The sequence below is a fragment of the Ixodes scapularis genome, unplaced genomic scaffold (genome assembly GCF_016920785.2).
Source record: "Ixodes scapularis isolate PalLabHiFi unplaced genomic scaffold, ASM1692078v2 PGA_scaffold8__174_contigs__length_109621045, whole genome shotgun sequence".
Lineage (NCBI taxonomy): Eukaryota > Metazoa > Arthropoda > Arachnida > Ixodida > Ixodidae > Ixodes > Ixodes scapularis.
This window is the reverse complement of record NW_024609883.1, coordinates 37,615,192-37,687,280: the sequence shown is the minus strand read 5'-3', so window position 1 is coordinate 37,687,280 and position 72,089 is coordinate 37,615,192. Positions and strand designations below refer to the sequence as shown.

Here is a 72,089-nt window from a genome sequence, read left to right as displayed (position 1 = left end):
CGTAGTCGATGCACGATCGGCTTCTCCTTGCGTAAGTGGCACGTAGGTTGGCTACTTCCAAACTTAGGCCCTTCGCCATCTTTCGAAACAGGCGGCTGTTTTCGTTTTCCCATTCGTTCAACTCGTGCAAGTGCCCACTGAAGTCTCCCACATTAAGTAATGCTTTGCCATCTGCCAGTTCGTCTAAGTAGCTTTGCATTCATTGGTTCTCCTCACGCGCTACCCACTTAAAGATACAAAAAGCACATTGCCACAGGCACACCAGTAAGTTCACCCACTAACCACATCTGGTCCTGGCAATCCTGAGCTCTCTCTGCCATGTTGACCCAGTACGCCGAAAAACACCCACTACACTTTCCCACCTTTGGGAACAACCTGTGTACCATTTCGGTGACTAAGATGTTCCACGTAAGTAAATTGGTGTGTGTATGTTTATACAGCCTGAACTTAGTCTGCCACAACGGGCGACTTGTCTCGTAGCTGTAGATGAGCAATTGAGCCAGTGCGGTAGAGCCGTCATCCCGCGTCTTTAATTATCTAGATGAGCATAGCACCGGACGTCGGTACGATGCTCATCCAGATCGAAAGGGGCGGGGGTAGAGATATAACCCAGGATCCCCGAGTTCTGCAGCGCGAGCTTTCGCTCTACGTGGTCCTAGCTGGGGTGCGCTAGCCGGTAGTTCCTCGAAATGCCTCAGATGGCTTTCCGCCACGTTGAACTGCGACATGTCTGCGGTTTCATCTCTTGGAACAATTCTTCCTACTTCTGCTCACTGCGCACTCCTTGGAGATTTAGAAAGCTCATTGAAACCATCTTATGTCGTTCGCATTTACGTCTTCGTTTTCGCCTCAAACTACCTCCACTATGGCGCTGCATCTTCCTAGAAGGATGCGCTGCAGTACTGCCGTCTGGGCGCACTACTAGTTGATCCATCTCGGTTCCGGTATCATTTGATGCTGGTTGGTTTTTTGTGGCACCATGTTCCGAAAATACATTGGAGACGGTAGTGTCGGTATGTGTGATGGCGCCACCAGTCTCACAGGCATCCCCGGTGGGTGAGGCACTGCGCTAAAAAATTCATAAACGGGGATCGCGGTTGCATTTACGCTGGGTGTTGTTTATCGCATCCGAGGCAGATCGAGTAGTCTCAACCACGTTCGGTTGCTGAGTTGATCGGCGAGGCACATTTTGTGTATCGGGCCCAGCGTGTAAGACAGGCAAGTGGGGAAATGACCATTGAAATCTGCCGCCGCTGTGCGACCGGGTTGTTTTCTCCAGGCGGCTCCCGCTTCACAGACACCTCAGACTTACGATAGATGGCGGGGCGACATACGGAAGGCGATGGACTCAGGTTTGTATGGAACTCGGCGAGAGAACGCACCGTGTCAGCGGCATTATGTAATATAAAGTAGAATTCACTAAATCATGAAAAATAAAATCACCACAAAAATATTTATCGACAATTTTTTCTTTTTTTTAGCTTTGATGCATTTTCTGGACCACGTCAGCGGCTGGCAATGTGGGGTCGTCTACGAAACCTCTGACGTGCTCCTTGTTTATTGTTTTGCTCCCGAACGCGCTTGCAGCAGATGAATTTAGCAGTAGCAGTCAAAAATGTGCCATCTCTCGTGGTGTTTTGGCCACTGAGGACGGCCAAGATTCTCGTGGTATGGGCGTCTACTGTTGTTTTCCAAACTATTGGTCGGGTTATGGCCCGAAGAAAGAAAATTCGGCGATATTCAAGGTGGTTGGTGTTGAGTTCAGGTGATTCTGTCGTGCTGAACTCAGCGTGACAGCAGTGTAGTGCCCGACGGCGTACCGCTAGCTTCAAATCACGTCGAACTATTGTTCGTAAGTTATAAATAACTTACCTCACTTGTATGTAAACACCGGAAACATAGAAGCTAGATCATTGAACACAACTGCAGGTGGAGTCGAATCGACGCCACCGACGCATTCAAGACACGCCTCAGTTGACTTTTCAGCTCGCCTTCATTTTGTCCCGCTGTGGGCCCCCTTGCTTCTTTTAACTTTTAATGTAAAACTACGGGCAAGGCAGAACCTATGTATTTAATATAGTATTAGCTTGGTCGATTGAACTTGCGTGTTTCATGCACAGTTTACGACATAAATTGCCAGTGGGTTGCGTGGCCTGCAAAATGAATGATGATACATTGTTTTTCGTTTCTTCTTTGCGAGGCGCCGTCTATGTAGAGTGCCACAAGCTTTCTTGAAGCTGGGACACAATCGGGTCGCCCCATCGGCTCTCGTTTCCCCCGCTGCCTCGCTACTCTGCACTGGCTAAATTGCTCATGTAGAGCGAGTGACTCGTCGCAACTTTGAAATAGCTGGCCCACTATACGATATCTAAATATCCACACAATCGCAATTATTATTATTGCCTATCTTACGCCTCGGTAGGGCCCATGATTGGGGCGTAGATTTCTGGGTGATCCTGGAGGAGACCTGTACCGATCATGTGTAGAGTGCGCCGATGAGGGCCAGTCGTATCTGCCAAGCGCGGTTCTGGAGGAGGCAAGAGACATCAGTTGCTCTCGCAACACGGCATGTGTTCGGCTGTAATGTTCCATGGAGTTTTCTTGCTATTTGTCATGTGTTTCTTGACATGGTAAACGTTTGTCCAAACGTTATTTTGAGTTTTTCCCGGTCGCAAACCTAAGAAACGGATAGTCCGTCTTCCAGCTTTTCAACCACTTTGACTCCTTCGATTCAAGGTATTCCAGGGTAAACATAAACAAGCAATGGTGGAACTTTTTGTTGCCGACATAACATTCGGTTGACCATCTTCTCGGGGATATTTCAATGAGCACAGATGAGCAGCGCGTCATTCAAGTTTTTCTCCTCAGAAAATCGAGAAAGGTATGTCAAACACCGGACGTCAGATAGATCGGCATGTGTTTCTTGACCGGGGGCTCAGTGTTCCCGGATAAACCCGAAAAACTCTTGAAAGTACCCGCCGGTAAAACCTTGGTCAATTCCGATTTATTCTACAATCTCCGAAGTTTTATAGTCCCATGCCACTCCCGACGCAAAAAAAAATAAATAAAATATATATATATATATATATATATATATATATATATATATATATATATACTTCCGGTCTATATATATATATATAGACTTCCGGCCGAAACGTCGAAGATTAAATCGTCCGTTGTTGCTGTTTTCACTAAGGGTTTTTTTCTTCTCAGTTTGATACCCACGCCTTCGGCCTCCCGCCACCATGCCCGTTATATATATATTCTATATATATATATATATATATATATATATATATATATATATATATATATATATATATATATATATAGATTATATATATAACGGGCATGGTGGCGGGAGGCCGAAGGCGTGGGTATCAAACTGAGAAGAAAAAAACCCTTAGTGAAAACAGCAACAACGGACGATTTAATCTTCGACGTTTCGGCCGGAGTCCGGCCTTCGTCAGGAAGAACTTTTACAGATGAACGCGGGTGGTATTTATACAATGCTACGGTCGGGTCCAAATTTCGGTGGGGTGACGGTTGAAGCTTTCGAGAGAGGGAAGCGTAGGGCAGTTCTTATCCGGGTGAAGAAGCTTGACGGTCGGGGCCAAGTTTCAAGGACGGCGGGATGACGGTTGTAGCTTCTTGGGAGGGGGCGCAGGGTGACTTTGTGTCCGGGCCCGCAGCCCGGCCTTCGTGAGGAAGATCTTCCTGACGTCAGGTCTTCCTGACGAAGGCCGGACTCCGGCCGAAACGTCGAAGATTAAATCGTCCGTTGTTGCTGTTTTTCACTAAGGGTTTTTTTCCTCTCAGTTTTATACCCACGCCTTCGGCCTCCCGCCACCATGCCCGTCATATATATATATATATATATATATATATATATATATATATATATATATATATATATATATATATTACAATTTGATTAGCAGAGAGTCAATGCTCTTGGGAAAATGCCACCATAATTATCTTTCAAGTCTCGTACCGTTGTCAAGAGAGGTCTTACGGCTTGTCTCGTGAAAGTTGATTCAGGGCAACGGGTCATTGCAGATTCGGGTCAGGACCAGACTTGTGCCTATTCCAAATACTCTACTCAAGATACTGTATTTTAAATACTTTTTGATGTATCTTGGCATCTTGAAAATACTTTTGATTAGAGTATTTAATACTCTATCTTAATTACATTTTTGAGTATCTTGTACTCATTATCTCAAATGCATTTTTGACATTCCGCCATTTTCCGAGTTTTTCGGTATGAAGTGGTGTGGGCGTTGCACGAGCAAACGTGAACATTCTCTCGAGCAACCAAATCCTGGTGGTAGCTTCGATTAGCTACGGTGACTTTGATTCAGCTCGTGAAAACATCGCTTTTTGCCAATTTTGATTCATATTTCAAATTTCATTCCGAAGCTCGTACAATGAAGGTTTACCCCTCGCTTTCCCGAAGGCGCCTTTTGTTTCCTAGAGTTTCCCCAAAATATGCCCAAACAAAAGGGGTGGTTTTAACGAAGTAACTATTGCTACACTGAGGCTCAACGCAGACCGGGAAACGACCTACAACAACAACGCAGACTTGAGCTTCAAAAAAAAAAAAAAAAAAAAATAGAAGAAAATGAGAAGTAGAATCAAAGACAAGACTTTTTTTTTCCTTGTATATTTTGACAACGCTACTGCAAAACGTCGAGTTTTTTTTTTTTTTTTCTTTGTGGTTGCTAGTCCGGGACTTATTGCTCTCGCGAACACTGTCTGTAAACGATTATTGTTAAGCAGAGAACAGGACAGGGAATGAACGAAGAGCCGGATGACCACTCAAAATGTCAACAAAGCGTCCCCCAACGTTGAGTGCGTTTCTGAACGTAACCTACTTGAAGGTGCGACCACTTCCGTGGCTTTTATGTAGGTTTTTTTTATTATCCGTTCACTCATATCGTATCCCAAGTTCGTCTATACTGAACTCAGGGAATATGGATTACAGTTAAAAGATGCGTCTAAGGTGCGCCGCAGGACGTGATATTGAGCGATGTCACTATCGGCGAGGCGCTTTGTCCCGTTTGTTGTCCCCACACCTCGGTGTTTACCCACAACAAGGCCTGTGCACGTGCTTACAGTCCTTGTCGGAATGTCCATGACGTCAAGTGCCGGATCCCTCCCGAAAGCAGTCGTCAGAGGATGCGAGCTTGACCCACTTCGGCTTTTGTGCTTAGCTGAGCATGGCTGATGCATTGTTCATGCAGCCGGAGCGGTATCAAAAGAACCCCTCCTACCCTCACCAGAGAACACGAACTCTGGCCTAACGCTGACGCCGCATTCGGTCATGTCAGCCAAGCGCCGAGTCACTGTTTTTGTTGTCCCCATCCGTGTAGTTCTAAAGTTAACCACTTGGGGTGCCACGGTCTGATCTCCCCCCCAAAGCGACCTTTCTTTTTGTCATAGAGATCTTTTGTAGCATGATCAGTGATATTTCCACGCGCGTTGCAGAGCGAATGCCTGTCCGAATGGTTGCCGCGCTTGGCCCTCGCGCGGACGCTCCGGGTTCGATTCCAGGGAGCGGACTGCTCTTTTTATTTATTCTTTCAACTTCATATTCTCGCAAGTTGAAAACCTTGTCTGATCGAGTTACGAATGTTCTACGCGCCGAACGTTCTATGCCGAGTGTTCCAAAAATCCACGCTGGTACAAAAGGTGCTCCGTGTGGAGGTCCAGAGTCAGTCTCGTTCCAGCGTTCGATCCTGCTGTTTCACCGACATCGACGCTAGTCTTTCTCTATTTTGTTTTGGGCACAAGTTCCCCGCCCCATTGAACGTTTAGTTTCTTCAGTTACCCACCGCCTCATAATTTTTCATTCGTACAGTATCATGCTCCTTGTAATAGGACTGCATAAAATAAGCGTAGGATGCTTTTTTTTGTGCCGTTTCCTGTTGTTGCGTGTTAATAAACCATTCAGGTAAACCAGATTTGCGCAGCTGTATAGTTGTCCTTGTCAGTGACATTGATACAAATTAAGCAATGCGGAAGTATCTTCAAAAGTAACTGAATTACATTTCTAAGTATTTGTACTCTATCAAGATACTTTACAGTGAAAGTAACTTGAGTAGTATTTTAAATACTTTATGAAGCAGGTATTTAGTAACTTAACTTAAATACTTTTATCGAGTATTTTGTCGAACACCGGTCACGACAAAAGCCACTCTTTTGGTTTCCTGTTTAGGCAATTCGATTTGTGGTTTACAAAAACGAGAGGCTATGTTTTCGTAACAAAGAAAGCTATGGAGAATAAAGATTGTATAAAATATAAAAGAGGGGCAGTGAAAACTTCTCTGTTACATCCTTAACCACTCCAATTCGCGCGGCCGCAGGCTAGATTGATGGAATAGGCTGGGAATACTACGAGCTTCCTAGCAACTACCTCCGGGAGTTTATGATTTTAAGGTATCGACGTTTATCGAAGAAACACTTGTGTGCGACTTTGTCGTGTGACAAATAATTATTGCCAATGGCAATTGCACCAATGCCAAATTCAACTAAGGGAAATTTAATTGATGCAAGCGCGTTTTATGTTTCATCTGGCATACATTTACATCCGGTTATTATTTCTTTCTTTATTTTTCACAGGCTACACTGGCGAGAGGTTACGCTATCCACCCTCGCACCCCTCGCTGGACAAGAGGACGTCGGTGGCATGGCGCCGCCTCCAGACGGGCTCCTTCCCGAGCCCCTCCCTACTCAATAAATGGTACCCCGACAAGTACAAGCCAAACTGCAAGCTCTGCGGCGGCCGCGCCAACCTCCGACACATGGTGTGGGAGCGCAGCAAGATCGACCGCAAGTCTCACCCCCTACTGGAGAAGATCGACAACCAGGAGAGCTGGGAAACCCTACTCCTCTGCTCCGACCCCTCGGTGCAGAACCAACTAGTCCAGCTGGCCGAAGACGCCGCCAAAACCCAGAGGGTTTAGGCCGCCGTCTGAGGGGTGGCTGGCGGGGCGACCCTAGGGGTCTCCCGTGCAGTCATTAACACATGCTTCGGCAAATAAATATTGTTTACTACTTTACTACTACTACACAGGAAACACTGCGAAATTAAACCCTGAATTTCGGAGAATTGGGATAAAATAAATATAGACTCTGATAAATTCCGAATCTTCGGAAAAAAATAAACTCCGAAAAATACCCTCCGAATGTGACGAAAAAATAAACTCTGAAAACACGGAACCGCAACCATCAGGCACCAAGAAAAAGTACCGCGTCTCATTTTATTTGGCCTCTGTGGTGAAAGTTACGTGGCGCCCTCTACCTGACGGCCCAGTGGAAACTTTGGGGACACTTGAGACATTCAACAAAGTTAGACGCCCACAAATCGACCAATGAACGTAAAATTATTTCTTTTTTTTTTTCTTTTTGTCCACGGTAGAGTATGGGTGAGAACAACATCGCTTCGTCATTTGCGCGGCGTCGCCGTGAGTGTTCGAGCTAGTCAAATCGAAAATACTCAGCGACTGTCCGACGTAGCTGAAGGAGGGTGCGAAAGATTGTGCCACTTGTGTTCGACCGTGCCCGAGAAGAAGCTAGCGGAGCGTTTACGACGACCAGTAGAGATATTGTTATGAACTATGGTGACGAGAGGATGGACAGTAAACTGAAAATAGGGTTTAATTGGTGTACTTGTGGCAAAAAAAAAAATTAAACAACGAACGTCGAGACGGCGAAAAAACGTGTGATGATTTGTCAGGGTAACCGCAAGCGAGAGCGACACTGACCCGACCGACACTCGACGAGGTCGAGCGCAGAAAGTTTGAGCTTCGAGCATTCGAGGTGAGAATGAACAGGCACTTTCGAGAACCAGAGATTAGAACCAAATGATAAAAGTTACGTCCCGAGTAAGAATAAACATGAATTTTTTAGAGGTTTGTGACAGGGCGTTTCTTGCTCGGCCCTACGCGCGGCATTATCTCCCCCTCCCAGCCCCCCTCCCTCCCTCCAGCCTCCCCAACCCCTTTAAAAGCGAATCGTCCCGATGCAACGCAAGACGATAACAAAACAAATTCTTAAAAATAATATGGTGAGAAGAAACAAACATCTAGCGTCACAGTCATAAAGTGTGTTGAACGGCTTGAGTCGACTGCTATGAGTCGTGACTGGCGGCGTCTTGATGATCGGGTTCCGTCGGGAAGCACATCGTAGTTCAGGTCCACAAGGCGGAGAATCACCTTGTAGGGCCCGAAGTAGCCTTTTAATAGTTTCTCACCGAGGTCACGGTGGCGAATGGGCGTCCACACCCACACCCTGTCTCTGGGCTGGAACCCCACGTCGCGACGACGAAGGTTGTATTGGCCAGCGTCTACACGTTGGTGGTCCTTTAGCCGAAGGCGGGCAAGCTGGTGTACCTTTTTCGATTGTAGGGTGACCAGCTGGGCGTCGTCGGTGTCGTCGTCCGTCGGGACGTGGGGCAGCATGGCGTCGAGCATCGTCGTCACCTTTCTGCCGTGCACCAGCTGAAAAGGTGTAACCCCTATGGTCTCTTGAGCCACCGTGTTTTACGTTATGTGAGGTAGGGGAACACCTCATCCGACGTTTTACGTTCCACGTCCACGTAGATCAATATCATGTCAACGATGGTCTTCTTTAATCACCCCGTGAGCCCGTTAGGCTGCGGATGGTATGCCGTGGTTCAGCGGCGTCAGTTGCGACATGAATGATGAACCTCGGTCTGCAATCAGGACTTCGGGAGCGCTGTGTGGGAGGTCGATGGACTCGACGAAAAACTTGGCTACTTCCACTGCGGTTCTCGACGGGAGTGCTTTTTGTCTCGGCGTACCGGGTGAGATAATCAGTTGCCACAATTATCTAACGGTTTCCTTGCATCGACGGCGGGAAAAGTTCAAGTAGATCCATTCCAACCTGCTGGAACGGTGGAGTCGGGGGCGCGATCGGATGCAGGAGGCCAGCTGGCTCCGTCGGCGGTTTCTTTCATTGCAGGCACTCGTGGCACGATCGTGTCTAGAAGTGGACTGTCTTCGGGAGCTTCGGCCAGTAGTACTTCTCTCGGGTCCTTGCGAGAGTCCTGCTGTCGCCAAGGTGACCAAATGTCGGGTCGTCGTGGCAGGCTTGGAAGATCTCCTCTCGAATATTAGTAATTACCAGGAGGCACGTCGTATTGCTGTCCCCGAAGGTCTTTTTGTACTGAGTAGCTTGCCGGACGGCAAATGCTGTAGGGCACGTGAGAAAGCTCGGATAATCGTGCCCCTCGTCCCTCAAAGTGGTCGATCAGTGCGCGCAGTTCACGATCGTTCTGTTGGAGCGCCGCCATGACGTTAACGCTGACTGCATTAAGAAAGCGATCGTCGTCGTCGTCGTCCTTGGTGCAGCCGGTAGCGGACTCGACGGGGGCTCTGGACAGGCAGGCGGCATCTTTGTGCTTTCGGCCTGACTTGTAGACCACGGTCACGTCGTACTCTTGCAGCCGTAGGCACCATCGAGCGAGGTGTCCCGATGGGTCCTTCAGGCTCGCCAACCAGCCTTGCGAGTGGGGATCGGTGTCATTGTCCACTCGAAAAGGGCTCCCGAATAAGCGCGGGCGAAACGTTGTCATGACCCAGACGACTACAAGACATTCCTTCTCGATCGTCGAGTGATTTCATTCCACATTCGGCAACGTTCGACTTGCGTAGGCGATCACGCTCTCTCTATCCTCTAGTCGTTAGACCAGTATCGCGCCGAGTCCTGTATTGCTGGCGTCCGTGTGAACTTCTGTTTCGGCTGATTGCTCAACGTTGCCAAGGGTCGGTGGCGATTAGAGTCGTCGCTTTAGCTCGTCGAATGACTGTTCTTCTCCCCATTCGAAGTTCACGGCGTCTTTCGTGAGGTGCGGAGCGCCGCAAATAGTTTGGCGAAATCCCGAACGAACCGCCTGTAGTACGCGCAAAGTCTCAAGGATGTTCGGACGGCCTTCTTGTTGGTGGGTGGTGGAAATACCGCTACTGCGCGATCTTTTTCAGGGTCGGGACGAACACCTTCGTTGCTCACAACATGGCCTAGGAACTTCAGTTCTCCCTATAGGCGAACGGCACTTTGTCGGCTTGAGGGTGAGTCCGGCTTTCCTCATTTCCTAAGAACAACTTGAAGGCCTCGCAAGCGCTCGTTGAAGTTGGCCGAGAATATCACAACATCGTTGAAGTAAACGAGCCAGCTGTCCCATTTGCGGCCTGTCAGCACGGTGTCCATGACACGCTGGAAAGTTGCTGGCGTCGTGCACAGCCCAAAGGACATCACCTTGAACTCATACGGTCCATGGGCCGTGAAGAAGGCAGTCTTTTCTCGGTCCCGTTCGTTGACTTCGATCTGCCAGTAGCCACTGTTCAGGTCCATCGACGACGAGTATCGGAAGTGGCGCAGCTGGTCCAGTGTGACGTCGATGCAGGGGAGCGGATACACGTCTTTCTCCGTCACCGCATTGAGCCGCGGGTAGTCTAATCGAAGAGTTCGGTCCTTCGTTTTCACCAGTACGACAGGAGAGGCGCACGGGCTGCTTCAAGACCTGACGGTGTCGTCGTTGAGCATTTCTTTCGCTTGTTCGTGAATGGACTCTCTTTCCTTTAGGGAGACCAGGTGCGGCGGCCGATGCACAGGGAGCGCATCTTCGTTGCTAACGATGCGATGTTTCGCAACTGTTGTTTGGCGCACCTTCGACGTCGTCGCAAAGCCGTTGCAGAATTCGGCGTGGAGGTCTCTGAGCTGTCGCGGTTCCGTGCACGGAGGTTGGGATTAACGTTCGAGCTGCGGCGGCGGTGTACTGTACGGCTCAGATAGCGAGGGCTCATTAAAGATCGCGGCGATTTCGGCGGCGTTTCGGAGATCCTCCACGTGGCCTACAGCGGCACCTTTCGTGAGGTACTGCGCCTCCTGTCGAAGGTTTGTCACGAGGACCACAATGTGTCCGCCCTGCAGCTCTCTTACGCTCCTTGGAACACCTATTCCTCTTTCAAAAAGCAGTTGGACGTTGCCTTCCAGAACAACTTCCCCGCGGCCGACTGCATTGGTCACGACAGGCACCAGGACACTCGTCCGCGGCGGCGGGTTCACGTGGTCCGCACTGACTCGGACGGCGGCTGGCGTTGTTTTGGATCCCTCCGGAGGTAGGACGGGTTTTGGCACCGTCAACCTGTTCGCGTCAAGGTCGATCACGGCACAGTATTCACACAGAAAATCCATGCCAAGAATGACGTGTCTTGCACAGTCCTGGAGGACAACGAATTTGACTGGACAGGTCGCCCCATGAATTTAGACGCGAGCAGTGCACTTCCCAACAGACGTGATAAGGTGTCCTGTGGCGGTGCGCCTTTGCGAGCCGTCCCAGGGCATCGTGACTTTCCGAAGGCGGCGACAGAGCTTCCCACTCAAAACGGAGTAGTCTTCTCAGGTGTCCACGCGTGCCAACGCGTCGTGACCGTCGATGTTGGCGCTGTTACAGAATCGTCGTTTCTATGTTTGACGTCGATAAATTGGGAGCCCTCCGACGTTCTTGGAAAATCTTTCCGGCGGTCGTCTTGGGCAGCTTCATTTCTAGGGGTTACCGCGCTTAGTTTCCACAACGAGGTAGAAGAAAAAGGCTGTTTCGAAGTGACCTACGAAGTGGCGACTTTATAGCCTGTACGACTACAGCGAGCGGGATATCCCCTGCCACTAAGAACTCAGGGACCCAACGAAACGGTCACCAGATTCGTTGAAGACGTCCTCCGCCCGAGCAGCTGCGCCGATCCTCAGTCCACCGGGGCGGCGAACGGGATCCCCGGGGAGAAGCGGGTGCTGGTGACGGCGGATAATGCAGGTAGTCATCGATGTCCCGCAGTCATTCTCCACTCCTAGGGCGGGAGGAGTTCAGTGCAAACCAATGAAGCCCAAGCTGCCGGTATGAGCATCGCTGGTACACATGGTGGGCTTCCCCGCAGTGGCACCACAGCGGACGTCGGTCGGCCGTCCTCCATACGTCCGTCATCCTTGGCGAAGGTTGCTCTGGGAGGGCGTACTGCGGCGCTGGAGGTTCACGTCGCGATGACGCCGTATATGGGCGAACGAGGGGCGGCGGTCGACGGGCAATTGCAGCGCAGCTGAGAGTGGGCTCCTCCGGTGCCGCCACTGTGAACGGAGCTTCTGGGTGGAAGGCTCGCTGAACCTCTTGACGGACGATCTCGGCAGTGGAAATCTAGGAGGGAGGATCAGCAGCGGGAATAATTTTCCGAAGCTCTTCCTTGGCGACGTCGCCGACAATTTCTCGAAAGTTGTCAGCGCCGATGCCGTCGTGGTCGAATCGGGGGAATGCCAGAGTGGAAGCAACAGGCGTGGCGGCGAGTCGGTTGTAGTGAGTGACTTGGACCGACAGTGCACACTCGATGTTCGTTCACTTTGGCAACGAAGTTTTCTACAGTATCTGGTGGATTGTGAACAAGGCCGCCGAAGATGTTGTTACTCACACCTCTCATCCGAACGCGCAGCTTCTTCTCCTCAGTGGCCTGAGGGTCGGCGCAGCTTCTCAGGCGGAGGACGTCTTCGACGAATCCGGTTACCATTCCGTTGGGGCCTTGAGTCCTTACTTGCAGGAAGTTTCCTGTTCGCTTGTCGTCATTGCTGGTTCGTGAAAGAACACTTGAGGTCGCCCTTGTACGTATCCCGTAACGCAAGAGAATCCTCATGGTTCTCAAACCAGTGAATCGCAGTTACCTCTAAGGAAAGGGAAAGGTTTTAAGGCACTGTTCAGCTCTCCATCCGGTGTGGCGTACCACGTGTTCGTAGTGCTAAACCTATAGTCGTTGATGTCTTCGTAGATTTCGCCCTGGAAGGTGGTCAGAATTCGAGGGCCGACGGACAGGTAAACGACGGGGAAGCAGCGTCGGGAGTCTGTGACAATTGGTCGCTCGTCGCCGGCTTCGTCGACTGATGGCGGGTCTTCTCTGGCAGAAGACTAAATTCCGTGGACAAACCCTGAGCACGGCGGCCCCTTTGGCCTCGGTCGTTTCCCCAAACGGTATTCTTGAACCGGATACTGGGCTTGCACTGCGATGCCTCGGAGCGTACATTTCATGGGCTTAGGTACCCCGCACCTCCACAGAGATGTCACTAATGAAGGCAGAGGATAAACAGTGAACAGAAAATAAAGGTTAAATCGGCAAACTTGTGCCAAACAAAATAAAGAACGAGCGTTGAGAAACCACAAGAGCGTGCGGCGATTTATGGCGTAACAGCAAGCAAAAGCGAGACTGACTCGACGAGATCGCGCTCAGCTGCTTATCTATAGTCCGTTGCAACTCAAGAAGGTTGGACGAGGGTAAGACGGGCCGGGCAGGGGGAAGCAGACGGAATGTTAAAGAGAGAAGGGGATTTCCCCCTCTCACCTCCAGCGTTCCGTCTACTTCCTCCTCCCCGACACGTCTTACCCTTGCCCTACCTTCTAGAGATGCAACGCAACGGACTATAGAGTAAGTCGGCATCTCGAAAATTCTGCCCAAAAGTTTCGATCTTTGAGCGTTCGGGTGGAGAAGAAACACTCTTTTGAGAACAAGATAGTACAATGAAACTATAAAAGTTAAGTCCCGAGTAAGAATAAACATGTATCTTCTAGAAGTTTATGACCGAGCGATTCTTGCTTGGCCCTGCAAACGGCAATATCACGATATAGCAGTGTGTACGGCGGTACCGCTCGTTGCCCGCAAAAATCAAGCGGCCTGTTTTCGATGGCGAGTGGAGATATTGTGATTGTGACAACGCCGAGCGATCGCGGCGATCCCCTGAATGATATTCACTTGGATACAGTTGCAGGTGCGGACGTCAAAAGGCTATTTTAAATTCTAGAACCCTGAAGGACATGGTAAGAAAACTAGTTTAGCGTCCGACTAAATTTTTGCGCTCATGACATATCGCATTTATTCGAACTGTTCTGTTTCAGCAGACACAAAAGCGCAGTTGTGTTTAAAGACGTCGGCGAGTAATAAAAGAACGGTACCAGCGAATGTGTTTTTCACGTCTAGCTTTGATCGTGTCCCTAACAAGCGCTTGATTGCAAGCCGAACAAAATAATCTGGCTCTCGAACTTCGGAATTGATTCGTGTCTGGAATTGACGTGGAACCGAACCCCAGGTTCCGTTCCGTGGAAAAAGAGTCGTCCTATTCCAAAGTCTTCCGCTGACACAAACTGTCAAAATTCACGTTTTCTTTTTCCTTTTCTTTAAAGTTAGTACGTGGGTTTTGGCCGGAGTTTGCTCAAGACTCTACATAAACCGTCTGTTCACAAGCTCATATAAACACGAACATTAACGTCAGCAAGTGATTCTCAAAACAACAACAGCAACAATAAAAACCATACCGTTATGCTTTAAATACTTTAGGCAGTACCAATTTGATATGTTATGAAAACCAGCGTTAATGCTAAAATAAGAAGTTATATTTGGGCGAATATTCATTACTATTTCAATCAATTTTTATTTGAAAAAGAACTCAAGTGATTCGTTTGATCAAGTATCTTTGCTTTCCGGAAGAGTCGGATATCTGCATCTTTGATTTAAAAATTAAGCGATCCTAGTGTTGAGCAAGAAATTGACAGAGGCTGTTGGCGCTCGACGACCGCGGCTCACAGCGTATTTTGTCGCGGAGATGTGCAACAGCAAAGTTGGCCAGTCGAGTGCAAAACATTACAGCACTTCAAGAAGCCAGTGGACGCAGGAAACATAACAAAAGAGCGATTTAATTGAGGAACACACAAAACAGAGTGGTTCTGTTGGCCTTTGAAAGCCTGCAAGCAAAACCCAAACCGCAAGTGTTCTCGGCTGCCTGTCATGGCGACCGGAAGCTGCCCGAATACCACGTATACAGTTGTGTAATACGTCTTTTACAGTTGCACAGCCTGTCATGTCATATGATAGGTCAATGAAATTTTATTTTATGTCCTTAAAAAGTCTCTTCAGTTTGGCATTAGGCAGCATGGTCATGGCCTGCATCCCCTTTTCTCTCGTTTAGACTTTGGGATGGAGAAAATTGATAATGTATTGTTCCGTTTCGTTCACTTCTGCATTAAACGTTCTGTTATAGCGTCAGGTTGTTCAGCAGCTGAGATGCACCGCCACCTCTCGGCAAGAATGCAAATCAGTGCGGTCTCTAGGCGGGCGCTGTCGTACTTGCGTGCGACGTGGTCGTAAGTATAGAGGAGGTCGTTTGTCAGAAGGAAGGTCTCGCAATGGACCCTTTCTACATACCGACGGCACTAAGCGGTGGCTGCACGAACTAAAAATCTAGGAATAGACCTACCTTGCGCTACCAATCGATAACGGAAGCTACGCTACCAGTTTCTTCGCTCTCTGGGCTGCGGCGCGTGCTCAACGCGAATTTAAAGGAGCCCTGCAACAATTTTTGTACTTTGCGCAAATACCGCTTAAAACGGATCCCTAACGTTAATGACCTATGAAACACGCGTTCGTTTTTCCCCCCACAATATAGAAGTCCCAGAAAAAAATTAAAGAAAAACGAGCAGCGGTCACCCCCTCGACTCGCAGCCAGAACAAGCGGCCACGTGATCTGGAGCCGATTATATGCCGCCAGTGTTGATCATAGCCACGCGCTGGGGTTGGCAAAGCGCAGGACACGCGCTGAGTTCCAGACATTGTTATGGCTCGGCTGTTGTCGTTGCAGCGATTGGACTCGGGTCACTACCCGAATGCTTCTCGAGCTAGCAATTATCACGATCCCAAGTCGAGTGCCCACGCAATGCTCGGGTCCAATCTATGAACCGCATTCAAATATCGTCACTTGGGTGTACTGCGATCGCCACTTTAAGTCATCAAATTTTGCAAAGGAGAGATTGAATGAAAATTATCGCTTTTGTTCTTGAAATTACACCGCAACAAAGGAGTTTCTTGGCCAGTGGCGTTGCGTGTGAGTATCCTTGAGTCCCAGGTGTGCCAGTAAGCTCGTGTCAAGTGAAAAACATTCACTCTGAATATCGTTGCACAGCTCCTTTAAAGAGGGAAAACAATTATATATATGCTGCAATTACGTGTTCTACTCGCTGATCCGCAACCTGCTTCCGAATTTCCTCGATTTTTGGTGCCGACTTCCACCGCTTGGCATTGGGTTCTCGCACGTGCGCAGAACGCTTCTCGGAAAAGGTCCAACAGAAAGCCGTGGAGGCAGGTTCGCTCTCACGCCTTCTCGAGCCAATCAGATACTCGCAGCACCAAGCAGTCAAAAGAAGCAGCCGTGAAAGCAATTTTAGTAGCACGTGTTGAAAATTGCTAATAAAGCACAGTATAATCGGCATGCTGGAAGCAGCACTCCGGGCGTGAACAGAAGAAAATACTAACAAAAATGTTGGATTTTGTAGGTTATCCCAATTTGTTAAAGTTTTGTTCAGCCTGTTCAATCGCAAATTGGAACATGGGTCTTTTACTACATTAAATTTTTCGCTTGCTTTGTTTTACTTAAGAGCATGTTTGTAAAAGAAGAAAACAATAAAGAAACAGCCTTTTGCCGTTTTGCACAGCTGCCAGCTTAGATGATAAGGCCACATATTGAATGAAGCGAAGGTCCGCTCTTGGCCACTAGAAAATAAAGCCCCTCTATCAAGGGAAAAGTGGCGCCGTTCATTGTCGTGGCAATGCTCGAAACACGTGCCGCGCGTCAGTTCTGGAAAGAACAAGGCGTCTGAAACCTAGCTCAGTGTTACGCTGTGCCGCCATGATAGTGTGTACTCTAGCCATGATCTTTCTAAGGGCTGCACGTTGCACGTGCCTCGTGCCTCGTGCCTCGACGCACCATGCGCTACTTTTAAAACATGGAGGGATTTTACTGGAAAAAGCAATCTTCTTGAGAGCCCCACACCTCTAATGGTCATATCAAGAAAGAAAGACGGTTTGCGCATTAGTCATGCGCTGCGCGAAGTAGTTGTCACAAGATTCGGTTGTCAAAAAAGACAAAGAGGCGATGATTTTGGCTTTCAAAACGTGTACTTCTTGATAAAATAACATAAAGCAACTTAAAGGTGTAGCTGCATTTATCTCAATAGACGACTTCCATAAATCCGTCACCGCGCGCGTTGCATTCTGGGAACATGTGGGCCCAGGAGCGGAGTGCGTACGGATTTTACTGCCTACTGATCTCCACAACGTATAACGTGGCATTACACCGCGAAAAGGCGCTAAGAAGTTTTGGAACAAGTCGAGTCAACGCTAGGAGGAAGAATTTACCAACGTCTCGCAAATCGCAAAATGATTTTTTTTTTTTACTACGGTTATTTTGGTGATTGCCATATAGAACCACTTGGTGATGTTAGTTTTTGAATAGAAGCCCCAAGGCTGTGGGTCGCCCCACCCCCCGGCTACGTGCCTGGTCGCCCGAAGAGCTTGGAGGGTCGCACTGCGCATAGGCAAAACCCCTGCGGCTGCGCAGCATGACGCTCCGAGTTCCTTGGGGAATCCGAAGTATTGGGGCTTTCTATTCTAAAAAGCTCTTTTCGGCTTCGCGTTTCTTCAGGTGCCGGCAGTCATTGTTGTGCGAACGCGCGAAACACGTGCCACGAGCGAGTGCTCCGTCGCCATTCGCTTCCAGAGGTGGCTCATGTCAGTGCTTTGGCGCCTTTTGCTTCCAGGGGCTGCACGGGCCATATGCATCGTGCTTTGGCGAATTTGACGCTAACCTATAAAACAGACACAAACACGTCAAGGGACTTTAATCACACCTTCCCTTCTTGCACAGAAACCGTAGTTTTATTACTCGGTTCTTTATATTTACGCAGCTATGCTTCATCTCACCTTAGCATGGACTAACTGCGAAGGCTGTGCAAGAGCGGGCGGCTAGCCTTGACTACATTGACTGGAGCACTCGCTGCACGACCGCTCGTGCAGCCGCCGAGGGTTCAAAGACAAAGAAAATAGCTCCCTTTTTTAGCATTCGCGGCTGACAACAGTCCATGCTAAGGTGAGACGAAGTATAGCAAACACACAACAGCCACAAACAGTTTCGTTCAACTTATTGAAAAAAATATTTTATGTAAATTAAGCCTTCGCATCTAGAATGGTCAGTCAAGTTTGGCTTCTGGCGATGGTCTCAGCGAAGGGTTTTCCGGGGTTGGTTGACGAGACTCTATCTGCTCCGGAAGGTGAGAAAGCCCTTGACGCTCGAGAAATTCAAGGTACATTTTGTGCTCTTTGGGATCCTTGGGTCCCCAGTTTTGCGTGGGTAACAGTGCCTTGCGGAAGTCCTGCACAGGGGAGTATAAGGACGAGGGCAAAGATGAACCATGTTTGCACACAGAAAACCCAGAACAGGGGCTGAAGTTTAGACAGTCTGCTGCAATAAGGGCTGAACCCGCTACTAACCAAAAGGAGTAAAATACCCGGTGGAGGGAACTGAGCAAGATAAACTATAAAACAAACTGCCTCATTGTGGCAGTAAAAGATGTAACAATCTATTCCAATCTTTTTTTTAGCGCATCTGGGGTTTTTCGCATGGACAGTGTACCGCGCGGGCCGGAACGCCATTAGGCTAGCTTATATGGCAGCAACATAAATTTTGTATCAATCAATCACTTGAGAATTTAGGGCCCAAACTTCTATAATCAATCAAAGTGATGGCTCAATAGACCGTCCCAGGAATAACTGATGCCCCTAGTTTTTTCTTTTCACTACGGCGATTCGTTGTACTGCATCTGGAAGAGGGTACTACCTATGAATCGGAGGAATAGGTGCACGTTACTTTTAACATTCTGTGATTCCACACAAAGAAAGTAGGAGGCTAACAAAGAAAAAGTATTCACTGACTTCGTTTATATATATTTTTTTTTAAAATAATAATGGTAGGAAAGAATGGATCCTGCCGTTTTCAGGATACACTAATTCTCTTAGTTGGCCTCTGGGTACTTCGGCAAACGCACCAGAAGTTCCTGCACCACACGGTTCAGGTTGCGATCAAAGTAAGGCTTTCCTACAAAAAGTGAGGGCGCAAACAAGCTGGTGAAGGTTTAACATATTGTACAAAACCCGGAGACTGGGGGAAAAAAGGACATCACCACACAAAGTTTTGTCCATGTTCGATCTCTCCCCTGATGGGTCACCATCCTGCAGCCCTTTCTTTTGTGATCTTATTAGGACCTCATCGAGGTGGGTTTAGAGATCTTCCCCCTCCCCCTTTTGTTTCAGTTAGAACAGTACCGGTGTGGCTATTGGCCAATGTCCTCCCGCTCTTGTGTGTTCGGGAAAAAGAAGCTCATCCTCTCCCTTTTTCATTCCTTTTGGTTTTCCGGGCACCTGTGCCCTATAAAACCACAAACTTCTGTCCAATAAATTTCAGCTGTGTATGAGTCTTTGTGATGTGTTGTCCTTCCCCCCCCCCTCCCCCCCCCCCCCCCCCCAGTCTCGGGGTTTTGTCCAATATGTTAAGGCTTTCCTCATTTTTGTTAGATATCTATTTCCTTCTTTTACACTTTTCCGTACATGACTGAACAGACAATAGTTTCATTATTTCGGCGAAATAATTTTAAAATGTTCTTAAGCTATCTTCAGGTAAGACGAAGATGAATATTTGTGGTAAACTAAAAATAAAATAATCCAATCTTTTCTCCTTTTTTTCATTTTCAGCTAAATCTTTTTTTTTCTTCAGCTATCGCATAAGTAACTCGAATTATATAAAAAAAATATTGTGTTTACAGATGATAGGGACGTTTTAAAATATGTAAAACGTTGCTCAATGCAACGGGAAAAAATGCATGTGCGCTGAACGTTTAAAAAAAATCTGCTTAGAGCGAAGCGCAGGCTCTGCTCACCCGATGCAAAGGTAACAACCGACAAACCGAGTTCAAGCCTTAGATTGGGGTGAAATTTACCGTGCATTGTGAATCTTTGTTCCCTGTCGAAATCTTGCAATAAAGAAAAAAAAAGGGGGATCGGTGGCCGAGTGGTCTAGCGCACACCAGCTCGGAGCACGTGTAGCGAAAGCTCGCGCTGCAGAACCCAGGGAGCCTGGGTTCGAGCGCCACCCCTGCCCGTTTCGATCTGGATGAGCATCGTACAGGCGTGCGGTCGTGTATCACTACTGCGTGGTGCACGTTAAAGACCCCCGGTTAGCGGTTGTACCGCACTGGCTAAATTTCTCCTCTACAGCTGGGAGGCTCGTGTCTGCCTCACCCCTGTGAGGCAGACACAACCCAATTTATTTTTCAAGCCTTAGATCGGATTGGATTGAGGGCGAAACACTAGGCTAGATCCAGTTAGAGCTGCTAGATTTAGTAACAAATCAGAAAGCCGGAGACCCCAATCCAATTCAACCCGAAAGTGTCCATTTAGCGGCGATGCTGCCATTCGGTTATTAACAAGGTGTGTGTGGTTGAGCGTCGTGCTTTCAATGTGTTTCTGGAAGTCGCCTCTTCAATGAGGATGTCGGCGGCAAGAAAGGGCTCATTTAATCCGGTCTGTTCCAACCCGAATATTTTGGAATATGAAAGTTGGATTAAGCCCGTGCAAAATGATCCTCACAGTGCTCAATGCTCAATGCAATGCTCAATGCCTTGTGTTGTAATGGTCTTGTATACCTAACCGGTTCTACAGTGGTCGGGGAATTTCACCTGAATTTGTCAGGGAAAACCTGGAACGGTCAGGGATTTTCAAAATAATAATTTGCTGACACCCTTTACTTGTTCCGGTGTGCAGGTATTCTTGGGAGTAAACTCTGCTAAATGAGGCGAAATATATATATATATATATCTTTTTTTTTTGCAAATATGCATTGTTTTAGCAAGATGAGCCAAACTATTTGACAAAGGTGAAATAGAGAACAAGCCTCTCCACCTGGGTCTGTTTTCATCTCTCGCAGACACTATTTCCTGCTTTTTGTGATCCTGTATCAGGCTTTTCTGTCTCTATCCGGCCAAAGCATATGTGTTAGACTAAGACTGGGTTCTTTAAGATATGTGCAGGTATTCTTCGCAGCAAATAGCTGCCAATCAGGAACACAAGTTTGTTCGCGGTCACCAAGAGCAAGTATTTGCAAGGTGAGCTGTTGCCCGTTTATATGAGTTTTCTGTTCCATTCCTCCTGGATGCCGTTTCCTGTGTGTAGTGGTGTCGCATTAGTATTTTGTCGTCTTTCTTCTGCAAAAACACTCAAGTTTGGCTAAGGCCGGGTTCTTTCTTATACATGCAGGTGTTGGTGGCAAGCACCAGCCAATCAAGGCCAGAAGTTTGCTCTTTGCCACTCATGGCAAGAGTTCTCAAAGAGAGTAATTAATGCTTATCTGGGTTGTGTGTTTCATCCCTCACAGACACACTATTTCCTGTCGTTATAGTGGTCTTGTGTCAGGCTTTTGTGTCTCTGTCTGGCCAAAGCATCTGTATTAGACTAAGACTGGGTTCTTGAGGATATATGCAGCAATTCTTGGCAGCAAGTGGCTGCCAATCAGGGACACGAGTTTGGTTTCGGCCACCGAGAGCAAGTACTTTCAAGGCCAGCTATTGCCCGCCTATATGAGTTTCAGCATTTGTCAAGGCGCGCAAAATCAAAGCCCGGGGGTTGGCCATTGCAAATATGTTGACTAAAAAGCGAATATGGCTTTTAAGTCAACATTTTTGTGTTGACTTAAAAGTCAACACAAACAAAAAGCTTTACAAAAGTATCCACCTGCCTCTACAAGTGAAACCGAAACTAAGAATGTGGGTTCCTTAAAAAAAATGAAAGCCGTTTACAATTCCCTGTAACGCCGAATTAGAGCGCAGCTCTTGAGGAGGAGGATGAAAGGGTACCAGGGGAGGGTATGCCCCTCCTCCCTCCTCTTCACCTCACCATCCTGACTGCTACTCCTCCTCCCCTCCTCCCTCCTCCTCGTCCTCCCCTCATCCTTCAGCCTCCTCCCCTTGAGTCCTTCTCCCCCGTGACGTCACGGGGTCACGTGACCTCAGTGGGTCATATGAAGTCACGGGGGTCAGGTGACCTTAGGGGGGAGGGGGGTCACGTGACCTCACTGTTACGCCGACGGCGACGGCGACGTCGCTCAAGCCGGAATCGGGCGCCTTAGAGCAGCGCTCTAAAAGCGGAGCACCACCGCATGCTTCATTCCATATTCAGCCCCAGTGGTTTTCCATGACGTCAAAAATAATTGGTTTATATGTATTTTCTGATTGCTTTTCCATCGTAAATGTAGGTACGTGTAGGAAAACGAAATACGCAGAGCTTCCTTCCTCTTCCGGTGCATTTCTGCAAGCGATATTTCAGATTGAGTGTAGATACCTCATCAGGCGGACAATGCTGATAAATAATTGTCAGTTTTACGTCCGTCGTCAAAAACTATACTTGGAACCAACTCTCTTGTATTACATTGTCAAGGCTAGCGTAGCTTCCAGACTGCTGCAGTTCCGGGTGGCTCTTGAAGTCCTTGTATCTTAATTTATTTTACATTCGTACGCACTCGCATGAGTTCCTGTTTACAGCGTTGGAGCATTGCAGAAGTACGCTAGCCTTGACGACGTAGTACAAAATGGTTGGCGCTGAGTATTGTATATATTTACATTATTGAGAAAAAGATAATGTGTTAGTAGAAATAATAAGAGTGATGGAACGCTTTTCTGCGTACCCTTTTCGTGATTTAATTTGGCAGTTACCCGGGAGTACATGGCATGTGGGCCGCCAGGTTTACTGTATCATTCGTAGCCGTACGATAATGGGATTTTGACACTTTGAAATTGTGGATTTACACTGTCGAAAGCGAATACTTCGGTCTCAACAAATAAGAACCTAAGACCCTAGAATGCACTGCTCTAATATCCCGAATGAACGCTCAGTCATTAAACAAATATAAATAAACAAATACACGAGATAGCAATGTGTCGGGGTAATGCGTTTTAGAGCGCACCTCTCAGGCGCCCGTTTCCGGCTTGAGCGGCGCCGCCGTCGGCGTAACCGCGCGTTGCATGCAACCCGTTGCATGCAGCTTTGCATGCGCGTTGCACTCTGCGTAGTTTCCCATAATGACGTCACGAGGGTTACCCTCATGAGGGTTACGAGGGTTACGAGGGCTACCCTCACGAGGATCACCAGGGTTATAACAGTTAACCCTGACGTGACCCCCCCCCCCCCCCCCCCCCCGAGGTCACGTGACCTCATGGAGTCGCCTATTTTCTATTCTCCCCCTCAAGAGCTGCGCTCTACTCCGGCGTTACAAGGACTTGTAAACGGCTATCATTTTTTTTTCGTAATTTAACGGTACGAGCCCTTTTTGGCGTACCGACAACCTTTAGGAAACACTGAAAATTCAAGCCTGTTAAGCATATATTATGACTCTGACCTGAGTTTGAACAGTATTTTAACGCTGGGCGACGGTCAATAAAATGCTACTTTCCACGTTGATTGCTGTCCCACCAAATTTGAAACACAGACACACACATTCTACATACGATGAACGTAATTGCACCCATATCTTACAAAGCCGCACTTGTAGAAGTGGTGTACGGCGAAGATGATCATAATCTTAATTGCCATGACGGCGGAAAAGATGCCAAGGTATTCAGCCCACTCCGGAAACACGTAGTCGCCCAACGTCAGGGGTTTGTACGAGACGAAGGCGGCCAAAACAATGAACTGCGTTCGAAGAAGCAAAGGTTAACACGCTGCAAACAAGCACCCTGTAAGGTACTTTTTTCGCTTTAGATTAAATTAAATTAAATAATTAAACCAGGGTGATATAAGCCGTGAGACAGCGTACACAGTAAACGACCACAAAAGAAAGCAGCATACAAACAGTGTTGAAGTAGGAAAACAAATAAACGTTGTGTGCGTTTTTGACGAGACTGCAGTCAACATGACTTCCGTCATGTTCACTATCGCTTTGCGGCGACTCTATAGTTGGTTTCACCTTATGTCCAAACGTGGACGATGTTATGAGCCAAAGGGACAATCAAACAGCGTAAAAAGCGCAACGTCATGGCGTGCTCTGTGCGCTTGACAGGACTAGCCGACGGAGGAGCACGCACAGAGAGACGGCGAAACCGGCTATTCCCATCAACTGCAGAGAGCACGCCATGGCGTTCTGCTTTTCGCGCTGTTTGATTGTCCCTTCGGCTCATAACATCGGCCGTGCTCGGACCGAAGCTGAAACGAAGTATAGTGGGTTCTCACCGTGCCTACCACTTGAGGCAGATCGGGAATCCACCAACGATGACGTCATGAACTGGCCTTTTAGGCTAGGTTGCGTTGGGTACTTCATTGTTTAAAAACATGTACGACGTAGCGACGATCAACTTTCTTCGCTCGTTACCTATTTTATACGCTCCTCAACAGCATTTGACCAATGTGAGCGTAGCGTGCGCAACGCAAAATATGCTTCAATGTTGCTTACTGCAAGGCATACTGGACACGTCACTCTCCAACAAAATCTGGTGATGAAGTGGGGTGGATCCCCCATCATGAATTCCACATCCGCGCAGAAACGTTTTATTCCTGCAAACGGAACATTCGACGCCGCTTGAAATTCGCGGGAAATAGAATGAAATTATAAGCACCCTCCTTACTACACACACAAACACACACACACACACACAAAGAGCGGTCGTGCAAATAGACTGTGCTCCCGTGACACTAAACTCTTGCTGAATGTAGCGGACCAGTTTTTTTGCTAAATTTAGAAGGAAATTGTGACGACATGTGACCTCACGTGACACTGTGATTTCCGATAATTTTATCGGAGGCAGTGTTGCGCTAAACGACGTCACAATGATATGTGACCTCACACCACGTGGCACTTAGCGGATACATTTTCCCGCTAAATAGGGCTAACAAATTCTTCCGCCGAGTTTAGCTGGCCACGTCGGAAAAACAAACACCCTGGGATCCTTTAAAAAACACTTGGCCAATAACGGCTATCACTGTAAAAAAAATGGGAAATCTGAAACGGGTGTCACGCCACCGATGGTCCTAAGAGGCCATTGCTGGCCGTCAAACCGGTGGCATTTGGGAATTCTAAGTGTCTTCCTAAAATAAGTAGCGTCACCAATAAAACGTAAGGAAGAAAACAAAAGGCTTACCGTAACCAAATACAACCGCCAAGATTTCTGCGAGCCCGATCCACGGTAGCATCTCTCCTCCAATGAACGTATCCATCAAGGTCAGAATATAGAGCCCGCCCTGAAATCAAGAATCGTAACAGTGCCATGAATACACCGACGGCTTTATACGCAACTATGTTTGATATGCTTCCTCTTAGGCAAAATAAAAATATTGTACAAAGCAGGACAGTTTTTTTTTTGTTTTGTTTTTTTCGTTTCCCCTCCTCTATGGTCACGCCACTCCCTGCACACATAGACACCATCCTTTCTCCGGAACGTCCCGACGACTCGAATTCCTTCATTAGCGACATCATCTCTCATACCCATGTCTGTCGTCGCCTGGCTCGCCTCCGCACAGCAGAACACCAGCATCATGCGAAGGAACGTTATGACGCCCATCACCGCAACGAATACTACTCCTCAGGTGACTGCCCTCGTCGCATTTCCCATTCACCAAATCGGCAGGTGCACGGAGTTTTCCCGCTCTACCGCATCATGAAACAGACGTCACCCGTGAGCTATGCCATACAAGCGCTCACCATCCCCACCAACGGCTTCTCTCTCCAGTCAGATAATCGTCCATGTCTCCAGACTGAAGCGTTGCAATCCTCATTCCACCGGCCAGTATGGCCTTCCTCCAGGGGGAAAATAGGAAAGATGTGAGGTGTGGGCGCGACTTGGCGCTAAAGGAATCGGACCACCGAGCATGGTGGTCCGAACACTCGTGAGCCGGGCCGGCTAGCGAGGCTCGGGAGCGGGACGCGAGAAAAGGCGCAGCAGATTTGAAAATGACTCCGTTGAAATCGGTTGACCTTCCGGTGTCATCGCTGGTTCTTCTGCCCCTGCTCCTCCTGCCAACGGCTATCGGAGGCCAGGAATAAACTTTCTCGCTATATGCACAAAACGTGATTTCCGAGATTTGTGTGTCCAGTCCACAAAAAGCACCTAGATTGCTCCAGAAAAGTACTACAATACAGACAATTTCAGTATTTTAAACATGGAAGTTCAATCACGGTTATAAAATTCCTAGACGACAAAAACTCATAAAAATCAAAATACCCAAGACATATCTGAAAGTCACTTTATTGTTTAAAAAAAATGTCAACGTCGCTAAAGAATGAAGTTTGGTTTGGCAGGTACGCCATCGCCGCCCTTTTCGGCCACCAGCCGCGTTGACGAGTAGCAACCGATCCGCCCAAGGAATTTTCTGTTCATTGCCTTCGGGCTATGAAAAACGACGACTGGGATCCCTCAACCTAAAATTGTACTTTATCCTTAGACCTCAATCTCCACCCTTGCTGACTTTAACGTATTCAATGTTTGTGCGGCATTATAGGAATTGTTTAATAAGCACCGAAGACGGTAGACCACTCATCGCACATTTCGTAAAGCCTTCAGCGTAACTTAGTAACTACTGACGTCTTAAAATAGCTCGCGACATGAGAGATGTCGGGTAGTGCTCAAGCTTCCATAATTCACTCTGATATTCCTCTGACAGAGCAAATTTTTGCGATCGCGGCACTCAATCACAAAATCAAAACTGTCTTTTTTTTTTTCTTCCAAGCGCCGCTAAATGTAGCTCGGAAGGGTTCCGAATGTTCGTTAGAAACAGACTTTGCACTTTTGTTCTTCAATATCGTACATGTTTCTGTTTTTACATAACATGGAAATAAGGCTAGGGTTTTATCAATAAGTGTACAAAAAGTGCAACGGAAGCAAAGTACAAGTGAAACATAATTTACCTATACTATGTTGTTTTTTTTTTCAGCAGGGAAATTGAATTAGTGAATAATGGTCATGCCAACCATATTACCAAAGAACGTGGTGGATAAGGGATACGCCTCCCGGGGGTGCGCATCACGTGGTAGCAGCGCCACGCCTTTGCGCGGCATCTTGCTGACGTAGAGATTTCAGGGAGATGGGGTAGCTTTTGCTCGGGCGGCACAAACAGTCCCCGCCTGGCGTGGGCTCTCTTTTCAATTGGCAGTATTTGGTTCGCGTGTCTGGCAATTTTGCAGATTTCGTTCAAGAGCATACCGGCGGTGGCATCGGCATCGCCTAACTTGTTGTGGCCTGAACTGTTGCGCCTACATGTCGTCCACAACAGGCGAAGGACTTTTCGATATTCATCAATGCCGTCCTCAATGCACGCCTCATACAACTTGTTTTGAAAGCACCTTCTTTGTGTTGCATCCGCCGATTCAAGAAGCATCCTTTTTCATTTTTTGGCAGGAATCAATTCGTCGCATTTTGCGCCTAACAACGCAGCTGCCTCAGTCGCGTATCGCCGGCTTATGTGCGCCTCCCTTTTTCTCACGTGACATTGTAATGTCACGTGACGTGATGTCACGCGGGACCATGACGTGATGTGGCACCGTGACGTCACATGACACTGTTGCAGATGACACTGTGATGTCACGGTGGCACATCGTCACGTCAACGTCGCGTAACACCGTGACGCCCCGTGACATCGTAGCTTTGCGTGGCTCTATGACGTCACCTGGTACCAGAACGTCACGTGATACCGTGACGTCACGCTATGAGATGATTACGTCACTTGAAACCGTCGTGACATGTAATTAAGTAGTGGCGCCTCGAGACAATAAGTCCCGTGGCACTATGACTTCACGTGTCCATATCACGCCAACACAACCTAAAATACTAAAGACCCGCGCACCAGAATTTTTGCGCTATTAGAGCGAAATCAAGCGCACACGAAGATTGTGCACGAGCGCTACATGAGCGTTCGGTTTGGTCTCATGCCCAAACAAATTTTGTGGAGGTAGAGGAAGCGGTTAGAAGCCTTGATTTTTCTAAAGTTGTGTTGGTCGGGCTACCCTGCAGCGCAGCTCAGAACACGCTGTACATCCTGTATATCTGAAACTTTATCAGCAAGATTAAGGTGCACACATATCTTTTGTTGTACTTGGCTCAACCATGCAATGCGCCTTGCCTGTCTCATTCCTCATTCTGTTCGACCTTTGAGTAGTTTTATTTTGTTTTGTCGGGCGACGTTAAGACAACATTCCGAGAAAACTGAGCTGCAGCATAAAGTGCTGTGTTTCACCTTGACGTGAACCATACTGTTTCTTCGTTTATGCAGAAAACATCGAGATATGTAGTTGAATCCAAGATATTATATATATGTGCAAAAATGCTATCTCATCAAGACATAAGGACTTTTATGAAACGCCAAAAGCATATCTTCTTCCTCTGAAAACAAAATCCGGTAAAGGCCCTGTCACACTGAGGCAACACGAAGGCAACCGCAACACAAGACGTTGTCCAACAGTCGGGCAACTTGTTTCTCGCTCCCCGTGTCGTCCGAGAAACCTGCCACATCGCGGCAAGGGCGGCACAACAATGACGACAACTAGAATGTTGCCTCTTTATGACAGCTTTTGTCAACAAAAACAGCAGCAACTTCTGTCGGACAACGTGTGTTGCCCTGATCGCTGGCTGAGCAAATTTCGGGACGGCAACACGACAACACAGATAGCGTCGATGATAATGCTATAGTTCCTTATCAGTAACGTCTTACTCAAATAAAGGCTTGGAAAATATTATTGAACAATAATTAAGGCTGGCGTACATCTGAAATATTTTGATGAATGTTTTTACTACGTAATTACAGAAAGCGATTCTCAAAATGGTCACAGCTACGGTCGTGAACGTTGAAACTGCTGTTGAAATTATAACTGCCAAAGCCAGCTCACTCTATACTGATAGTGAAATAATATTCTATGCCTGTTCACCCGCTGATAAATTATAATAAAATAATCCAGAAGGAGCAAAGATTTAAAAGTCGAAGCATTGCAACGACCACTCTGATCATGATCATTGATGCTTAGAACTTAGAAACAGCCACTACCAGACACCTAATTTGTTTAAAAAATACCCAGGAAGTTTTGGGGAATGAAGCGATAACATAGTAGGCGGTAGGCAAATAGACAGCGTTGAAAAATATTTATTTCATCGATTGCTATAAAGGGCGATCGTGTCGGTGTTGCAGCTTTTAAGCACTGTCAGTTCAGCTCAACACCACTTTACAAAATACGCTTTGGGAGTACTCCCGATGCTAACTCGATTTTACGGTAGAAATAGGAATTGCATGAAAAAAAGAACCGGGCAGAAACACTTCATACGGTGGCGTAAACCCCGAAAAGATATCAGCGATCTCATTTTCCTTGGTTAGGGCTAACTGCTTTTTAAGCGAGTGAAGAACATTTTGACAAAATAGAGTGTGAAAAATACTCCCCGTGTCAAGTTTTCTAATCACAATCACCGGTTGATGTCGTCCCATTGTAATCTCCGGCCCTTCAAACGAACTAGCACTTTGAAAAGTCACATTTTCAGCGACTCTGCGCCGCACACAAACGAAGGTAAACAATGAAGACGGAGGAGTGTTGTACGCGCCGTCAGCGCAGTGTGAAAGGGTGGTCGGACAACAAATCGGTCAACACGGTTGCCGGACGGCAGCAACATTTTGCCCAACTGTTGTTGCCGCGATGTGACAGGGTCGCCGGCAACGCGACTGCCTCGTGTTGCCGGATAGAGTTGTCCATATGTTGCCTTAGTGTGACAGGGCCTTAAGAACTACTTTGCGCGCCTGCGCGAAGCGCAAACGCGCGAAGTAGTTCTTAAGGCCTGAAGTTCTTAAGGCCTGCACACTCTTAAGGTCTGAAGTATGTGCAGACTTGTGCGTCTGCGCAAGTCTGCACACTCTTGTACACAATGGACCAGCAAGCAAAGGCTATATTTGCGACGTTCGACTTGTCAGCTTAACAGGGCAAATACTCCGACATTTTGAAAAACACGTTCAACGAACAGTTTGTGAAACGATGAAACGTGGTGTACGAGAGAGCGTGCTTTCATCGTGGCAACAGAAACAAGGCGAGTCGGTCGATCATCACGTCACTGGACTGCACATTGTGGCTGAGCGTTGTGCCTTCGGCGAAATGAAGCCGCGGATGATCCGAGATCAGTCCGGGGTGGGCCCTCTGGACTAGAAGTTTTTGGAATCGCCGCTGATGAGCGCTAAGGTGACTCGAGAAACGGCACTAGCCAAAACGAAGCTGAAGGAAACGTTGCGCGAAAAGCAACGCGCTTTATGATCAACCGAGTTGCCGTCCGAATCTACGCAAGGTACAGACCAAACTTCCGACGCTGTGCCCTCACTTCAAACCTCTGGGCAAGGTCTCACGAACAATCTTCTCCGTTCTGCAGTAGCGACCAGCAGCAGCGGTCAGCGTGCCTCGCGGGAAGTATAGAAGTGCATCCACTGCGATAATAATGGAGACTTCAGCCAAGCCTGCTGGAAGGAGTCGCCGCGCCACCATCAACGAAAGATACGAGCTTCGGCTGTGGAAGGAAAGAGTGAAAATATCTTTCTCAGAACTGTAGACGCGCAAGGGGCGAAAGCTTGGTACGCGCAAGTAACTATGAACGGGGTACAGGTGTCCACAAAGATTGACTAGGGCTCCAAGATGTCGGCTGCGCCATCCACTTTCCCATGCGTTCAGAACTAGAAGAAGCTGACGTAAGTTTAACGGGTACTGGCGACCAACGCCTTAATGAGCTGGGAAAGTTCAGTAGTTCAGAGTCGACATTCAATGGAAGGGAAACTTTATTTCCATACTCTGTATACGGAGTAAGCCCACTGGGTCAGGTGCTCCTTGGTTTGACGGCGATCGAACTCTTGGGGTTGTTAAATTTCGTGATGGCATTTCTGGTTATAAAGATCACTTTGACGTCATGTGTTCCGTACCATTTCAAGGTCAAAATACCAGTAATTTGTGACTTTGGAACTATTTCTAGCAAGTACACAATCCACATGGTACCCAACGCTGAACCATCGATAAGTGCAGCTCGACGGATTCCAATTCCGATACAAAATCCTGTGAAAAGCGAAATAGGAAACAAAAAATGAAGCAGATGGGAATAATCCGTCGACTTGAGGGTCTCGCGGATAGGTGCGAGGGTACAGTCCTTCTGCTGGAACCATCCGGCGTCGTAAGGATTAGTGTCGACCTTAACCGACTTGAACAAAAACCTGCTCAGAGAGAGGTTTGTCCTTCCAACAATGGACCGTGCATTAGAATTGCGTGGTAATGCGGCTGTGTTTCTAAAATATGATATAAACGCTAGGTTCCATCAAATTCAGTTATCTTAAAACTTTCGAGGAGCTAATGACATTTATCACGCCGTCAGAAAAGTATTACATTACCCGTCTTTCACTCGGAATAAACTCAGCGCCAGAGTCAAGGACGTTTAAATAGGGCAGGACCCGGAATAACGTCATGGCCAGCGACGCCGGAAAGACGAACTTAATTCCAGACTGCCTCCAAACCAATGCGCTCTCATCCAAGCTCCCATCGCTCGGTCGACTACGTTATCCTGAGACCACGTCTGATCCGTGCCTGCGGTCTGCCTCGTCTACTCGCTGTCGGGGATGGCTTTCGATACGATCGGCCCACCAAAGAAGTTTCGATGCGAACCCGCATTCCCATCACGGCGGAGAGAAACGAACACCCGCTAGAAGTAAGGCTTGTACGGCTTTCTGAACTCGCGGTGCCGTTGTCAGCGTTCGTGCGTACGACGAATTACACGCTCGCTTTCCAAAGTAGCGTTATGGCGACTCGCTCTAGACGACGCTCCTGGCGGCGTCTAGAGCGACTTCTACACACCGACTTCCTTCTGGTCAGGCAAGTGTTGGGCTCTAAACCTTACCTGTTCCACGCCAATTCAGTGGACGCCGCCATAAAAGATATTGGGCAAGCAACCGCATTGCCACGACAATTCCATGATAACACAAATGTTCGCCCCATATCTTCATCGAGGCGTTCGTTATTTGAGTTTCCTAATCACGATAAAAATTACCCCAGGCTCTTGTAAAAGATGAGCAACTTATTAGAAGAAAAAATAGAGCAAAAGGATTGTCTCAATTGCCGAGAGACTGAGGGGGAAGCTCGCAGCTACGCTTACATATGTTACACTTAGCTCCATCTATGAAGAATACAGACTCCACATCCTGCCCACTATAACCTTGTTGGCAAGAGTACATCTAAAAGCGCATGTCGGTTATCCTGGAGGGTCCTCCTGGAGTTGTGAACCTCTAGGACGACGTTTTGATATTAGGGAAAGACAAAGCCGAACATGGCGAAGGTTTAGAGGAAACCTTGGATAAGCTGGCGGAGACTAACGTAACAGGTCGAAATGTGTTTTCAGAGCAGACGAAGTAACGTTTCTGGACAGTCGCGCCAGTGCATAGGGTATGAAACCCAATCTGAAAAAGTCAGAGCTATCAGAAGCCTACGAAGTCAAACTAAGCAGAGACACAATATGCGCAAATTGAAAAAGAGACGCTGGCGTTCACATGGGCCGCTCAAACGTTCAATGAGTATCCAAGAGAGCTAGATGCGGTTTTCGAGACTGACCAAAAACGTTGGTTTCGTTGCTAGGCACTTGTGCTATAGATGTGTAACCACTTCGCGTGCAAGGGTTTGGCGTGAGGCTAATGCGTTACCGCTTTAAAATCGCGTACGTGCTGGGAAAACAGCCTATTACTGCCAATGGGTTGCAACCTGCTCCCCTAAAGGGGAGGAGCTCAGTTCCCGGCAATCTCACAGTCGCATAAATAAGTTAATTTGCTCAGGGTTGCTTGATGGGCTTGAAAATAAGACACAACATTGTCTCAAAACTAAAAGAAGATCTAGCCAAAAAGTCGAAGACGTTTACAACTCTCTGCACTGTCGAATTAGAGCGCAGCTCTTGAGGAGGAGGAGGAGGAGAGGGCGCGGAGGGGAGAGTTTGCCCCTCCTCATCATCCGCACCCTCTCCTCCTCCCTCCTCATATATTCCTCCCGTGCTGGTCGCCTTATTCCCCTCTTCTCCTCCTCCTCCCTCTTTTTCTTGTCCTCCTCCCTCCTGCTCCTCCTCCTCCATCCTCCTCCCCCTTAATCTCCCCTCCTCCTCTCCTCCCCCTCATTCCCCCTCCCCCTCTTCCCTCCCGCGTGCTGCATTATGGAAAACATCCCATAATGCAACGCGCGAGTCACCACGGTGTATTATGGGGCGTTTCCTAGAATGCACCGCGCGGTTACGCCGACGCCGACGCGTTACGGTTACGGCGACGCGGACGTGTTACGCCGACGCATCCGGCTTGAGCGGCGCCGGCGACACCGACGCCGTTCAAGCAGGAAATGGGCGCCTAAGAGCTGCGCTCTAATATCAGGATTTTAAGTCGCTACTTCGACTTTTTCAGAAGGGCTAGATAGGAAAACTTTCGATTTCATATTGTTCCTGACCTTTCTGGCAGGAGAGGGCATTGATGACCCAAGCGACGGTTTCTTGTTGAAAGTGACCCGGGTAATTGTTCCCCAAGAACTAAAAAAAGAGGTGTATTTGCGTCTACATGATGCCAACCAAAATATTGTCAGGTGTCGATCTCGGGCTCGGAAGCGCGGGTGGTGGCCAAGCTTAAGTAAGGAAGTAAAAGTGTCGATGCACAACTACCGTATTTGTGCACATGCAGTTTTGGCCACCAAAGCGCATAACCAACGATTCAAAGTGCCTCCCCCATACCCGTGACATATTTTGGCTTAAGTAAGATAAACGACTCCAACTACGCAGTCGGTTGTTACTTGTCAAAGTTTCTTGATGTTGCCCTACTCTTTTCCACTCATGTGGATATCGCAATTTAACGACTCAAAAGTATATTTTCTTGATATGGAGTGCCAGAAACTGTCATCTCCGACAACAGGTTACATTTTTTGAGCTCAGAATTTTAAGAACTCGCTCGGCATACAGTTTCCGTGACATTACTTCTAGCCTGGAGTACCCTCAAGCAAATAGCGGCTTATAAATAATGGTTCAGGCTGTCAAACGTCTTGTCCGAAAGTATAGTGTTCTCTACCTGGCTTTTTTGGCTTACAGAACAACCCCGGGTTTAGCGAAAAAGGTCCCGCGGAAATTCAGGTGGGACGACGTCTTCGGACGAGAGTGTCCATGCTCCTCAAGCAACAGTGTCAGATGCACCCTGATCTGAAAACGGTGGTGCAAAACGACTTTCAAAATGAAGAAGCAATGTAGAGGCTTCAAGAAACAACACACTGCGAAATGCCTACCTACTCTGAAAGTGGACGAGAAAGTATTGGTAAACGACAAAAATTCTGATGCAATATTCATAGCCCCAGCAGCCAAACCGAGGCTCTACTTGATGAAAACAGACTCTGCAGTAGAGCTGAAACGAAACAGGAAGGCAATTTCCGCCTTTGGGTTTTCAGGTCAAGACGAGGGTTTTTATGACTTCCCCCAGGGGAAGGACGAGGACAGCAATGATTCTCACATAAGCACAGGCAACAGTATGTAAAGCACCACCATCGCGGAGCCCCCTCCAGATGCTGCCAGGGCACCTCAAGCAACTGTAATCAGGTCAATATGAATTGTGTGAAAACCTGTCAGACTAAATCCTGATGATTGAAGTGTGATCTACTAGCGCAAAGTGTTTTAGAGTGGAGCTGTTAAGCGCTAGGTTCCCCAGGATCGTGTCCATGTATGTTGACAAAGACCTACCTCGACAATCTATAAGCGACGGCTGCAGGCACACAACCAGTATTGTTTCCGCCGTCGCTGGTAGATGGCGCCAACCTTTCCAGCTGTAGTACAAGAATGGATAGTTGGGCGCGTTGGTGGGAATCCATGGCAGGAAACAGCGCGAAAAACAGACGACGAGGAAGAAGAAGCACACAGTGTATCGAGTACAGCTCCGCTGGTCTTCCTTCTTCAGGAGAGTGGAAAGGCTGAACTTTTTTTTTTAGCTTTGCCATTTTGCTTTTGTGATGTGCTGTGATGTACTGATGTGAGGTATGAAAAGTTGTATAAAAATTCCCATTAAGAATGTTTTTTTAAGAAAAAGAAAATAGAGCTGGCGGCGATTTTCTAATGAGCCAAGAGTCTTGCTGCGGGCGGAAGACACTTGGGCGCAGCTGATAAAAGCGTAAGCTACGAGGCTCTTTGATCTGGGAGCCCTAACTGCCTGCGTCATCATTTCATCTGCTGCAAATACAGTCCCCGAACCCCCCCCCCCCCCCCAATCCCACAGGCTTCGCGATTATGAAGAGAAATAGAAGCCAGATGGACGCAAGGCGTATTTTTTCCCATCCTCAGAGAGCCAGGAGGACCAGTGACACACGCCATGTTCTCGATCAACAGAGTGCTCAGACTGCTCGGTTACAAGCTCGACCACAAGCTGGGAAAATTCGGGGTCCGCTTTCGCGAAGACCGCCGTACGGCCAACACCGGCACAAACTCCTGGAGCCCCACCACGGGGGGTGCTGAACTCCCTACGTCGTAAGATATTTGGCCTGCTCATCCGCAAGCCGGGCAAGCAGGGACCCCTCGCCAGGCGCTCTAGACCGGCCTGCTAGGAGTCGGCAGCCCATGGCGGCCCATGAAGCCCACCGTTTCAAAGACCGCTGCTATGCCTAAGGCTTTTCGCCCTCTTCAACCGCAAGATAAATCACTCACCCTCGTTCACAAGCTTCATTTAAACTACCATCACCATCCTTTTAATCCTTCTCTACAATGCCATCTCATCATCGTTGGACGCGGCCCCGCGGGCTTTTACAGTATAGACTACTCGTCTTTTTGCTGCGCCGCAGCTTTCCTGAGCCGAAATAAACATTTATCAAGTTATCTACCTATCTATTTGCTCTAAAGCAGAAACAAATACAGACCTTCCAGCAGCGTCAATTTAGCTGGATAGTTTCCACTTACCTGGGTGGCCATCGGCATTCCGCAGATGCACATCCCAAGGCAGACCAGAAAATAGACAAGGGAAGGATGCTTTCGGAGAATTGGGAATTCGTCCTTGAAGGGTGTGACCACGCACTCCACAGACGAGAACTGGTGAGAAAAACCAAGCAAGATCGCAAGTTGACAGCGAAAGTGTACATGCATTCACTTAACTCTTATTTCCAACGAAGCTTTTAACCTGTGATCGTGTGTAAGCCCCAGTATCCCATCCGCTCGTCCGATACATCGCCGTATCTCAATATATCGCATAACGTTTTTGTCACGTGATGCGCGCTAGGGGGAGAAGTTCCCAGTATTTCTGCCGTGCGTAAACGCCACTCTTAGCGTCAGGACAGTACAGTAAAGAATTAATATTAAGAAAAAAAACCTTTGATTTTACGTATGAAGTACGAATTACGCAGAATGCGGACTTAACGGGGCGATAAAGAGGACTCTACGATCTTCTGTTCTTGGTCACAACTGATTCTATGGGCCCTCAGAATTCTAAAAGTCCAAAAATTACGGGGGATCGGTGGCCGAGTGGTCTAGCGCACACCAGCTCGGAGCACGTGGAGCGAAAGCTCGCGCTGCAGAACCCAGGGATCCTGGGATCGAGCCCCACCCCTGCCCGTTTCGATCTGGATGAGCATCGTACCGGCGTGCGGTCGTGTATCACTACTGCGTGATGCACCTTAAAGACCCCAGGCTAGCGGTTGTACCGCACTGGCTAAATTTCTCATCTACAGCTGGGAGACTCGTCACCCCTGTGAGGCAGACCAAGTTCTAGGCTGTATAAACATACACACAACCCAATTTTTTTCCAAAAATTACAATCACGATTTACATTTATAAATGTGATGAAAGGTCGGGACACACCCCTTTCTGAGTGGATTTTTCCGCTCAGGAAAGGCGGGGCTTAGCCTAGCAGCTTTGTCAGCGCGGTGACGATGGGCGCTCGTCGGCCAATCGCAAGCCGCTTTTCAATCGCAAGCTGCCTTTCCGAGGGAAGTGGCTTGCGATTGACCGACGAGTGCCCATCGTTTGCGCGCTGTTGGGCCCCCGCCTTTCCTGGACGAAAAAAGAGGCTCAGAAAGTTGTGTGTCGTGACCTCTCATTACGTTTTTAGCAAGAAAATCGGCGTCGCGTGATTGTAATTTTTTACAATTTTTAGTATGCTTAGGGCGCGTAGAATCCGTTACGACCAAGAACAGAAAATCGCAGAACCCTTTTAAATGCCCCTTCAAGGGGGATCACCTCGTAATATTTTCGTGGCGCAGTTAATCGACGGTCGTTGAGTCGCAGGACATATCTTGCGTTGTGGTGTAGTGTAACACTATTACGTCATATGACGTACCCAGTGGTCATCGCAGTAACGTCGCGGTACTGTCGCCAAAGATGAATGACCCAAAAGAGCAAAGTTCCAAAAGAATTACAAAGTTTTAATGGCGCTGTATCCCAACGTTCTCTATAATGGGTGCCTGGGTTGGCAGACCAACTTGCAGGCTCTGCCGTTACACCCCCCCCCCCCCCTATCGTAGGATAAGGTTGAATTAATAGTCGCGGCTGTTACTGTAAAGCTTCCTCATACGTAAGCTTCTGAGGCCGACGCCGAAAGCACTGTGATGTCCCTCCAGCAGACTCCAACGGAAGTACAGTCACTCTCATTGTGGGTGGAGATGCCAAACTTATTCCAGCAGGTTGGTTTGGCCGTGACGGAGAAGATGCCGGCGTCAAGGATGTGTGCTGATGAACCTCTTCTTGGTCTGGACCACAACTTTTCAGCTCTTCTGTGTTGAAGTCGAACGGGTTAGGAAGAAGGCTCTTTAGCCTCCTTCGTAGCGTTTGGCCCCCTCCCCTTTTAGTGATGATCCGGTAGGAACTAGGGGCAACCCTGTCGTCGTCCAGCCTATCGTCGTCCAGTTTTCCCACCTGAGACAGATCACCCTCCCTGGATTTAATTGCTGAAGTGGTCTACCCCCCCCCCCCCGCAAACAACTCTGTTGACGCTTGTGCACTGGTTTCGGAACGTGTTCAGTGAAGTCGGGTAGGCGCGACCTGATTATTCTCCCCATCAAAAGTTCACTTGGCCATCATTCAGCGGTGAAGACCCGTAGTTCAGAACACCTAGTCTGTAGTCTCCCTGTGCATGAGCGAACTTCATTGTGATCCTCTCGCGATCTGTACGCCTTTCTCGGCTAGGCCGCTCGACTGCGGCCTAGCCACGGCATGAAAGTCATATCTGAGTGCGGAAGTCATAAAATTCGTTTGAACTGAACTAGGTTTCGTTGTCGGTACACACATCCATCGGTAATCTATAATTGTAAAGATCGCAGATAATTCTTTGACCATTGCATATCTCGTGGTGTCTGTGGTCTGCTCGACCTCCGGTAAATTAGAGTACGCATCAAAAACTACTAGGTATGTGGGCCTACCATACTAAAATAAGTCCACACCAAAGCGCACCCATGGGCAAACTGGCACTGCTCTCATCGACAGTGGAGAAGCTGCTTGCCGGTATGCATGATGCTTGCATGTTAAATAGTTATTGACTGTTTGTGCAATATCCGATCACATTCCAGGCCCGATCATTAAGGGTTGAGTTTTTTATTTGCATTTGTTGGTTCCAAAATGACCGTCATGCGACCTCGCAAGCATCTCTCTTCTGAGACTCTTTGGGATAACTACCTTGAGTCCCTTAACACGCATTCCCTGAACAACTGACATTTCTTTGGCGCACGACCTGTTGGGGCATGACTGAGGCAACGGCCGTTGTTCGTGAAGGCAGCTGATTGCTCCTGCCAAAACAGTGTCCTCGGCTGTCGAAGCTGCAAGCTTGCTCACTGTGTAATTGCTAACCAGGTTTGAGAGTTTTGCGACTGCCTGTACTTCGCCATCATGTTCCTCGGCAAGTTCCTCAGCAAGCACGCCCTGAGCATCGGTTATGTGTACCTTGGGACCGGAGCATGCGATAACACGTCTGCGAATGTTAGCTGCTTGCCCCGAACTAATTGAAACTTGTAGTCCCACCTCATTAATTTGAGAGAAAAAAACGCTGCAGGCCAGGGGGCATGGTACCTACATTCTTTTTGGAGATGGTAATAAGGTGTTGATGATCAGTCTCCAAAATTATGTTCCGTCCATATATGAAATCATGAAACCACCCACAGCTTAGTGTGCCCGCCCAGTGCCTCCATTTTAGTTTGAAAGTATCGAGATTCGCATTTTGTCAGCATTCTTGACCGATAAACCACGGGCATCCACTCTGTCTCATGACGCTAGAAGAGAGCTGCACCCAGGCTATAGCTGGAGACAGCAGTGGACACTTTTGGCTCCAGCGCCTGATTGTAGAATGCAAGGACGGGTGCTGGGGTTAACCAGTTATTGAGATTGTGCCACCCATTGTCGTAACTTAGGGTCCACTTAAACACAGAGCTCGTCTTTAGTAGGTTCCACAGAAGGGTGGTTCGATCCTAAAACCGAGGAAGATATTTGCTGAAATATGTGAAAACATCAAGCATGCTTTGAAGGTCCTTTGCATTTCTGGGCACTGCCATGTTTACTACGCTGCATGTTCACCAACTTCTGATCGGGCTGAATGCCTAGCGCGCTAATCATGTTTTCTAGAAAAACCACCTTTCTCTTACCGAATCTTTATTTCTCCACTTTCAAGGTAAGTCATGGCCGAAGGGCAGCCTGTAGAGCTGTATGGAGCTGTGTCCCACGCTCGGTTTCAGTGGCTCCCAGATGATTATGTCATAGATGTACACTGACACCTGGCAAGTCTTAAAAAATCTATATCCTTTTCTTGTGGAAAACCTCAAGTGCCGCGGCAAGTCCGAACGGTAGTCGTATGTGACGATAGCGCCCATAGGGCGTGTTAAATGTGTGATTCTTTGAGACAATGTAGACTGACGAGCCTGTTGGTTAAGTTTGAAAAACAAAAACACAATAAAAATAAAACACAGGTGGTAATATAAAGTGTATGTGATTCCACCGGTGTCTTATTCTTTCGGTGTTCCTCAAATCTTTGGGTTTTATCACCGAGATCAATTTTGTGAAACACCGAGGGGGCATCTGGCCGTGAAAGGTCTGTTGTATTGTTCTTGTGTGCCTCAATGTCATCTCGTTTGGGCATCCTGTAGTCCTCTCTCTTAAGACACTCGTTTATATATGGTGGGTCCATGCAAACTTTGATCTTGCCATCTTTTTTTGCGGACAGTGGCCAGTGAGCTTACACAGTCACTTGGTTTGCTCATTCTGAGAACGTTCCCGGCGGCTCCGACTCTGTCCAGCACCTGCCTCAGCATCTGTGGTACTCTTCGTTCCGGCTTGATCGAAAGCTGGTAACCGTCCTTGAGGACCATCTTTTATGGCTTGTTCATGGAGCCGAGATCCTTTAAGAGCTGGGAAATCTCCGAAACAACCTTTTACTCACCGGCTGAGGTTTCAGTGACTCTGTCCACAGGGCTCACGAGACAGAATGTTTCGCTTGCTCGAAGGCTCAAAAGTTCCTGCCGAGCTTTCTTTACGACGAAGAATTCAAGCATTGCCCTTTTTTGCTTATATTCTACGGGAAGAGACACAGTTCCTAGGTGACGGATCTGGTGGCCGATATAGCTTCTAAGGATGGCTTTGCCCGCTTGCGTCTGTTCCTTCTTGTTAAGCTTTTTGAACACACAGTGCGGCAAGATGTTCGCCTGCGCTCCAAAATCCACCTTGAGTCTCATCGTCTGGTTAGCGACTGACGTCTCCACCAGAGGGTCGGCCTTGTCTCCCGTTACCGCCGGCACTCCCAGCACGGTAAAGTCGTCATGGTCGCACGTAATGTCACCGGTTGCCCTACGATCGGCGAGTTCGTGGTACTGTGACCTACAGCACGCGGCCCAGTCATTTTTCTTGTTGCACTTTGATTAGACTAGAGTGCCTTAATGCACTTATATTCAGTGCGACGACATTCATTGTATAGTACCCCATGCCGACAACACGCGCTTACATAAGAAATAAAACAAAAACCGCCCCCCCCCCCCCCCAAAAAAAAAGAAATGGAAAGAAAAGAAGTTGTTGTAGCACAGTTATAGCCAAGAGCGCATTCAGGGAGACAATTTTTTATGCACTTCAGAAGGTAAAAGAAAATTAAGCGTTCATGACAAAACGCTCAGATGTCATCACTCTAAGCAAAGCACACATAAAGGCACCCCAGAGCAGACCTGTCCGTACGCGGGGCGGCGCCTTTGCTCGTGCTGCAGATTGCACCTGGTACATTTTTGGGCTTTAGAATCTCTCTGTAGTGTCGAAACTGGCTCGAAGATGCGCTGCGGTGCTTCCTAGGGCTTTTTCTGTGCTTGCTTTAGTTTAGTCGTTTTGTAGAAAGTGCACTACTTTTTCCAGGGTCTAAGTCTTCTTCTTGAAGCATGCGCTTTTGTAGATTTATGTAGACGCTGTCGTACACAATCTGGTCGCGCACGATAAAGGTCAGCGAGGCTGGCAAGGTTGCACTACTGAACATTCAGATGCAGGTCCCGAAAGTATAGTTCCCAAAAGGCTCATTCTCTTTCTTCATCTTGGATCGAAAGATGTAGCGTTCATATGTCTCGCGGTAGCGAGGCGTTCTGTAGCTTTCGAATTTCTGGAGGGTAACGTGGTGGGTGCACTAGAAGGCGTTAAATACTTCCAGGACGTCTGGTCCTGCAACGTGTAAGAGTGTTGCCACCTTCCGTTTCGCCGAGCGGGGTTTCTCTGGTTGCATGGCTACCAGGAAGAGCTCCATTTGCTGACATACTTTTTCCCAGTTCTTTGGGAGGTTTCCAGCCAGTTGGAGTCCTTTTGAAGCCTTGAATCCTTCCATCCTTCCGTAGAGGGCGTTGTGGCTTATGTCGGGGCTGCTCCAGTCAACAGTATCGTTTTTATGCCATGTAATGCCGCAAGAAATGAGAGACTCAGACGAGTAACGTTCCAAGCAAATGCTGAACGCTTAATGGCACCTCCGGGGGCCGTACCCCAACTTGCGATATAATGGGTGACTGTGTCGCCAGATAAACTTGCGGGCTCTGCCGTTGCAAGTGTCAAGTGATAACACGTAACGAAGCCACGTCAATGTCACATGACACAGTGACGTTGCGTCACGAGACAACTAGCCCATACTTTCGCCGAACCCACGTCCCACGTTTGCACTAACCAACTGATCGTCGTTCGCCCGTGTTATCCCGTTTCCGCTAAAAGTCTTAAAGACGCCTTAGACCTTGAAACGAGTCCATAAATATCCTTGCTTTAAAATTGCTTTTACTGCTTCAAATATTTGATCTATACTTGGAGACAAGTTTTCTTGTCAATTTAGTCAAAACTATGGGTAGTCGGGCGTTCGTGAATAATGAGCGCCGGTCACGGCTGTTCTTGCGGGGTGTTCACTTCTTCGTAAATGCCGGAAAAGATTCTTCCCGAGTATAATATCACTGGCTATACAGCGTGTATCCTAACGCATCGATCCCACTTTTAACGGTTCGCATGAAATGGGTTGTTAATGTATTGCGCTAAGATTTACTACAGAGGTGCCCGAAGGTAGTAAAACTTTTTCACAAAAATTGTGGAAAAATTGGCTCACCGAAGTAATTCACAAAAAAAACTTTTCCTTTTACGTCGCATGCACAATATTATTTTTTGTCACTGTGGCGCGAATGGGGGTGAAATGAAGTGAAAACTAAGTAAGCCGATTGTATTTTTTTCCAGTTCACCAATTGTTTAGTCGCAATAAACGCAAGAACAGCCAGAATAGCCAGAATATATTTTTTCTTAATGTTTAAGAAAAATAATGCATTAATATTTGTCCGCAGACAAAACCAGTTTTTGTTTTCTTTCTTATGACTTCAGAGGTCTAATGTAATAATATTCTTAATTAATTATGTGCTACCTTCGGGCACCTCGGTAGTAAATTTCAACGCGATAGAAACCGATTTTTTGCGGACTGTCCAAAGTAGGATCGAACCGTTAGTGTACACGATTTAATTAGTGACGGGTTAAGGATTCACAAATCTCGGTGGAAGGCAACGAGCGCGTGCTGGAGGGGGAGCGTCTACTAAATTCCTAGCAATTTTTAGCCGGTCACCGAGTGCAAGAACCCACGCCACCCACCTCGGTGTCAATGGCGAGGAAAAAGAGCATGGCAAAAAAGGCGGCCGACCAGAAGTGTGGATACGGAATCATGCTGAGCGCTTGCGGGTACGCGATGAACGCAAGCCCGATTCCTGCAACAGTGAAAAGAAGGAGAAAACAGTTTATGTGCGGCACTATGTTTAATCAGCAAGTAAGCTGAAAGGGCGCATCGCTTTAGAAGATTAGCTGGAGCACGTTCTCAGGGGGCGAACGATTTATGTTGCACATCGACGTCCTTGCTCTAGTGTCCAAAATAACGTCGTGTGGATTTGTTCGCACTATGAGTTTGACTGTGATCGACTGCGCTTCCAGCATTTATGACATCTTACAATGATGGATGAACGGATTCATGAGATTGAACTTATTGAATCGGGCGGCGGCTTGCGCCACCTATCGGTAGCTCTGAAAGAGTTCCAATCTGTGTATACATTACTAATAATTCTTTCACAATAAGCTTAAATGTTACAAGAAGCCATTTCTCGTAGGTAGTGCGTAGGTTTGATCTAAAAAATTCTACAAAGCCTTGAGTTTATTTATACGCAGGTTGGAAGGGTTCGAGGGCTGCCTGACAGATGGCGCCACTGCGCCAGTGTGTCCGCCAGTGTGTCCTCTAGTGTTCGCTGGTGGTAAGCTGTCGTAAGCGGTCGTAGCGGAGCTGATCGCAGTCAAATGCAGATATGGCAAATAGCCCTTAGATGCCTCATAACTGCGGTGGTATGTCGTGAACAGAAGTCGGACTTGGTATAGTATGACGGCTGCAAACGTCTCAAACGGACTAGTTGGATACTGGGAAACGTGAACACTTTCAAATAGACGGCCACCGCATGCGGGCTTCTTTCAAATGCTTGCACATTGTTTTGTTAAAACAAACAGCTTGTCCCTAAGTTCAGTCAGCCGACGACTGTACCTGATCAGTATTCACAGCAATGAGAGCGCTGTCTGATAATTCGCTAACGTGACTTATTAGAGAGTTTTAATAGACCGTATTCTAGACCTACGCTTTCTAAGTGGAAGCTCGTGTGGTCACTTTGAAGCATGGACGGAGCAGGCGCCCGCTGGGCACGCTGTCCGCAGCGTGCGGTAGACTAAGAGTAGTAACTTTATGCTTATTACTTGATGCCACAACCTCAATGGTTTACGGAGCGACAACAAAATGTTCGGAACTCGATACGCCCTGTGCTTGTTCAGTTCACCGGATCACACACCTTTAAAATGTTTACAGAGTTTACATGTTTACAGATTTCCACAGCCCAGCACTAGCGTGTTTGTGTCCTCCAAACGCGAGCAAAATGGGAGCCATACGCTGTATTTTTGAAGATGGCGCCTCCGAGAAGCTTTTTTTTATTGAGACTGTCTATACTCAGTGACACCTCGAGAAACGCCCGGCGGGATTCACGCTTCTAACGTCGTAAAATTGTTCTTCCGTGTTCTTATCGGCGAATGCCACGCTGTCATTGAGGCGGAATCGAACTTGTATTTTTCTGCACTTTCACGGACTAGGGTTGCGAACGAACATGGCAAAATGCGTATATTTATTAATAACCCAATTCAGCTTCAGGTTTTGGGACAGTTTGACACACTTGTCGCAATGGTGTAATCTCTAAATTAAAACAGTTTATATATATATATATATATATATATATATATATATATATATATATATATATATATATATATATAGAAAGCGTCGGTTATTAAGGTAATACTTTTCGTAACGCATACGCTGCCTTACTTCCGAACTAAATTATGAGCGGGAAGAATGCGTTCTATTTAGGATTAAAAATTTGAATCCCTTCGTATATTGTCGCACATCGCAGTGGCGAGCACTTCTTTAAAGGGACCACGAAATGAATTTTGGGCTGAAATAAGTAATTTTAGATAGAGATTTTACTAAACGTGTACCGTTACAGAGCCCAAGCCCAAACAAAAGAGACCAGGAAGTTAAACTCCTGCTTTCCGGTACGAAAGTTTCAAATTATAGCGGACTATTTCTTATACCTCCTTTCCTTCGAAAGTTCTCCGCCTTTTCACGGTGATGCATCCTGGGTGCCCAAGCACGTCAGCCGAACCCAGCTCACGCATAAAACACAGCATGGCGTCACTTGGACGCACGCGCTCGTCAACAATCAATCTGTCAATGAATATTTAGATTGATTTGCATTCGTGGCCAATGAGTACCGTGACGGCGCTTATTATCACTTGCGAATGACAAGTTTCTTGGTGGGCTTCAAAAACGCGGTGAAAGCTTGGAGTCATCGCATTCGGTGCCCGAGCACGACATGACCATGTGGTTCCTCATTTCGCTTTTGAATTTAGGATTAAAGCTAAAGGGGAAGAAGTTGAAAAAATGGTTTCATGCGCAACGCAACGCTAAAGTGAGTGCTGGATCAGTGCTCTGTCGGCGCTAGTATCATTGTGAAAATAGAAAAGCGCCGTATCTCATAAAAGCGCTAACACTGTGCAGAAATAGCCGCAAAAACAACGTTCTGTCTGTAGCGCTGCGTTAAGGCCTGTTCGCACATACAGCACTGCGCTTAGTCAACACTAGAAGAATACTGGTGCAGTGTTGACTTGAACGTAACTTGGTGCTGGTGCAGTGGTGTATCAGCCCTGCATCACTAGCATGGCGCCAAGTCAGCGTTGATGCGGCTCTCTATCAGTGATGTATCAATAATATATAGCGCGAAGTGAGCGCCGCATCAGCAAGGTCAGCAGCGCTGTTTCCAGTGCTGACAAAAAAAAAAAAAGAAGCCCGCTGAACATGACGTTGGGATGTTTGAGTAAGTGCGACGGCGGTCGCACTTACTCAAACAGTTTATACCGCCGTTGCCACGGCGGTATAAACTCCCATGAATTCGGGTAAAGATAAGAAAATCGACAATATCAGGTTTTCGTAGACTGTTTCCGCAGCCCGCTAAGCACCCGCATGGCGTTCTGCAATCCGCCACAAGACCTTGAACCATGCAGACAAGGCTGGCGGCGCGCATGAGCAGCTGCGGCGTTTTCTTTATGGATACCGTAGCGGAAGAGAAAAACGACCTACTAAAACTCCCTAATGAACGTCAACGAACCCGACTGGACGACTCCTTCAACGGGCAGATCCAGCACGTGGGCCATGTTTCCCAGCACAGAGAAGACGACGACGCCGGACAACATGCTAACGATGAAGTCCGCGAACGCGATGATAACGACGTCCCTGAAATGCATTTGCCACATTCTTAAACAAATCTTCAAAAAAGAAAAAAAACTTGGATTTTTAATAGCGGAGAACGTAAGCGCCGTGTTATCTAAGCTAGTACACGGGGTTCAAAAAGACAAGCAATCCTCGATTACGCAAGTTCATGGAAATGAAATGTTTGTTCATCTTCACCGATAGTCACAAACATACATGAACGACGACAAATATTACTGGAAGCAGTTCAGTGTGAGTGTAAAGTTTCCTGTTTTTTCTCTTACTCTCGGGTGTTAAACGTCGTGACTAACTACAATCAGCTCGCCTGCGCACTCACTGTTTTCTCAGTATTATATAACTCAGTAAAACTACCCACACTTTGCTTAGTAAATTGTTAAAAATAAATTGTTTTTCAGAACTAATATTATGCGGTTGGCCGGCTCAAAAATGCAAGACATAAGCCGCCAGATTTAATTTTTCACCTTTGCACTCCAGCATTCGACACTACGGCCAGTTTACAAGGACTCGCCCAATATCGCTGATCATGTCAGTGAAGCAATTCTAAGATCGATATCTTGCAGTTTAATTAACTCCATAAGCCTTCCCGCAGCATACAGTTGGTCAAAACCAAGGAGTCAAATTGAAACTTGTAGCCCGAAACAAAAATTGGCAAAGCAACAATTCTACTTATTTGAACCATATCAAATTATATTCGATATTTTTTTTTCTACGTGAGCTTTTACTTGAGTCATATACCTACACGTGACAAGCGTGGCATGTCATTTCTTTAGGTGCCTCTGTTTGTTTCTACGTTTTAAACAAACCGTTTCTAAATAAAAAAAAAAAGAAGGCGCTTAGAGTGCTTTGAAAATTCTGCTGCCTACTAGAATTCCTTTTATTTGATAGCCGCATTATTTTGAGTCTGGTTACCCTTATGTCGCACAAACAAAGAAATATAAATCTTTCTTACGTCTGGAATGGCCAACGTGAAAGTATGGTAGACATTCCAGATTGTGGACAATACAATATGGCGAAGATTTATTTCAGGGAACTATATCTTATCAATTATAGGCATGCAAATGCGGGTGTTCAAGACGTAACATGCTCCGCTTGTGAATATCATGCTTTCTGCATCAAAATGCCCTTTTGTTCTTATTCCACCCTTATAAAATGCCTTTGTGCGCTCTTGATGTAAAAATATAAATTTTAGCGAGATAAATAGAAACAGGAAACTGCTATTATACTTATGAAGTTCATTCCGGAATTCGTTGAAGCCTCCGAAACAAATGATCATTCCCTCAGCGATGCTCAGAGAGTAAAACACTTGTTCAGCAGCACTCTTCCAGACCTGGAAAAGAAACATACAAAGTTTTAGAAGATCGATACGTATTACTTCCATAACAATAATCGATACTCCACCCACGCCTTTGCGCGGGCGTCGTATCGTTGTCAGTTTTTGTTAGCGCAGTTATCGGAACAATCTACTAATGCTTCCTAGTAGTCGACATTTATTTACATCCCCCGTAACAACTTAAACAATCCAATAACGAGGACTGGCATTTTTATCTGAATCTGGTGTAGGCTCCGAATATCTCGATTTGAAAAGATAGTGGTTTACACTTATTCCTACGCTACAAGCTTTACTCATAAGATACCACAACTAAATAAAGTAGACACCAAACTCCCCCCCCCCCCCCTGGTTGTTAGTTTTGTTGTAGCGATAACTACAGTGAAATTCATAGCCCTTCCTCAGACAACGATCTGAGCTAAAACCATGCTTTTAATAATGTCGTCATGGATGGAGGTACACCCGGCACAAAAGTGCGCTATTTATTCCTAAAGCTAATGGCGCCAGCGTAAGTGTCTCATTGGTGCAAGGTCATGCCCAAATAAACTTTAAGGCCAAGCTGCACGCTCGTGCCAGCAGCCTCGAAAGCGTTTCAAAACGTAGTACGTAGTTAGAGCCGAAGGCGTATTACGACGTAACGCGGAGCCTGACCTTGACGGGATACCACAGTGTAGGAGACTGGCCTTGACAAGACACTACGGCGTAGAATCGTGGCCTTGGCAAGACACTACGGCGTAGTATCGTGGCCTTGGCAAGACACTACGGCGTAGTATCGTGGCCTTGGCAAGACACTACGGCGTAGTATCGTGACCTCGACAAGACACTACGGCGTAGTATCGTGGCCTTGGCAAGACACTACGGCGTAGAATCGTGGCCTTGGCAAGACACCACGGCGTAGTATCGTGGCCTTGGCAAGACACTACGGCGTAGTATCGTGGCCTTGGCAAGACACTACGGCGTAGTATCGTGGCCTTGGCAAGACACTACGGCGTACTATCGTGGCCTTGGCAAGACACTACGGCCTAGAATCGTGGCCTTGGCAAGACTCTATGGCGTAGTATCGTGGCCTTGGCAAGACACTATGGCGTAATATCGTGGCCTTGGTAACACACTACGGCGTAGAATCGTGGCCTTGGCAAGACAGTACGGCGTAGTATCGTGGCCTTGGCAAGACACTACGGCGTAGTATCGTGGCCTTGGCAAGACACTACGGCGTAATAACGTGGCCTTGACAAGACACTACGGCATAGAATCGTGGCCTTGGCAAGGCACTACGGCGTAATATTGTGGCCTTGGCAAGACACTACGGCGTAGAATCGTGGCCTTGGCAAGACACTACGGCGTACTATCGTGGCCTTGACAAGACACTACAGCGTAGTATCGTGGCCTTGGGAAGACACTATGGCATAGAATCGTGGCCTTGACAAGACGGGGAGGTGTAGAAGCATGGCCCTGGCAGAATCTAGCCGTGCACAGTTTACCGCGAGACGAAATTCAACTTGGCAGCTGGGCAACTCTCGGGCAGCTGCCGTTTTCCGAACTCAGAACTAGGAAGTACTGCCCTGTACGGTCCCTTTTTTTTTTTTTAATGCGAAGGTTGAGGCAATTGTAAGAAAACATTTTATGCTTTATCAATATTCGTAGCGAATTTTCTGGGAGATCGTTCAATAAACACCTAACATAAGATATCCCAAATACAAAGTACCTTGATCTCCAAAACCTTATTCCACTCGGGCACGAAGTAATAATGTAGGCCAGCACTGGCTCCCTTCAGGGTGATGCCCCGGATAAACATGATTCCCAGGATCAGAAAGGGGCCGAGGGCCGTCACATAGACGATCTGTAAGAAAAAACGAGGAGTCATACACAAAAACATAAACAAACATAGACTTGTGCAATACATAAAATCACAAACAGAGCCATAAACAACATCCTATAGAGCTCTTATTCATTGAGTGATAGTTAAGTTCATTGTCGGTGAGCTAGTGTTGACGCCGAGCTTCCACCAACTGCATTCACCATCCTCAAGATTGTCGTCACTGCTAGGCTAGAAGTAGTATCCCGCATAAGTCGTAAAGGACACGGTTCTTTTTGACACATGTACAAAGACGTGTCATTGTTTCGGCTCTTTCTACAGAAACCATAAAGCGCACATTTATAACTAGAGGCGAATAGTGAGCGTAATTGATGTACGAGCAAGAATACCTTTCCGGACGTCTTGATGCCTTTGAAGACGCACATATAAACGCAGGACCAAGATAAAATGAGGGACCACACTAAGAGAGGTTGGAAGGATCCCAGTTCCTGTAGACCGCCACTAAGGCCAAGGACCGCTTTGCTGCAAAGAAAATTATAAAACGCGCACATGGCAGGTGAGCCAACGAGACCAGCGCCTGTAGTCTTTCACAGGATGAGCACCACACGGCGTCTCTTTCGAATGCCCGGTCTCCTGCACGCGCTCAGTGCTTTGCAGTGTACTTTGGTTGCGCGTGCACAATCGAAGCTTACAAGACGCCTAAGCGTCACCGAAGGCCGGTAACTTGCTCTGGAGGCGGTACAACTGAGTGACCTCCCTGCCGTTCTTTTGCTTTCAGTAACTATGATCTTCAACTGTTGGCTTGCTTTTCCTTCCGCGTCAGTTGAAGTGTGAAGACGGCGCTTGTCCCTACCCGAAACGTCTACTGTCCTTCGTTACATGGCTAATTTTGCGTCATTTTTGAGTGTGCCCGTGCGTAAATGCTTTCATCGAGTCATTCCGTCTTGATAAATAGTTGACGTCTATGATGAAGGAATGATAGTTAAAATGTATGGCGTCTGGAACACTTTGAGCGCAGTGTACTACACCCCTGTCAGACTGGCTAATTTAGTTCACTTCAACCGAGTGCACTTCAGCCTACCAAATATCATTTCAAATGTTTCGGTGCCACACTGGAAATATTAATGTCACCCGCAAATGATGGCAATAACGATGGGTAAAGTACTATTCAAAACGTAAATTGTGAAACTAAAGGCATAAACGTCTGGGCAACATTTTGTCTATTTAATAAGGACACGTTACAAAACTAAGTTCCATTAATGAACGGTATTTACGCCATTTGGATTATTCCGATCAATCATCGCAAGCCAAGATAAAGAAGAAGATCCAACCTTGGCGTTCCGTTTCGGCCCACGGAGGTTTAGAAGGAGCCTTGACACTGCCTTATTAGACCATCATTATCGTGTTGTCTCCTACAGCTAAATGCTGAAACAAGCGTAGGCTCTATCCCCCACTGCTAACCAAAACAGCATTGGAATGACAGACTTTGTAGTCGTGTTTTATCGATTCACCGCAGCGCTAACCACCGTACAGATCAGCCTAAACCCAAACTGTAAGGCTAAGTCCATTCCACTATGTTTTAAGGCGAAAGCCTTATATGTCCCATTAGGACAAAAAGGCGGCGGAATAGACCCTTTCCGGAATTCAGTCTGGCCACTTTTATCACTATCATCATCATCTGAAAACAACCTATGTGCTGTACTAATGGCGGCCCTCTGTTTACCGATGAAGGAAGAAGTTGAAGATGCTCCTAAGCAGGTGATTCGATGCCTATACATTCTAGATGTTAGCGCGGCGTGAAGTAGGAATCGGACGCAAGAGCTGCGTAACGTCCATTTCTAACTCGGTCCCACTGAATGTGTAAGCAGCACTCACTCGGCTTCAAAGCCCCTTGATGTATAGAACTCTATCAAGGCGTCTATGTGGGTTGGCGCTTCGTTCCCACTGGCTGCATTTGTTTCCCCATCAACACTAAAAGAGATTGAAAACTATTTCTAGTGAAGTGCACATTCTCGTTTACCGTTGACCTTTAAAAATGACGGTGCCCCATAAAATACTGCAGACCACAGGTTCCTTGCGGCCATTAGTATAGTAAAAGATAAACTGCCATTTGAGTCACCAGATGGGACTGAATTCCGGAAAGGGTCTATTGCGCCCGAAAGATGGTCACACCAATACGTCATTAGGCTCGCGTCGCTCAGGGTCAAAGCGGACGCGCCTCAGAAATAAAACACTAAGAAAAGCACAGCAACGCAGATGCATCGTCACGGAAGCCGTGGAGCCGGCGGGGGCGCCGCGCCTGCGCAGTAAGGGAGCGCAATGCCACCGCCGGAGCGACGTGTGAAAAAGGAAGACGTGGCGCGCTGCTTGTAGAAATGCACTGCGTGTAGGAATGCTTTCGTATTCTTACACGCAATCAGTCTTAAGTGTCTTCGGCGTGTTTTCTTTTGTAATGATACTCTTCTCTGTCCTTTTTAACAAAGTTTTACTACTTTATAGAATAAAATTTACGTCATGATTTTATTTTTTGCGTTTTACTGTTTAAAACTGCTATCGAGGTTACGTACTTGGTCAAGTGAAGTGAGTTCGTCAAACTAACTTGAATCAAAGTGTGTTCTTCAAGAAGAAGCCGTGTGGCGCACTACAGAGACGACACTAAGTGCAAAGTGCCCTTGGTTCAAGTGCACTAGATTAGCCCGTCTGCCTGTGGGGTATCAGCGTCCTACGCCAGCCACGTATTGGAGCCCTACCAAAGTGACAACAGAAAACAGAATGCCTCACCGGAGCCGCCGTCGACTGCTATGGGCCGTCGCGATCCAGGCGGTTGGTATTCTGGGAGCGCCCGCGAAGAAGAGTAATGGACGCAGGTGTCGCTGGCGTCACTGCGTCCTACACTATGGCTGCCGTAGTTTCTAACGGCTGACCGTGATTTCAATGTGAGCTCTAGCAAAACAGCTAGGCGTCTGCCATATCCTCCTACACTACTGTGCTACCACCAGAATCGCGGCGTTCTGCAGGATTGCACAGTTGTGATTTTATTAAATCGGGAGGACAAACGAGACACGCGATAAACAGAGCATTCGGAGACGTGTATTCTAAGGGCTACACAAAAGATAATTAAGGGATACTTATCAAATGGCTACTTCAGGACGGGCCGTCGTCTCTCTTGCGGTTAAATATTGATTGAGCTCAAAGTCGTCTCGGCTAAGGGCACAATTTGGCTGCAAATTAAGCTTAATTTGACAGGACGCTCCAATTCAGCTAAATGCACCGTTTGACTAGAATTTCCATTTGCGATGGCTCCATCAATTTGACTAAATTTTTAGATTGGCTAACTTGGAGCGCCCAGCCGAAATAATCAGCGAAATTGCGATGACACTTGTAATATATTTCGTGACTTAAATTTATGGATTTAGGGAAGTCGTGTTAAGTGAACCGGATACTTACTAAAAGAATTGTTCTGGCGAAGATTGGCTCGCATTTGTGCAGTTATTTGCGAGTGACGCCTGTCCGAGATGAGACGCTGCAGAAATGTTGCTCAGACCCTCGTGGATTGGGCTTTGCGTATGTTTATGCAGGCTCGAACAGAGGACCTGTTGTATAACGGAGATATGAATTAATACAATACTGCCCTTAGGGTCCTGAAGAGGCAGAGGCAGTGGTAAATAAAACTTGGCAAAACGTCTAAAGCATAGCATGCTCTTCGTCAGGCTTAGAACCAGTTAAGCTAGTTTTCTTCGAGTGATATATAAAAATGTCAGCGAATAAGTATTTGATACAGAAATGCTTACGAAGCTAAATATACTGTTATGGCAGAAGGTAATTCGAAGGCCTTGTTTTATCAGGTTCATCCGTCAGCCTCTAATGGCGCCCATTCCTTCACACACACATAGTCCCACCTTCTTTCTTGCTGTTTTGGCAGTCTTCGTCTTGCACAACACTCCTTGGGGTGTGAGCGTTCGACAACACTGTACCCTACCCTGTGGAGGTTCTCGTCCTGAGGCCTGCAGAAGTGTTCACTTAAGGTGGTACGTTGGGAGAGGATCAAAAGGGCTGTCTGAGATTTGTGGTTGTCGTCGTCGTCGTCCACCGGTTCGGTGAACGCCGTCGTTCAGTTTTTTTATGGTCTTGTAGGGGACATACGAATGTCGTTGTAGTATTAGACTACGACCTCTGGTTATTTTTGGTCTGTACAGCCACACCGAATCTCCAGGTTCAAGTTGGTGGCTGAATTGTAGCGAGTCCCTGCGTGGCTGCTGCTGAGTTGTAAATGCCTTCGTGCGAAGTTTTGGACAGATTCTATTTTTTTTTTTTTTTGCGCAAATCAAGAGCGTGGTCCAAGTGAATATGCTCACGTGTTGCCTTCCGTGCTTCTGGCACCGGAGTACCAATCATAATGTCCCTAGGTAGCCCTAGCTCTCTTTCCATTAACGACATTGATGTTGTGTAGCCTGTTGCTGTGTGGACAGCTGAATTGTAGGAAATAAAAAGAGAAGAAGCAGTTCGCCCCAGTTGTCCTGATTCACGTTGACGAAGAGGAATAAGTATTGCTTAAGGGACCGGTTGAGCCTCTTCACCATACCGTTTGATGGAGGGTGTAACTCTGTTGTTTGTTTTTGTTTTTTTTATGCCAAGTACTGTGCACAAAGTCTTAAATGGTCGAGGCTCAAAAGTGCATCACATCTCAAAATGAGTCTCTAGGGCAACTCCGTACATCGATACATTGTTTTAGAGCGCAGCTCTTAAGGCCCTGTCACACTGCGGAAACAGTCGGAGAACTTTGTCCTCCAACACGAGGAAAACATGTTTTCGGGGACCCTGTCACATTGCGGAAACAGCAACCGTCCGGAAACATGTTGCAGTCGTCCGAAAACCGTGTTTCCCAACTTGTTCTCCGACACTCGTGGAACATCCTGTCACGCCGAGAAAGCGTGTTGGAAGAACACAAATTGCCTCCTCTCCTGCGCGCTGCCTCCCTCTCTCTCTCACCCTCGTCTGCCCGGCCGGCTCGGCTAAGCTACAAGCGCGAGCTCCGGGCTTTCAGCATCCCTACCAAGCACGCGCGCCCGTGCAGTGCAAGCACTGTTCTGGGCCAGACGCTCGCGCTTGTAGCATCGGCTCCGTCTGGACCGAAGCTGAAACGAAGTATAGGCGGCTAAGCTCAGATCCGCTGGCTCCGCTCTCCCCTTGAATCGTTGCCATTTTGGATCGCCGTCTCATCGACGTCGCTCCACCGTAGTCGATTCATCAGCCGCGCGAACCACCTCGTGTTCTCTGGATTGGGCGGTTGCGTTCTGCTACAGGGCTAGACCCTTGCAGGAAGGCATACGCGCCGGCCACAGCAACAGCTTCTGCTTTGAGGCCCTGTCACATTGAGAAAACACGGCGGAAACATAAAAAAAAAAAAAACATGTTTCTCAACAGTCGGGAAACACGTCGGCTGTCGGCTCTGTTGCCCGACAACCCTGTCACATTGAGGAAACAGCAACACAACATGGACGACAGCGACAATGTTGTCTCGGTGTGACAGCTTTTGGCAACGGAAACCTCGACAACTTGTGTCGGACGACACGTGTTGCCCATTTCGGTGGCTGAGCGAATTTTTTTTCCAGCAACACGGCAACATCTATATTTTTCTGTACAGATAGTCGCACGAGAATACTTCAATAATAACGTCAAGCGTGAAGGGCCATTTTGAACGAACGCGGCTTCTTGCACGGCGGCAGCTGATCGTCAGAATCATCTGAATCGATGGCACAAAGAAGCACCAAAGCAGAAGCTGCTGCTGTGGCTGGCGCGTATGCCTTCCTGCAAGGGTTTAGCCCTGTAGCAGAACGCAACCGCCAAATCCAGAGAACACGAGATGGTTCGCGCGGCTGATGAATCGACTACGGTAGAGCGACGGCGATGAGACGGCGATCCAAAATGGCAACGATTCAAGGGGCGAGCGGAGCCAGCGGATCTGAGCCTAGCCGCCTATACTTCGTTTCAGCTTCGGTCCAGACGCAGCCGCGCGAGCATCTGGCCCAGAACAGTGCTTGCACTGCACGAGCGCGCGTGCTTGGCAGGGATGCTGAAAGCCCGGAGCTCGCGCTTGTAGCTTAGCGGAGCCGGCCGGGCAGACAAGGGTGAAAGAAAGAGGGAGGCAGCGTGCAGGAGAGGAGGCAATTTGTGTTCTTCCAACAAGCTTTCTCGGTGTGACAGGGTGTTTCCCGAGTGTCGGAGAACAAGTTGGGGAACATGGTTTTCGGACTACAGCAACATGTTTCCGGACTGTTGCTGTTTCCGCAATGTGACAGGGTCCCCGAAAACATGTTTTCCTCGTGTTGAAGGACAAAGTTCTCCGACTGTTTCCGCAGTGTGACAGGGTGCTTCTTTGTGCCATCGATTCAGATGATTCTGACGATCAGCTGCCGCCGTGCAAGAAGCCGCGTTCAAAATGGCCCTTCACGCTTGACGTTATTATTGAAGTATTCTCGTGCGACTATCTGTACAGAAAAATATAGATGTTGCCGTGTTGCTGGAAACAAATTCGCTCAGCCACCGAAATGGGCAACACGTGTTGTCCGACACAAGTTGTCGAGGTTTCCGTTGCCAAAAGCTGTCACACCGAGACAACATTGTCGCTGTCGTCCATGTTGTGTTGCTGTTTCCTCAATGTGACAGGGTTGTCGGGCATCAGAGCCGACAGCCGACGTGTTTCCCGACTGTTGAGAAACATGTTTTGTTCATGTTTCCGCCGTGTTTCCTCAATGTGACAGGGCCTTTAGGGGCCCGTTCCCGGCTTGAGCGGCGTCGCCGTCGGCGTCGGCGTAACCAAGGTCACCCCAAGGTCACGTAAACCCCAAGGTCACGTGACCCTAAGGTCACCCCAAGGTCACGTGAGCCCCAAGGTCACGTGACCCCCAAGGTCACGTGACCCCCAAGGTCACGTGACACCCAAAGTCACGTGACTCCCCAAGTCACGTGACCCCCGGGGGTCACGTGGCCCCCGATGACGTCATTAGTGACGTCATTGATGACGTCATCAGTAACATCACTGACGTCACCGGCATCCGCATCGTCATCGTCACTGATGACGTCACCGGCATCCGCATCGTCATCGTCATCATCACTCATGACGATCATCAGTGACGTCACTGATGACGTCATCGGTATCCGCATCGTCATCGTTACTGATGACGTCATCGGCATCGGCATCGTCACGTGACCCCCTAGGTCACGTGACCCCCCCCACCCAGTACCCTTCCCTCCTCCACCTCAAGAGCTGCGCTCTAATTCGGCGTTACAGGGAGTTAGTTGTAGACGGCTTTCACTTTTTAGCAAGATGCAAGCGACGGTTGCTGCGTCACAATTACAAACAGGGATAGCTCCTGGCCATTTTGTTAAGTAGTCCGTAATTACTAGTACATGCCAACTTCCTCGTGTTGTTTTTGGTAGGGGTCCTACCACGTCAACGGTTACTCGCTTAGACGGCACACCAGCGTCGTAGGTATTCATCTGTCCTCGGCAACGAGAAAGAGTTACTTTGCGCAATGTGCAGGGATCATAATTTCTTCAATATTCGCGCACGTCACGGCTGGCGCCAACCCAGTAGAATCTCTCACACACTCTCTGTAGCGATTTGTGTACCCGAAAACGTCCGCCCGCAGGACTACCATAAATTTTCCGCAGCACAGTTTTGACTCGCACTTGAGGCAGAACAAGTTTAAGTGAGACGTCACTCCACTGTTCTTTCCCAGCAGAGAAACACGGGGTCGTTTTGTACGAGGAGAGAATCTCTTTGAGCTCAGTAGGCTTTCACGACATGGTTGTGTGGTGCAACCAGGCACCAATCCAGCCGTTCGCCCTCTTGCTTCCACTGTACAATAGGCCGAATATTGTCTTCTCTTTGAAGGGTACGAAAGGTTTCGTCACTCCAATCAGTGGGATTGTTATCGGTTGTGTTAATGAAAGCGTGATAACCGCCCGCCCCGTGACTGTTGACTGGGACGGTGGATCCGTGGGGTTGAGGTGGGACTGCGCTTCAGTACCGCTTCACGGGTGACAACTCTTCGTGAGCAAGGCCTTCGTGAGAGTCCGTCAGCGTTTATACGTTTCCTTCCATCTTTATGTCGAACATTAAACTGGTACTGATACAATCGCTCCAGCCACATTATTGCTAATAATGCATCACAGCGCACAAGATCAGACACACTTAAAAAGGAAAATCACGCATACACAGGAAGAACACTCACGCAGCGCTGACTGACAACTCAAATGTATTATGCATCATCTTTATCTTCATTCACTCCGATGCAAATGGCAGTGAAACAAAAAAACAAGGATCATGAAAAAGAGAAAAGGCAAGAACAGAAAAAGGAATAAAAACAAAATATAGAAGAAAGAAAAAATATAGAAGGAAAAAAAGTAATGAATTCCCTGTACAGCGGGTGTTGCTACTGTGCTTTTTCTATATAGTTCAACTCTTTTTCCGTTAAGGCTAGCGAAGGAGTGCTAACACATATTCTATCTAGCCTTACAATGTTAGCGGTTTCTACTATTTCCCGCGTCATTTTGTCCCTGCTCTGTCCCAGTATGATGCATTTGTGTAGGAGGGGAGAACATCCACACGCTCTGCAGTGGAGGCCTAAATGACCCGAGTTGGCATTTATGGCATTGTTGTGGTGCTCACGAAGTCGGTCATTTAGACAGCGACCCGTCTGTCCGATGTAACACTTGCCACATGTGAGGGGGAAGGAATAGATGACTCCCTCATTGCAGGACACGAACTTGTTCAGGTGGTTTTTGATACATCCAACTGGTCGACTAGATGTCCCATTGACCTTCTTGCACAAGCTAGAAAGTCTATTTGGTGCGGAAAAGACAACGTCTACGTTGACTCTATTGGCCATTTTCTTGAGCTTGTGGGATAAGTTGTGGATGTAGGGAACTATGACAGGCCTTGTGGTGCGGTCTCTGGTTCTGCGTGTTATAGCTCCTTCCTGCTTAACTTCGGCAACGGAAGTTAATAAAGACGGGGGGTAGCCCGCTAAAACCAACCGAGAAATTTGCATGTTGAAACTCGTAGGGACTGTGTGTTTGCAAGATTTTTCCAGAGAGTTTTTTAGGCAGAGTTTTACAATGCCTCTTTTTACAAGCTTAGAGTGGGCGGAGCTATGGTTGAGGAGAGGCTTTTTTGCTCGAGGTTCGTACGACCAGCAGCTAGGTGTGATTGCTTTCAAAAAAGAGTCGAAGGTCCAAGAATCTTATAGATCGCTCAACCGGATGCTCATGGGTGGGTTTTAACGGGTGAAGGCAGTCCTTGAAGGTGGACAGAACACTGGCCACTAAGTCGGGGAAGGTTCCATTGTTACTGTCAAGTAAAATCAGGTAATCATCCACGTCCAGAGTAGTGCGTGTGTTTCGGTACGTGGATGATTACCTGATTTTACTTGACAGTAACAATGGAACCTTCCCCGACTTAGTGGCCAGTGTTCTGTCCACCTTCAAGGACTGCCTTCACCCGTTAAAACTCACCCATGAGCTTCCGGTTGAGCGATCTATAAGATTCTTGGACCTTCGACTCTTTTTTGAAAGCAATCACACCTGCTGGTCGTACGAACCTCGAGCAAAGAAGCCTCTCCTCAACCATAGCTCCGCCCACTCTAAGCTTGTAAAAAGAGGCATTGTAAAACTCTGCCTAAAAAACTCTCTGGAAAAATGTTGCAAACACAATGTCCCTACGAGTTTCAACATGCAAATTTCTCGGTTGGTTTTAGCGGGCTACCCCCCGTCTTTATTAACTTCCGTTGCCGAAGTCCTACTCAGGGAAGTTAAGCAGGAAGGAGCTATAACACGCAGAACCAGAGACCGCACCACAAGGCCTGTCATAGTTCCCTACATCCACAACTTATCCCACAAGCTCAAGAAAATGGCCAATAGAGTCAACGTAGACGTTGTCTTCTCCGCACCAAATAGACTTTCTAGCTTGTGCAAAAAGGTCAATGGGACATCTAGTCGACCAGTTGGATGTATCAAAAACCACCTGAACAAGTTCGTGTCCTGCAATGAGGGAGTCATCTATTCCTTCCCCCTCACATGTGGCAAGTGTTACATCGGACAGACGGGTCGCTGTCTAAAGGACCGACTTCGTGAGCACCACAACAATGCCATAAATGCCTACTCGGGTCATTTAGGCCTCCACTGCAGAACGTGTGGATGTTCTCCCCTCCTAGACAAATGCACCATACTGGGACAGAGCAGGGACAAAATGACGCGGGAAATAGTAGAAACCGCTAACATTGTAAGGCTAGATAGAATATGTGTTAGCACTCCTTCGCTAGCCTTAACGAAAAAAGAGTTGAACTATATAGAAAAAGCACAGTAGGAACGCCCGCTGTACAGGGAATTCATTACTTTTTTCCTTCTATATTTTTTCTTCCTTCTATATTTTGTTCTTATTCCTTTTTCAGTTCTTGCCTTTTCTCTTTTTCATATGATCCTTGTTTTTTTTTGTTTCACTGCCATTTGCATCGGAGTGAATGAAGATGAAGATGATGCATAATACATTTGAGTTGTCAGTCAGCGCTGCGTGAGTGTTCTTTCTGTGTATGCGTGATTTTCCTTTTTAAGTGTGTCTGATCTTGTGCGCTGTGATGCATTATCATGAATTACCAACTCGCCCAAGCTGAAGTTCTGACCACATTATTGCAACTCGACCTTCCAGGTTTTTAAAATTCAGAGTCAGCTAAGGGACCCGGGATTGGTTCTTGAGAGGAAGTGCTTGCTGCCGTAGATATAATGGTGAAAATGTCCTACAGCTTTAAATGCGGCCAACAGTTCCTTTCTTGTGACGCAGTAGTTTAAATCCACTTTCTTTATTGCCTGACTGTTGTATGCAATCACCAGTTCGGTTCCATCCTCTAACTGGGACTGAACTACGCCCACTTCGAGGTTACTCGCATCCATGTCCAGGAAACACGGATGATTCGAATGGGGAAATTCAAAATAGGGGGTGCACTAAGGGTATTTTTGAGTTGAAGAAAAGCCTCCTCAGCTTGCATAGTCCAGTAAAATTTCATGTTTTGTTCTTTCAACATGTAGAGGGGTTTGGTGATTGTAGCAAACGCTTTTACGAAACGCCGGTAATATGTACATAGGCCTAAGAAACTCTTGAGTTTACGATGACTCTGTAGTTGGGGCCAGTTTTCAATACAGTCCGATTTGTCGAAAGTTGTCTCTAATTCTTATAGACATAGTGGCCTAGGTACTGAACTCTTTTCTGAAATCGCGAGCGAGCATTTTTTGGGGTTAAATTTTTGGTTCGCTCGTCCTAGGCGCTCAAAGACTTCTCAAAGTTGATGAAGGGCAGCTTCGAATGTCTTTTCATGCACCAATCTATTATCAAGGTGTGCCAGACACACATCAATGGCAAGCCTTGAGGAACTTGCCCATGAGGCGCTTGAAAGTCCCAGGAGCGCTGCGAAGGCCATTTGAATTCAAAGTGATTTCAAGGCGATGCCAAATGGCATCACCTTGAATTGTCACAAACCATCGCCTGTTGTAAACGCTGTCTTCTCGCGGTCTAAGGGTTCCATCTCAACTTGTCAATAGCCACTCTTGAGATCAAGCGTAGAAAAACAGGAGGCACCGGCCACTGCATCAAGTGTGTCGTCGATCCTAAGAAAAAGATAGGAGTCCTTCGTGATGCTGTTCATCTATGATAATCCACGCAAAACCTCGTGCTCCTATCTGTGTTCTTTACCAATACCATCCGGCGAGAGCCATGGACTAAATAAGTTCACAGTGACGTTCTGTTTACGCATCTCTTGTATGTTTGATCGAAATAGCGTCACCAGTATATATCTGATAGCGAGCAGCACTCGTGCGCCCGGTCTCTGAAGGGGAGCAAGCAAAGACACATCAGAAGACTTTGATCAAATTCAAGAGTAACTCTTGTTTTGGTTGGCTGAGGTGCAGATTGAAGCGGTCTGCTGGTTCCAAAGACATTGGCTACCGATCTTGCTTAACCTTGGCAGTTTCTGTTCTCAAGCTTGTGAGGCTTGCAGTGTCGAACCAAGTTTTACTGACAACGATACCTGATACACTGTCACAAGCCTCGTCACCTTCAGCGACCGCGATACCTCCACAACAATAATATTATCAATTGACTTAACGGGAGAAACAACAGTTGACTTTGAATAGGTGAGGAATCCACCATGCAGTATTTTGTAGGAGCGCTCGTCTGCTGCGCAGGATGATGCTTTCCTCGCTCAGAAGTACTGTCTGATTATTTAGATTCATCGAGCACCGTGTGCATTCAAGAAGTCAAAGCCCAGGATACGTTCTTCAAATACGTTATCAGCGACATAAGTAACGTGTGAGAATTCTTGAGTGGCAAAGCGGAACATGAGTTGCCATGACGTAGTTACTGGTGCTACATCGCCTATGGCTGTACGCTGTGAGCATTCAGCGAGACGTCTGCGCGATTCTAAATCTATTTGTCTGGTTAAATATATTGCCACGGATGAGGCGAACAGACGATGAATAAAAAACTTCAAGATGAACGCTTCTCCACTCATCTGGAAGAACCTAAAAAGGGTTCTTCCAAAATAGCCCCCCCCCCCCCCCGGGCCGGCGGTGTCGTATCGATACATTGTAAACCATATTTCACTAACAAGATATAAATACATTTATCAAGTGTCTCACAATATATAGATACAAATACACGAAAGTATCTGTGCGGTACTATTGCGATACATTGTATCGCAATACTGCCCAGCCCTGCCTTGCTCTATAATCGGATATTCTCGAAGGTTGAGGCACCTTGAGTAGATTTTGAGGTAGTGATATGTGAATAGGTATTCATATGAAGGTAGCGAACTTTCGGGAACAGATGAAGGGTTCCACCGTATAGAGTCAGTAAGGTTTCAACTCACGATGCCCGGCCTCTGTACGTAGCAGTTGTCGTCGGCCCAGGCCTCGTCGCAGACGGTCCAGGGAAGCGTCTTGCGGAGGGAATAAAAGAAGTAGAGAAGGGCGTAGCCAAGGATGACGTTGTAGTAGAGGCTAATAAAGGTGCAGGCGTATACCATGGCCCATCCAATGCCTGCGTCAACCAGAAACCCTAAGGTATGAGTAAACTATGGTGCCCGGAAGCGTATTACGAAACGCTCGCGGAATAGGTCACCAAGGTCATCTGGACACTCTCATTGGCGCGTTTACTGGGACGTCACAATGTCTGGTTTACTAGGAGGGGGGGGGGGGGGGAGAGAAACAGAGGGAAAGGGCTGAAGTTTAGGTAAACGAGGGATCATTTATTCACGCGACAGCGTTTGTCCAGCTCCCACATTTGCTTACCCGATGAGAGTATTGAGCCGGAGACACACCTCTCAAGCAACGTATCAAGGACACAGAGTTCTCCGCAGACATGATGACAGAATTATCCGTGGACAAGCCTCAACCTCATTCGCAGCATATTGGCTCCTTACATACGGGAATCGGAAAATACTGTCCCGCGTAAAAAACAGATATAACTTTTCCCTCAGCTAACAAGCAAAAAAAAACCTGTTTTATGCATCATTCGTAAGAGCAGACACTTCTGCATAGATGGACGTACTATAATGAAGACCGTTCAAAGTGGCTTCCCTCTGCTGCGATACAGGCGCCCAAACACTTCCGAAAATTCTTCAGAATTGCTGCAATCATTTTGGGGCGTAATTTCATCCCAGGCTTTTTTTCTGAGCGCGTTTAAGGGACTCAACAGACTTGTGCTCAATTGCGCATGCCTTTTTGCTTCATAATGCTCCAGACTGCGTAGTAGAACGGATTCAAGTTGGGGGAGTTTGATGGCCAAACATCTTTCGTCCAGAAGGTGGGGGATGGGCTTCACACCACTGCAGCATCCTCTTGGCTCCGTGGGCGGGAGCCCAGTTTTGCTGAAAGCTCCCTTCATTCGATGTTTTTTGCGTTCTCCTCGGCCCAAGGAATGACGGTGCCTTCCAGAATGAGCTCCCGGATGGTTTCTGCGTTAATTTTCACCTCTTTGGGGACAAAAATCCAGTTTGGTGTTGCCCAATCCTAATATCCCAGCCCAGATCATGACCGACTTTGGAAAATTTACATTTTCCGCGTTGACAACCGCGGAGCTCCTTCGCGGAACAGTTCGCGTTGATGCTGCGAATTTCGGTGCGGTTCGAAGGTAAATATCTTTTCACCTATGGAGTGTATTCGTTGCAGGACGTCGCCACGGCTCAGAGTCTTCATTTTTTTTTTTTTGCACTTTTCCAGTCTTGATGCCGTGTTCTGGTCAAAAAGCTCTCCTTTCTGAAGTTTGTAGGGGACGAGTTGCAGGTATTCTCTGATAAGTTCCCGCGTGGTTCCGTAGCCAACTCCGTGCTCCTGGGCCAGTTTCCGGATGCTTCTTTGGGGATTTCGTTGGATTTTCTTTATTACCATGCTGTTGAGCGCAGGGGGTCTGGCTCTCCGGGATCTTCCATTCTGTTGCCGGTCTCTAATCCCTTCAGTTTCTTGGAAACGTTTGACGACACAACGGACCTGTGTGCGTTCGAAAGTTAGGAGCTTGGCGATGTCCGGATTGGGCATTCCCCGCTTGTGATGCGCGAAAACAGCGGCATGGTCTTTTGCAGATACCACTATTCCTGAACATTTGGTACAAAATTGCACCGAAAACAGTAATTCTAAAACAAACAAAAAAAAAGAAAACGCGAAAAAAAAAGAAAACACCATCGGCGAGCTCGAATGCGAGAAAATAACAATAAATCGATGTTTCAAGCGCGGGACAGTATTTTTCGATTACCCTTATGTATGCTTTGACCGTGGCTGCAGACAGTTGTAAAACTGTCTGCAGATGAATGGATGAATGTTTGTGGCTATACCCTTTGTAACGGGTGGTAGCTCGCGCCACCTAGCCCAAGTCTAAAAAGACCAACTATATTGTATGATGTATTAGCAGTGCGACCGCTGCTTAAGCGAATTTGCAAGCCGACTTGATGCTGGCGCGAGAATCATTGAGGCGTGTTTACCTCTCCCTCCTCCTCCCCCTTTCCCTCCCTGTAAACCAAGCGTTCGATACGCCCAGTCTAGATGACAACCGCCATCCTCCCAATTCAAATGGAGAAACCCCAAAGCTGCGGCGCATTCGGCCGTTCAAATTGCGCAAAACCTGTCCTCCAAAAGGCCATCGAATGTTTCGGGAGTGATATGCATTTCCCAAATAAAGTAATTTGTTCACTTTGCCAAAAACTGTCCATCTAATCTGATCAGTAAGAAAGTGAGAGGTAGTGCTTCTTTGCCCAGGTGGGAATCATCCCGTGTGGTCTCCGGCGATGTACCTTTTGCGAGCGGGAAGCCACCGAATGCTCCCGCTTGGGCGTTCCCGGCGAACTGACCAAGGATGAGTTCCAGGTAATACATCGGTCTTCCCACGAACATCAGGAGCAGAATATACGGGACCATGAAGGCGCCTGCGCAAAACGTTCACTCGCCCTGTTCGTTATAATCAGGTATCAACTTGAAGACAACAACGTGAAGACGTGGTCGGGAATGCGTGACAGTGACATGTTCGGGCATATCCAACCACCAGCACGTTCGCAAATAACCGAGCATTTCCATGTTCGTGCATCCCTTGGCACTTACAAGTTGGGACATACCCGAATATATGTTTCTTCTGAGATAGCTGATGTCTACACGTCGGGCATTTCAAAGTGTCCCCATAATTGGACATGCCTCAATCTTCTACACGCCCGAACATGCCCGAGCATCTTTACGTTCGTGCATGTCCGAGCGTCTCCCCATTCGAACATATTTCAGTGTAATCACCATGTTCGTGCATGCCTGACCATCTTTATATTCGAACACACCCCAGCATCACCACGATCGGGCATGCCTCGGCATCTTTATCTTTGGGACGTACCCAATCACGTCTGTACTCCACCTCCCAAATTTCTGCAGCGCAGACAAAAGCATAGGCGCGCGAATCTAGTTCAATAGAACGCTTTGTTTTCGCGCTGAGAACTCGATCATAACAGGCACTTTTCATAGCCACGGGCTCGTGCCAATGCCTTCATCAGCAGTTCAAGCATTTCTGAGATACTCTAGAAAAAACTCCGTTCTCGGAAGGTCCTTCGATGCCCCAAGAACTTCTTTCACTTCGTGAAAGACAGTTTCGCTTTAAGCACTACGCCCCCTGGCGCACTAGGAAAGCAACCGGGCGGTGAAGAGGATGCAGCCCGAAGCAACCAATTCCCGTTTTAACACGTCCCGTTTCGATCCATTCCCGAAATGACCTACACGTTTGAGCCCGTCCTAAAACAAACTTCCCGTCTGAACCCGCCCCGTTTCGATCCATTTCCGAAATGCCATTTCCATTTCAACCCGTCCCGTTTCAACCCGTACCCAAGGCGCCCTTCTTATTTGAACACGCCCCATTTCAACGTAAAAGGCCCTGCACGTCTCAATCTCTTCTCGAAAAGTCTCCATCGTTCTCATCCTGGCCGGCGCACCTTTTCTGCTGAAGAAGATGTGAAATCTTTTTGCATGCTAACGTATTTTTAAAATATACATTTCAGACAAGCTTCCTATTTTAACCGCTTGAAACTTCTTTCTTTTCTTTTTTTTTTCTTTTTTTTTAAGGTGGTCCTTAAAACGTGCAACCGCAAAACGTACCATATACACTGCGCGGCACTGCTACAGCGAACACGACGCTTCCGTCAGGATTGAACTGGGGTAGCGGGATGAACCATGGCTGAAATACCGCCACGCGACAGTTCTGTTCGTATTCGAACGTTTCTCATGAAACTTATATTCATCTAAATATAAACACTACTTCTTTTTTTGGATTTGAAAGATGACGAACGAAGACATCCTGCGCCGGTGACAGTGATAAGCACTATGCTCGTTTGTAGCACCGCAGGCACCATAAGCACCAGAAAAGCATGCGAAGAGTGACTGCTGGTGACTGAATCTTCAAGGTTGTTTCGGGAGTGGGCGCAATGGGGTCACCAAGGAAGAGAGACATTTAAATTTTAAGCTAAACCAACTGATAACTAGAAATGGTCAAAGTGGGATAGTTGTTTCGGGATAGAACGAGACAGGAAAAGATGAAACGAGAATATTGTTTTGAGCCGGGTCGAAAGGGGAAGGTACAAGCGGGAAGGTTGAGATGGGAATAAGTCAAAACAGGAACCACCCGATGAAGACCTCTTTTGCATCACAAAAAGGAGATTAAAATGAAAAGAAATTATAGGTTTTTTTATGAGGAAACCTTTTAGGAAACGATTAATTCCCGATTTACCCGAATATTTGCTATATACACCAACAAACATCGCTAAAATAGTAACCCAAATTTTGGGCATAAATATTTTTTTCACGAAGTTATTGAATTTACATTTTTGGTCCTCACCCTGTTTTTTTAAAATGAAAGTCTCATCTGGCAATAATGTAAAAGTGAAATCAGCGGATGCAGAGGTTCGCTTTTTGGACTTTAGACAGGCGGTTTCATGGTGTGAAAGGAATGTTTTGGAAGCTCGCTCCAGCACCTGCACAGCAGGACGAAACAAATGCTCGGCATAGTCAATTTTTAGACTGCCCGCTGACGTCACGGAACTCAAAAAACCGCATCTCCATGTGGTGAATGGTGTTTATTATAGCCAAGCTCTGGTGGTGCTTATCTGCGTAGACGCTGAGCCGGTCAAATGCTCAAATGCGTATATAACCACGTTCCATACCACACGTTCTCTTTCTGACATGGACGAAAAAGAACGAAAGGCTCGGCATGCTGCGGCTCACCGTCTACACAGACAAGCACCACCAGAGCTTCGCCCCAATCAACATCATTCACCACGTGGAGATACGGTTTTATTTTTTTTTTTTTTTTGCCCTACACGAGCACGGGAGCACGCGCTCACGTGCTCGTGAGCACGAGCATCCGACGTCGGACATCGGACGGACATACGGACATGGCACGGTGGGACATGGCTAGCCCCTAAAGCTTCGCCCCTAAAATGTGGGTATATTTGAATGTTGTCTTTGGCATCACTCTCACTGGCCGATGTTATAATAATTGTTTGGAATTTCACGACACTAAATAAAATACCGGAAAGGATAAAGGCCCGTGATTCAGAACATATAGTCGGTTGGGATAGCTCAAACAATTGCCGGACTATCCCTTTAAAATAACTTTTTAGGGTGGAAAATATAGAGGAGCCGAAGAACCCTAAGATTTAATTTATTACCAAATTTATTTTTAGTGTAGAATATATACGTTTTGAAATAACCGACCATTTCTCCATTCGACAATACACGGGCTTGGGTGGGATAGCCATAGCAGGGTAGTACAGGCTAGTCTTAGCTGCAGCATAGCCCCGCTAAATCATCATTCAACAAGACACTACGTAGTCGCTGACGTTTCGGATGTGAAGATCATGAGCAATATTTTCATCGCGTAAGAGCCATTGTCCTGCGACAAATTAAAGGTCATGGTTGAGAGCAACTAGGGCGTCAGGAAGGATTATTTCGTTATCTTGGCGAGGAGTGCTGTATGTTGGCTCACTTCCGTATAGAACATGTGAATAAGCCGTTAGGAAGAATCCCGATCCTTTCCTCCACTTGTCAAGGCCATGTCAAGTGCCAAGCTTAAACATTATCGCTAAGAATTGTGCATTTGACGTCGCATACAAGCACCAAGTGTGTATCCCTGAGAGAGACTCTTGCACACTGAATCACGAAAAATTTAAGTTTTTGTTTTAGCTGCATTCATTTATCGGTGAATATTGGAAACTGAAGTCTCTATTTCTGAGTTAAAAAAAAACAACTAATAAAAGTATGCCGAGAAAAAAAAAGGAGGTCAAAGAAAAAGTACCCACCTCCTCCGTTTTCGTAGACCACGTACGGAAAGCGCCAAACGTTTCCAAGTCCCACGGACATGCCAATGCAGGAGAGCAAGAATTCCACCTTGTTCGCCCATTTGTCCCTCTCTGGCACGTGTGGCTAGAATTGCAAACACATCTCAGCCTCAACACAAAATCATCTCTCACCATCAAACAACACCGAGACCTTTACCTCCATGCCAAAAGAGACGGACGAAAGGTAGCGGCTGGATAGAAAGGAAATAAAAAGAATGGGCTGGTGAACCCACGACAGAGGGGCGGGTGTGGTCGTATGACTGCTAGGATACCGTCGGCTGGGAGAAAGAACACCTTGTGGCGAACACTAGGGAACGTGACGTTAGCTCGTGCAGAGTCGTCGTCTTTGTTCCTTAGAGTCCACTGTTATGCGAAACAAAATACGCATACTCTAAACTTTAAAAAATGGGGAATCGGTGGCCCAGTGGGCACTAGCATACACCAGCTTGGGGCACCGATTCAGACTTTATTGCGCAATTAACCGTAGTTAAGTAGGATTCACCCGCGAATTATCTATGGCCTTTTAGAGCGCAGCTCTTAGGCGCCCGTTTCCGGCTTGAGCGGCGTCGGCGTCGCCGTCGCCGTCGGCGCAACTGCGCGGTGCATTATGGCTAAATTTCCCCGCTAAAACCACCGGAAAAAGCTTCCCCGTAAAATGTAGCGGAAAAATTTCCCCGCTCAATTTAGCGAAAATGAATTCCCCGCTGAATTTAGCAGAAAAATTTCCCCGCTAAATCCAGCGGAAAAATTTCACCGCTAAATCTAGCGGAAAAAATGTTCCCGCTAAATTTAGCGCAAGAAGTTCCCCGCTAAATCTAGCGGAAAAATTTCACCACTAAATCTAGTGGCGAAAATTCCCCCGCTAAATCTAGCGCAAATATTTCGCCGCTAAATCTAGCGGAAAAAGATTCCCCGCCGAATTTAGCGGAAAAAATTTCCCGCTAAATCTAGCGGAAAAATTTCCCGCTAAATCTACGAAAACAAGTTTTCCCGCTAAATTTAGCCAAAAATTTGGTCCACTAAATTTAGCAGAATTAGAGCGCAGCACTTAGGCGCCCGTTTCCGGCTTGAGTGACGTCGGCGTCGCCGTCGGCGTCGGAGTCGCCGTCGACGGCAGTCGCGGTCGCCGTCGGAGTAACTGCGCGGTGCATTATGGGTAAATTTCCCCGCTGAATTTATCGAAATTTTTCCCCGCTAAATCTACTCAAAACGTTTCCTTGCTAAATCTAGCGAAAAACTTTCTCCGCTAACTTTAGCGAAAAACTTTTCCTCCGCTAAATTTAGCGGAAACATTTTCCCGCTAAATCTAGTATTAAAATTTCCCCGCTAAATCTAGCAGAAAAAAATTTCCCCGCTAGCGGAAAAAGTTCCCCGATAAATCGAGCGGAAAAATTTCCCGGCTAAATCTAGCGAAAAAAATTTCCCAGCCGAATTTAGCGGAAAAATTTCCTGCTAAATCTAGCGGAAAAATTTCTCCGCTAAATTTAACGGAAAAATTTCCCCGCTAAATCTAGCGGAAAAGATATTCCCGCCACATCTAGCGGGAAAATTTCCCCACTAATCCGGCGGAAAAAATTCCCCGCTCAATTTATGGGAAAATTTTCCCGCTAAATTTAGCGGAAAAATTTCCCCGCTAGATTTAGCAGAAATTTTTCCCCGCTAAATTTAGCGGAAACTTTTCCCCTAAATGGGAGGCGAGCATGAGAGGAGGAGGAGCATAGCCTCCTCTCCGTACCTCCCCTCCTCCTCCTCAAGAGCTGCGCTCTAATTCGGCGTTACAGGGAAGTATGTTCGTATGACTGCAGGATAACGTCCCTGGGAGAAAACAGCTTGTGGCGAACGCTATGGAACGTAACATTAGCTCGTGCAGACTTGTCGTCTTCGTTCCTTAGAGCCCACTTTATGCGAAACGAAATGCGCATTTTCTAAACTTAAAAAAATGGGGAATCATGTGGCCCAGTGCACTAGCACACACCAGCTTGGGGCACCAATTCAGACTTTGTTGCGCGATTGACCGTAGTTAAGGGGGATTCACCCGCGAGTTATCTGTAGCCTTTTTCTCAATGACGGTACAGAATGTTTCCGGAACGAGCGAGTTTCTTTTAGATGAGCACGGTATTCGGGCGCTTGGGATTGGCCCCTGGCCACGGTCAGTTCACTGCCAATCTCGGTGAACCAGCTTTTGTCACGGCAAAACTGGATACGTGCTCGCTCTTTTATGGCCTCTCCAGTGGAGCATGGTAACACCTAGGTTTGCAAAGCGGCACTGGCACATAGTTAAAGCACATAGTTACACATAGTAGGCTCTAAGCACCACTGGGCGACCGGGAGCTGCGCCAGAGCGCGACCTTAGGATGTTGAATGTATTGAATGGAAAGCGCCGAATGAACAAGGACGAAGAAGGGGACAGAGAAGAAGCGCACTCACAACTGAAGGTTTATTGAAAACAACATTGACTTAGGATGTGTAATAGACCTATTGCTATATTACCCAAGCATCAAGGAGAATGCAGGGATTGGTGTTCCACGCGCCGCACGTGCTGGCCTCAGCAGTAGTAAATTTTCTAAAGCATAAACCTTAAACAAATTGTATCTTGCACGCGCGTTCGTCAACACTTTATTTTGGTTATTTACTTCGAATATTTTATACGGAGAAGGCGTGCGCGTGTGGGCGCGTGGAACACCAACCCCTGCATTCTGCTTGATGCTTGGGTAATATAGCAAATGGTCTATTGCTATTGGCAACGTGCACGATCAAAAGCGTCGCTGTGGTCAGTCTTCCACAATTGGCCGAATGCTGACCATGACGTCAGCAAAGGCTATATCATCCACAGAAATAAGAGCAATGTATGAACTAGGGTGCCTCAGTGACCTTCTATTTAGAGTGATGCCACCCTTTGTAGTACCCGATGCCGACAGCACGCGCCCACGGGGAAAATACAAAGAAATCGACGAAAACAAAATGTCGCCATAGCACAGTCAGCGCCACAGACGCGTGCAGGGACACGCTCTTTCACGCGCTTCTGAACAAAAAATTAAATGTAAAAGTGGGAACAAAATGGCCAGATGTCTCCACCCTAAGCAAAGCGCACATGAAGGCACCCTAGTATGAACATCTAATTTGCAGGTGTTGGCGGTGTTGGCGGGGAACCATAGGAGGGCGCCACTATTACATCTTGCCGCTAATGTTCGGAAACAACTTTCTGTAGCTATGCATGCGATCAAAGGTACTGGAGCGCGAGCTTGACCGCAAATCAAAGCTGTGGGCGTGTGCTCGCTTCCCTTCCTTGGAAATGCCACAGAACGTTGTCCGCCAGTAGATACCCTACTTTTAAGGACTCCGCCATCTTGAAACTCCGGTGACGACGACGCCATCTAGCGGCTTAAAGCTTGAAATTCCGGCTGGTTCTGGCAGCTCAGCTATTTGGGTAGGCAACGCTGTGGGTATGGACAATGCCTTCTGTATACTCTGACTGCCGGAAGCGCTTACCGAGGCCGTCGAGTTACCCTCATGAGAGTTTGTATTACAGAGAGCTTCCAACGTGTCGATCGTGGTCAGGTGGTTTATGGGTCGCCTTTCCAATACGAACTGCGAGGAGGTGACGAAAGCGTTGATCGTCTGCAAACGCCTCCGCCTTTCCTCCTGATTTCCTCTTCGCGACGCGAAAACGTAGGCCATTCGCACTTGCGATCAATCACCGCAGGAGGTGTCCACCATTAAATTGCAAAGGTCCCCGTGGTTGAAGACGCACCCTCTCTTCTATCTTGGTTCTCTAGAGAGAGTGTTTTGTCAATGGTAGGCGCGGGCAAAGCCAGGGCGTGCACCGGATGCAG

At 47.4% G+C, this 72,089-nt stretch overlaps 1 protein-coding gene across 1 annotated transcript; it reads right to left on the bottom strand.

Moving 5' to 3' along the window:
* Positions 1-18,067: 18,067 nt before the first annotated feature.
* LOC121047283 (sodium- and chloride-dependent glycine transporter 2-like) lies at positions 18,068-62,427 on the bottom strand. Its single transcript, XM_040502402.1, has 12 exons — positions 62,272-62,427; positions 52,799-52,944; positions 49,741-49,873; positions 49,241-49,375; positions 47,432-47,535; positions 46,087-46,211; positions 42,995-43,107; positions 35,852-35,980; positions 25,055-25,154; positions 24,370-24,470; positions 23,457-23,612; positions 18,068-18,250 (listed from the first exon to the last, which is right to left on the bottom strand). Exons 1-12 carry the CDS (start codon positions 62,425-62,427, stop codon positions 18,068-18,070), a joined length of 1,581 nt encoding a protein of 526 aa, XP_040358336.1.
* Positions 62,428-72,089: the final 9,662 nt, after the last annotated feature.

Excerpts from the sequence above, each read along its gene's own strand:
- LOC121047283 (XM_040502402.1), bottom strand. The coding sequence starts at position 62,427 with ATGGTATACGCCTGCACCTTTATTAGCCTCTACTACAACGTCATCCTT. Across the intron at positions 49,874-52,798 it reads TCGCCAGAACAATTCTTTTA|CAAAGCGGTCCTTGGCCTTA; the intron begins GTAAGTATCCGG and ends TTTTCTTTGCAG. Across the intron at positions 23,613-24,369 it reads CGTGTCCAGTATGCCTTGCA|TTCATTGTTTTGGCCGCCTT; the intron begins GTAAGCAACATT and ends CTTCGAACGCAG.